Source organism: Triticum aestivum, chromosome 4B (assembly GCF_018294505.1).
Source record: "Triticum aestivum cultivar Chinese Spring chromosome 4B, IWGSC CS RefSeq v2.1, whole genome shotgun sequence".
Classification (NCBI taxonomy): domain Eukaryota; kingdom Viridiplantae; phylum Streptophyta; class Magnoliopsida; order Poales; family Poaceae; genus Triticum; species Triticum aestivum.
Window position 1 is genome coordinate 95,636,580 of NC_057804.1, and position 72,089 is coordinate 95,708,668.

Below are 72,089 nucleotides of genomic sequence, written 5' to 3' on the forward strand. Positions count from 1 at the left end.
TTGAAAATTCAATCAGACAAAACTTAACAAAACCTTCGTGAGATCCGTTAGTATGAGAAAGCAAATCACCACTTTAAGTACTGGTGAAGACAAGATTCGTATTTGTTTCCAGACAATGCCTACTATAGCATATCATTTCTACAATTATTTTGATCAATATAATCCATAGAAACTAGAAAACAAGCAAACTGTGCATTGAAAACAAAATCTGTCAAAAATAGAACAATCTATAATGATCTGAACATTCACCATATTTTTGTTACTCCAAAATTCTGAAAAATTAGGACAACGTAGACAATTTTTATATCAATCATCTATAAACATTTCAGCATTTTATTGGGTTGCAGTAAAATATAGGAATTTCTTCACTGAACGCAAAAGTTTATGTTTTTGCATAGAATCAAGTCAACTATCATCCACACTATCCCAAAGTCTTTACTTGGAAATTTATTGAAACAAAAGCTATAAAACATGATTAATATAGTAGACTAATCATGTGAACACACAAAAACAGTATGGGTACATGTTGGGTTGTCTCCCAACAAGCGCTTTTCTTTAATGCCTTTTAAGCTAGGCATGATGGTCTCAATGATGCTCACATAGAAATAAAGACTTGAAACATAACGAGAGCATCATGAATCATAATTTCCTCTCTCGTAATAATTTTCAGTAGCAACATGAATGGATTCATCAATATAACCATCACACGAAGCATTCCTTTCATGATCCATAAGCATAGAATTTTATTACTCTCCACATAAGCAAATTTCTTCTCATTCATAACAGTGGGAGCAAACTCAACAAAATAACTATCATGTGATACTTGATTAGCATAATCATATTGAGAATTTAAATTATGATGACAAGTTTCATGGATATTATTACTCTTTATATAATAAGTGTCATCACAATAATCATCATAGATAGCAACATTGTTCTCATAATAGTCAATTGAAACCTCTTCCAAATTAGTGGATTCATCACTGTAATCTTCATAAATAGGAGGCATGCTACCATTATAAAAAAATTGCACATCAAAACTTGGGGGGCATAAAATTATCATCTTCATCAAACATAGCATCCCCAAACTTATGACTTTGCATATCATTAGCATCATGGATATTCAAAGAATTCATACTAGCCACATTGCAATAATGCTCGTCATTCATGGATTCTATGCCAAACATTTTATAGCATTCTTCTTCTAACAATTGAGAACAATTTTCCTTTCCATCATTTTCATGAAAGACATTATAAAGATGAATAATATGATGCAACCTCAATTGCATTTTTTGTAGTTTTCTTTTATAAACCAAACTAGTGATAAAACAAGAAACTAAAGGATTCGGTTGCAAGATCTAAAGATATACCTTCAAGCACTCACCTCCCCAGCAACGGCGCCAGAAAAGAGCTTGATGTCTACTACACAACTTGTTCTTGTAGACTCGTGTTGGGCCTCCAAGCGTAGAGTTTTGTAGGACAGTAGCAAATTTCCCTCAAGTGGATGACCTAAGGTTTATCAATCTGTGGGAGGCATAGGATGAAGATGGTCTCTTTCAAACAACCCTGCAACCAAATAATAAAGAGTCTCTTGTGTCCCCAACACACCCAATATAATGGCAAGTTCTATAGGTGCCCTAGTTCGGCGAAGAGATGGTAATAAAAGTGTAGTATGGATGGTAGAAATATAATTTTATAATCTGAATAAATAAAAATAGCAAGGTACCAAGTGATAAAATGGAGCACAAACAGTATTGCAATGCTTAAAAATGGGGCCTAGGGTTCGTACTTTAACTAGTGCAATCTCTCAACAATGCTAACATAATTGGATCACACAACCATCCCTCAACGTGCGATGAAGAGTCACTCCAAAGTTCCTATCTGGTGGAGAACATAAGAAGAAATTGTTTGTAACTATTCTTTCTAATTGATCTACCCAAGAGTTCATACTAAAATAACACCAAGTTATTCTTTCCGATCAATCTATCAAGAGTTCATACTAAAATAACACCAAGTTATTCTTTCCGATCAATCTATCAAGAGTTCATACTAAAATAATGAAGGAAATATGTCCTAGAGGCAATAATAAAGTTGTTATTTTATATTTCCTTATTTCATGATAAATGTTTATTATTCATGCTAGAATTGTATTAAGCGGAAACTTGATACATGTGTGGATACATAGACAAAATACCGTGTCCATAGTAAGCCTCTACTAGACAAGCTCGTTAATCAAAGATGGTTAAGTTTCCTAACCATAGACATGTGTTGTCATTTGATAAACGGGATCACATCATTAGGATAATGATGTGATGGACAAGACCCATTTGTTAGCTTAGCATTATGATCGTTCAGTTTTATTGTTATTGCTTTCTTCATGTCAAATACATATTCCTTCGACTATGAGATTATGCAACTCCCGGATACCGGAGGAATGCCTTGTATGCTATCAAACATCACAACCTAACTGGGTGATTATAAAGAGGCTCTACAGTTATCTCCGAAGGTATTTGTTGGGTTGGCATATATCAAGATTAGGATTTGTCACTCCGAGTATCGGAGAGGTATCTCTGGGCCCTCTCAGTAATACACATCATAAGAAGCCTTGCAAGCAAAGTGACTAATGAGTTAGTTGCAGTATGATGTATTACGGAACGAGTAAAGAGACTTGTGGTAACAAGATTGAACTAGGTATGAAGATACCAATGATCGAATCTCGGGCAAGTAGCATACCGATGACAAAGGGAATAACATATGTTGTCATAATGGTTCGACTGATAAAGATTGTCATAGAATATGTGGGAGCCAATATGAGCATCCAGGTTCCACTATTGGTTATTGACCGGAGAGGTGTCTCGGTCATGTCTACATAGTTCTCGAACCCGTAAGTTCTGCACGCTTAATGTTCGATCACGATATTGTATTATATGAGTTATGTGATTTGGTGACCGAATGTTGTTTGGAGTCCCGGATGAGATCACGGACATGACGAGGAGTCTCGAAATGGTCGATAGGTAAATATTGATATATAGGACGATGGTATTCGAACACCGGAAGTGTTCCGGAGGGTACCGGGTACATATCGGGTCACCGGAAAGAAGTTTCGGGCAACCCCGGCAAAGATATGGGCTTAATGGGCCAAGGGAGGGATAGACCAGCCCACAAGGGGCTAGTGCGCCCCTTTCCCTGGCCGCGGGCTCTAGACAAAGGAAAGGAGGGGGTGCCACCTCTTCCTGGCTTTCCCCCTTGGTGGGAGAAACGAAAGGGGGGGCACCTCCTCCTTCCTTTCCCTCGTCGCCAAAAGAAGGAAAAGGGGGGCGTCGGCCTAGGGCAAAAGCCCAAGTAGGATCCCTTCTACTTGGGGCGCCCCTAGGGCTGCTCCCTCTCCCTCCCACCTATATGTATGAGGGAGGAGGTGCCTAGAACACACAACAACATCTGCTAGCCGTGTGTGGCGCCTCCCTCCACATATTACACCCTCGATCATATTCGTAGTGCTTAGGCGAAGGCCTGCGCGGATCACTTCACCATCACCGTCACCACACCCTCATGCTGACGCAACTCATCTACTTCCTCGACACTTTGCTGGACCAAGAGTTCGAGGGACGTCATCGAGCTGAACGTGTGCAGAACTCGGAGGTACCATACGTTCGGTGCTCGATTGGTCGGAATGAGAAGAAGTTCGATTACATCAACCGGTTGTCAAATGCTTCGCTTTTGGTCTACGAGGGTATGTAGACACACTCTTCCCCTCTCATTGCTATGCATGTCCTAGATAGATCTTGCGTGAGCGTAGGAATTTTTTTGAAATTGCATGCTTCAATTCCCAACCGTGGTATCCAAGCCAGGTCTATGCGTAGATTATATGCACGAGTAGAACACAAACAGTTGTGGGCGGTGATCGTCATACTGCTTACCACCAATGTCTTATTTTGATTCTGTGGTATTGTTGGATGAAGCGGCCCGGACCAACCTTACATGACCACGTTCATGACACCAGTTCCATCGATAGACATGCAACTAGTTTTGCATAAAGGTGGCTGGCGGGTGTCTGTTTCTCCTACTTTAGTTGAATCAAATTTGACTGCGGCCGGTCCTTGTTGAAGGTTAAAACAGAAAACTTGATGAATCACCGTTGTGGTTTTTGTGCCGTAGGTAAGAATGCTTCTTGCTAGAAGCCCATAGCATCCACATAAAACTTGCAACAACAAAGTAGAGGACGTCTAACTTGTTTTTGCAGGCCATGTTGTGATGTGATATGGTCAAGACATGATGTGATATACGTTGTTGTATGAGATGATCATGTTTTGTAAAATTTATCGGCAGCTGGTAGGAGCCTTATGGTTGTCGCTTTATTGTATGAAATGCAAACGCCATGTAATTGCTTTACTTTATCACTAAGCAGTAGCGATAGTTGTAGAAGCAATAGTTGGCGAGACGACCACGACGCTATGATGGAGATCAAGGTGTCAAGCCGGTGACGATGGAAATCATGACGATGCTTTGGAGATGGAGATCAAAAGCACAAGATGATGATGGCCATATCATATCACATATTTTGATTGCATGTGATGTTTATTTTTTATGCATCTTATTTTGCTTATTAGGGCAGTAGCATTATAAGATGATCCCTTAACTAAAATTTCAAGGTATAAGTGTTCTCCCTGAGTATGCACCGTTGTGACAGTTCTTCATGCTGAGACACCACATGATGATCTGGTGTGATAGGCTCTACGTTCACATATAACGGGTGCAAGAAAGTTTTGCACATGCGGAATACTCGGGTTAAACTTGAAGAGCCTAGCATATAGAGATATGGCCTCGTAACACTGGAGACCGAAAGGTCGAACGTGAATCATATAGTAGATATGATCAACTTAGATATGTTCACCATTGATGACTACTCCATCTCACGTGATGATCGGACATGGTGTAGTTGATTTGGATCATGTATCATTTAGATGACTTGAGGGATGTCTATCTGAGTGGGAGTTCTTAAGTAATTTTATTAATTGAACTTAATTTATCATGAACTTAGTCCTGATAGTATTTGCAAATTATGTTGTAGATCAATAGCTCGCGTTGTAGCTCCCTTATGTTTTCTGATATGTTCCTGGAGAAAACTAAGTTGAAAGATGATAGTAGCAATGATGCAGATTGGGTCCATGATCTGAGGATTATCCTCATTGCTACACAGAAGAATTATGTCCTTGATGCACCGCTAGGTGACAGACCTATTGCATGAGTAGATGCAGAAGTTATAAACGTTTGGCAAGCTTGATATGATGACTACTTGATAGTTTAGTGCGACATGCTTTACGGCTTAGAATCGGGGCTTCAAAGACATTTTGAACGCCACGGAGCATATGAGATGTTCCAACAGCTGAAATTGGTATTTTGGATTCATGCCCGTGTCGAGAGGTATGAGACCTCTGGCAAGTACTTTGCCTACAATACGGAGGAGAATAGCTCAGCTAGTAGGCATGTACTCAGAATGTCGGGGCACTACAATCGCTTGAATCAAGTGGGAGTTAATCTTCCAGATAAGATAGTGATTGACAGAGTTCTCTAGTCACTATCACCAAGCGACTAGAACTTCATGATGAACTATAATATGCAAGGGATGACGAAAATTATTCCCGAGCTTTTCGCGATGCTGAAATCGGTGAAGGTAGAAATCAGGAAAGAGCATCAAGTGTTGATGTTTAACAAGACCACTAGTTTCAAGAAAAAAGACAAGGGAAAGAAAGGGAACTTAAAGAAGAATGGAAAGCAAGTTGTCACTCACGTGAAGAATCCCAAAGCTCGACCTAAGTCTAAAACTGAGTGCTTCTATTGCCAAAGAAATGGTCACTAGAAGTGGAACTGCCCCAAATATTTGGCGGATAAGAAGGATGGCAAAGTGAACAAAGGTATATTTGATATACATGTTAATTAATGTGTACCTTACTAGTGCTCGTAGTAGCCCGTGGGTATTTGATGCATGTTTGGTTGCTAAGATTAGTAACTCAAAACAAGAGTTGCGGAATAAATGGAGACTAGTTGAGGGTGAAGTGATGATGTGTGTTGGAAGTGGTTCCAAGATTGATATGATCATCATCGCACACTCCATATACTTTCGGGATTAGTGTTGAACCTAAATAAATGTTATTTGGTGTTTGCATTGAGCATGAACAAGATAGGATCGTGTTTATTGCAATACAGTTATTCATTTAAGACAGAGAATAATTGTTATTCTGTTTACATGAATAAAACCTTCTATGGTCATACACCCAATGTTAATGGTTTATTGAATCTCGATCGTGGTGATGCACATATTCATAATATTGATGCCAAAAGATGCAAAGTTGATAATGATAGTGCAACATACTTGTAGCACTGCCGTTTAGGTCATATTGGTGTAAAGCACATGAAGAAACTCCATGTTGATGGGCTTTTGGAATCACTTGATTATGAATCATTTGATACTTGTGAACCATGTCTCATAGGCAAGATGACTAAAACTTCATTCTCCGGAACAATGGAGCGATCCAATGACTTATTGGAAATAATACATATCGATGTATGCGGTCCGATGAGTGTTGAGGCACGCGGCGGGTATCATTATTTTCTGACCTTCACAAATGATTTGAGTAGGTATGGGTATATCTACTTAATGAAACACAAGTTTGAAACATTTGAAAAGTTCAAAGATTTTCAGAGTGAAGTTGAGAATCATCGTAACAAGAAAATAAAGTTTCTACGATCTGATCGCAGAAGAAGATATTTGAGCTACAATTTTGGCCTTCATTTAAAAAATGTGGAATTGTTTCATAACTCACGCCACCTTGAACACCACGGTGTAATGGTGTGTCCGAACTTTGTAACCATACTTTATTAGATATGGTGCAATATATGATGTCTCTTACCGATTTACCACTATCGTTTTAGGGTTATGCATTAGAGACAGCCGCATTCACGCTAAATAGGGCACCGTCTAAATCCGTTGAGACGACATCGTATGAACTATGGTTTGGCAAGAAACCTAAGTTGTTGTTTCTTAAAGTTTGGGGTTGTGACACTTATGTCAAAAGGCTTCAGCCTGTTAAGCTCAAACCCAAATTGGAGAAGTGCGTCTTCATAGTATACCCTAAGGAAACAACTAGGTACACCTTGTACCACAGATCCGACGGCAAGATCTTTGTTGCCAAAAATGGAACCTTTCTAGAGAAGGAGTTTCTCTCGAAAGAAGTGAGTGGGAGGAAAGTAGAACTTGATGAGGTAATTGTACCTTCTCTCAATTTGGAAAGTAGCTCATCAGAGAAATTTGTTCCCGTGAAGCCTACACCAACTAAAGAGGAAGCTAATGAAGGTGATCATAAAACTTCAGATCAAGTTACTACCAAACCTCGTAGGTTAACCAGAGTGGTACGGTAATCCTGTTCTGGAAGTCATGTTACTAGACCATGACGAACCTACGAACTATGAAGAAGTTATGATGAGCTAAGATTTCGATAAATGGCTTGAGGCTATGAAATCTGAGATAGGATCCATGTATCAGAACAAAGTGTGGACTTTGGTGGATTTGCCCGATGATCGGCGACCCATGGAGAATAAATGGATCTTCAAGAAGAAGACTGACGTTGATGGTAATGTTACTTTCTATAAAGCTCGACTTGTCGCAAAAGGTTTTTGACAAGTTCAAGGAGTTAACTACGATGAGACTTTCCCACCCATAGTGATGCTAAAAGTCCGTCCAAATCATGTTTGCAATTGCCACATTTTGTGAAATCTGGTAAAAGGATGTCAAAATTGCATTCCTTAAATGGATATCTCTAAGAAGAGTTGTATATGATGCAACCAGAAGGTTTTGTCGATCCTAATGGTGCTAACAAGATGTGCAAGCTCCAGTGATCCATCTATGGACTAGTGCAAGCATCTCGGAGTTGTAATATACATGTTGATGAGTTAATCAAAGCATATGGTTTTATACAGACTTACGGTGAAGCCTGTATTTGCAAGAAAGTGAGTGTGAGCTCTGTAGCATTTCTGTTATTATATGTGGATGACATATTATTGATTGGAAATGATATAGAATTTCTGGATAGCATAAAAGGATACTTGAATAAGAATTTTTCAATGAAAGACCTCGGTGAAGCTGCTTACATATTGGGCATCAAGATCTATAGAGATAGATCAAGACGCTTGATAAGACTTTCATTGAGTACATACCTTGACAGATTTTGAAGGAGTTCAAAAAGGATCAGTCAAAGAAGGAGTTTTTGCGTGTATTTTAAGGTGTGAAGTTGAGTAAAAGACTCAAAACCTGACCACGGCAGAAGATAAAGAGAGAATGAAAGTCATTCCCTATGCCTTAGCCATAGGTTTTATAAAGTATGCCATGCTGTGTACCAAACCTGTTGTGTACCTTGCCATGAGTTTGGCAAGTGGGTACAATAGTGATCTAGGAGTAGATCACTGGACAGCGGTCAAAATTATCCTGAGTTACCTTAAAAAGGACTAAGGAAATGTTTCTCAGTTATGGAGGTGATAAAGAGCTCGCCATAAAGAGTTACGTCGATGCAAGCTTTGACACTGATCTAAATGACTCTAAGTCTCAATCTATTGAACATGGGAGCAATTAGCTAGAGTAGCTCCATGCAGAGCATTGTAGACATAGGAATTTGCAAAATACATACGGATGTGAATGTGGCAGACCCGTTGACTAAACTTCTCTCACAAGCACAACATGATCACACCTAGTAAACCCTTTGGGTGTTGGTCACATGGCGATGTGAACTATGGGTATTAATCACATAAAGATGTGAACTATTGGTGTTAAATCACATGGCGATGTGAACTAGATTATTGACTCTAGTGCAAGTGGGAGACTGAAGGAAATATGCCCTAGAGGCAATAATAAAGTTGTTATTTTATATTTCCTTATTTCATGATAAATGTTTATTATTCATGCTAGAATTGTATTAACCGGAAACTTGATACATGTGTGGATACATAGACAAAATACCGTGTTCCTAGTAAGCCTCTACTAGACTAGCTCGCTGATCAAGGTTGGTTAAGTTTCCTAACCATAGACATATGTTGTCATTTGATAAATGGGATCAAATCATTAGGAGAATGATGTGATGGCCAAGACCCATTTGTTAGCTTAGCATTATGATCGTTCAGTTTTATTGCTATTGCTTTCTTCATGTCAAATACATATTCCTTCGACTATGAGATTATGCAACTCCCGGATACCGGAGGAATGCCTTGTGTGCTATCAAACATCACAACGTAACTAGGTGATTATAAAGATGCTCTACAAGTATCTCTGAAGGTGTTTGTTGGGTTGCCATACATCGAGATTAGGATTTGTCACTCCGAGTATCGAAGAGGTATCTCTGGGCTCTCTCGGTAATACACATCATAAGAAGCCTTGCAAGCAAACTGACTAATGAGTTAGTTGCAGGATGATGTATTACGGAACGAGTAAAGAGACTTGCTGGTAACGAGATTGAACTAGGTATGAAGATACCGATGATCGAATCTCGGGCAAGTAACATACCGATGACAAAGGGAATAATGTATGTTGTCATAACGGTTGACCAATAAAGATCTTCTTAGAATATGTCAGATCCAATATGAGCATCCATGTTCTGCTATTGGTTATTAACCAGAGAGGTGTCTCGGTCATGTGTACATAGTTCCCGAACCCGTAGGGTCGACACGCTTAACGTTCGATGACGATATTGTATTATATGAGTTATGTGATTTGGTGACCGAATGTTGTTTGGAGTCCCGGATGAGATCACGGACATGACGAGGAGTCTCGAAATGGTCAAGAGGTAAAGATTGATATATAGGGCGATGGTATTCGGACACTGGAAGTGTTTCGGAGGGTACCGGGTACATATCAGGTCACCGGAAAGGAGTTTCGGGCAACCCCGGCAAAGATATGGGCTTAATGGGCCGAGGGAGGGACAAACCAGCCCACAAGGGGTTGGTGCGCCCCTTTCCATGGCCACAGGCCCTAGAGAAAGGAAAGGAGGGGTGACACCTCTTCCTGTCTTTCCCCCTTGGTGGGAGAAAGGAAAAGGGGGGGGTGCCACCTCCTCCTTCCTTCCCCTCATCACCAAAAGAATGAAAAGGGGGCCGCCGGCCTAGGGCAGGAGCCCAAGTAGGATCCCTCCTACTTGGGGCACCCCTAGGGCTGCTCCCTCTCCTTCCACCTATATATATGAGGGGGAAGGTGCCTAGAACACACAACAACATCTGTTAGCCGTGTGCGGTGCCTCCCTCCACAGATTAGACCCTCGGTCATATTCTCGTAGTGCTTAGGAGAAGCCCTACGTGGATCACTTCACCATCACCTTCACCACAACGTCAAGCTAAAGGAACTCATCTACTTCCTCGACACTTTGCTGGATCAAGAGTTCGAGGGACGTCATCAAGCTGAACGTGTGCAGAACTCGGAGGTATCGTACGTTCGGTGCTTGATCGGTCGGAACAAGAAGAAGTTCGACTACATCAACCGCATTCTAAAACGCTTCCGCTTTAGGTCTATGAGGGTATGTAGACACATGCTTCCCCTCTCGTTGCTATGCATCTCCTAGATAGATCTTGTGTGAGCATAGGAATTTTTTTGAAATTGCATGCTACGTTTCCAAACAAATAACACCAAAACAAATTCAGATTCATAATACTCAATCCAACACAAAGAACCTCAAAGAGTGCCCCAAGTTTTCTACCGAAGAAACAAAGACGAGAACATGCATCAACCCCTATGCATAGATTACCCCAATGTCACCTCGGTAGTCTGCGAGTTGAGTGCCAAAACACATATCAAGTGAATCATATGATACCCCATTGTCACCACTGGTATTCATAGCAAAACAACATCAAGTGTTTCAAATCCATAAAAGTATTCAATCCGATAAGAACAAAATCTCAAAGGGAAAACTAAATTCATCACAACAAGATAGAGAGGGGAAAATACCATATGATCCAACTATATTAACAAAGCCCGCAATACATCAATATCGTGCCATCTCAAGAACACGAGAGAGAGAGAGAAATTAAACACATATCTACTGGTACAAACCCTCAGCCCCGAGGGTGGACTACTCCCTACTCATCATGGTGGCTACCGGGATGATGAAGATGGCCACCGGTGATGATTTCCCCCTCTGGCATGGTGCCGGAACAAGGTCCAGATTGGTTTTTCATGGATACAGAGGCTTGTGGCAGTGGAACTTCTGATCTATCGAGTCTCCTAGGTTTTTTGGAATATTTGGGAATTCATAGGGCGAAGAGGTGGTGCGAGCGGCCATCAAGGTGGGCACAACCCACCTGGGCGTGCCTGGGCCTCCAGGCATGCCCTGGTGGGTTGTGCTCCCCTCGAAGCCCCCCTCTGATACTTCTTTGGCCCACTGGGTGTCTTCTGGTCCGGAAAAAATCTCCAAAAAGTTCCGCTGCGTTTGGACTCCATTTGGTACTGATTTTCTGTGAAGTAAAAAACAAGCAAAAAACAACAACTGGTACTGGGCACTATGTCAATAGGTTAGTCCCAAAAAATGATATAAAGTTGCTATAAAATGATTATAAAACATCCAAGAATGATAATGTAACAGCATGGAACAATCAAAAATTATAGATACATTGGAGACGTATCATTGCCACTCTCACCTGCCTGGACCGAAGAAATTCAAGATGGTTCTGAAGAGCGTCACAAACCTTTCCAAACCATTGTTGAAGAAATTCTAGCTGCAATAGCTGAAGAAAATGTGCAGCCTAAGGAAATTGAAGAAGTTGCACCTCACTCTCCTCAACCGAAAGGTTCTGCTCGTTCTACTGACACATAAACCGTACCATTGGACAGTGTTGAGGAAATAGCCAAGGCTGACACGGTCATGGATAAGAATGATTCCACCGGCTTTCCTCGTCTAGTTTTTTATGTGAGGCGGAACAAGGTAAACCTTTAGCCAAAGCATTCAATGCCTAAACTTGGCAAAGGCATCAGGCGGTCCAAGTTCAACAGGGCAGATTTCTTCAGTGAGAAGAATTTCTTCATCGGCGCCGTATGACTCTGCCAAGATCAGACGATGGTGATTCTGGACAGCTTCTCAAATGAACCTTTATCCATCGTTGTTGTTTGACAAGAACATAGTCTTCCCACATCACCATATTCCTCATGTGGATATGGAGTCAATTCCATGCTTCACTCTTGTGTTGGCTATTCTTCATGATGCCGGACTACTCAGTTTTTGTTCTAATGCATGTGATTGGAATGAAGAACTCATTCTTCAATTCTACGCCACATTTCATCTCTCTGGGGATGTCGATGATCTTCACTCCTGGGCGTGGACTGGATGTCAGAATACTCACTATAAGGCCCCATCCAGTGAATTTTTTCGTGCTCTACCTATCGACATTCCTCAAGAAAATGCACATCGTATCTATGAAGAACCTAAACTTCCACCGCTCACTGAAGGAGAGGCTCCTCGGACAACATTTCTTTCAAAAAGATTTGCTCTTTGTGCCTCAGACAGTGTATCGCATTCTGGTCAAAACCCTCAGTCCAATCAAATGCCACAATTCAGATAGTGAAGAAGTTGTGCGAGTTATGTAGAATCTATTGTTCAACATCATTTATGGCAGCCCATTGATGTGCATGATTTCCTCATGAGGACTTTGGCCACAGTAGCTTAGTCAGCTTTTGATCTAAAACCTTATGCTCCCTGGCTTATGAGATTCATCAGATTTCAGACAACAATCATCTATCGTGCTGACTGTCAGAGTCACCTCAGCTATTTGCCTACATAGGAAATTCTTCAAAGCACAATTTCCTTAGTCCCCAGCAAAGGCAAAGCTATTATTGATGAAGGCGTATGTCCCCTTGATGGATAATTTCGTCAGCCTACTTCACAATCCACTGGTGACGACACCTCTTCCCTAGACACAACTACAAATACCTCCCAAGAAAATTTGCAAGGTGAAGCACCTCGCATTATGAATGACCAAGAACTTATCATAAGTCTCCACCAGAAATTGGATCAGAATCACAACTGGGTTAGGCGTCAATTTTCCTCAATCCTACTTCTACATAACATGATAGTGACACAAAACTCGGTGTGAAAGAACCATTATTATGCCCATGAGATTTTTGACCGCACGTGGGCCATCCTCTCGCATCTCAAGACGAATGAAGAACTTGCAGAGACGGAATTCCAACAAGACTTCGATTGGTCGATTCCGCCCAAGAAGTTTAAGAAAGTTCAAGTTCCTCCTCTATTGCCAGAGCCACTTTCCTCATCGTGCACGACTGATGAAAATGAGAATCTTGAGGATGCTGCAGCATGCCCGTCTACTTCACGTGGCCCCAACACCGACGTTGGCGCTCCTCCATATTCATCAAGTTGGTTTTCTTCAGGGGCGCTATTTCTCAGTTTTGTCTCCTTTTGGTCATTTGATGACAAAGGGGGAGAAATTTGAGTTTATCTTCAAGAGGGTCTACATTTGGATTGTTTTGTTTAAGTTACAACTATTGTTCTTCTGTGGTGTTTATTTGTATTGACTTGTAAACTTGAGCCCGTTGGTGGTCTGACACTTTTGAACTGCTTTTACCTGCAACCTTCAAGGATATATCTATGCACGCATGTTGAGTTTCATCACACATCATATTGTTTTCTTCATGGATTGCAATTTATTCATATCATATGTTCAATGCATGATTGGATACCAAGATATTGAAGGACATCTCCACAATTATATCCTGCCATGTGCATTTGCAATCCAAAGCAAATTTGTCAATATGCATATCTTCCGGGGGAGTTCCTCTATATCATGTAATCAAATCGTCATACACTATACCTACACTTTCTTTTATTTATCCCCGTTGAAAACTTAACCAATTTTTCATCAATCACCAAAAAGGGGGAGACTGTAAGTGCATCTAGTCCCCCCATAGTGGTTTTGGAGTATTGAATACAGATGGGTTAAGGGACTAATGTGTTTACTAGTGTACACAAGAGTTATAGTCCCTGATGATTTAGTTTATCCGACGGAAGACGGCCCCTAAAATGCATTTCTTCAAGTGAAGAATTTGGTGCGTCCTTTGAAGAAATTGAATTGAAGAATTGGAAGCTTGAAGACTTTGTTTTTGTAGTTTATTTCTTCTTTATTTGAGTCATAGGAGACACCATAATGTCAAAGGGGGGTCTAGGTGATACATAGGTGTATTTCCGAAGTGATGCTCATACCCAAACCATACCTATTTCTTCGAGTGAAGACTTTGGAAGTCTCTTGCAGTGCAGTCGAGTTCCTCAGCGACAGAGACGAAGTTCTTCTGGTCATTGATGAAATTGGTCTGACTGAAGAGTTAGGGTTAGTCAGTGTGTTTCGTCTACCCAATGAGGAAAATGAGAGTTCTGATCAATTTGTCATTCCGATTGTTGCTCCGCTAGTGCCAGCTATAGAGTGGATCTTATCCTGACAATGTTCGTGTCTGAATGGCATTTATGTCTTATCATGTCAGGTTGTCCCTGGCTATAAATAGCCCCCCCCCCCCCACACACACACAACCAGTAGTTGGTTGGCTGCTCCAAGAGAGAGAATGACAGTTGTCATTTGAGAGAAACCGATCCTCTAATGAACCTGAGAAAACCCAAGTGAGGAAAAACTCAACCAGAGCCAAAGTGATTGCATCATTGAGGAGATTGACCTATGTGATCCGACACTTGTTACCTTGGAAGACTGTCATTCTTCCAGACGGTTAGGCATCAAATTCTGATCACCCAAGAAGAATTTGTGGAGTGTCATAGAACAAGTCTATGAGGGTCTTATAAGTATACCCTGAATACTTACCAAGAGTGATTGGGCTGGGTCTAAGAGACCTTAGCTCAAGGAGAATATAGTGAAGACTAAGTGTCTTTTGGGTTGAATCTCAAGCCACTCCAACCAGAGGTATGGTTGATACATCAACTGGAACCGGTCTAACAAATCACTGTGTCATCCCGGAGCCAACCTACTTTCAAACTCATCAACTCTTTACTTTCAATACTTCTTCTCTTGAGGAATTTGTGTTCTGCATTATGAAGACTTTGAACTAAAGACTTTCATCATGATGCCTTTCAATTCTTCAATTCATCATGTTTATGCTTGAATGTATGTATGACTGCATGTCCTTCATCTGCATCTATCTTGTATGCCTGCTTTACTCTGTGATGATTTAGTTTCACCATTGTTTCTATTTTGTCACTCTGATTTTCGTCAAATTATCCCGACTTTGACAAATTTCTAAAAATCTCCCATTCAACCCCCATCCCCCGGAGATAACATGCTCTTTCATATCTTCTATATCTAAATATCTAGGCTAACCGATGATACGTCTCCAACATATCTATAATTTTTTATTGTTCCATACTATTATATTATCAATCTTGATGCTTTATATGCATTTATATGCTATTTTGTATCATTTTTGGGACTAACCTATTAACCCAGTGCCTAGTGCCAGTTCTTGTATTTTTTGCTTGTTTTGGATTTTCAGAAATACTGTATTTTTTGCTTGTTTTGTATTTTTTGCTCGGGTGCCAACTAGATTGATTTATGTTCAGTGGAAGAGGTTCTTTGTAATGGGTTCAATCTTGTGGTGCTCTATATCCCAGTGATAGAAAGGGACAAGACACGTATTTGTATTGTTGCCATTAAGGGTAAAATGACGGGGTTTATTCATATTGATTGGTTTACTTTGTCTACATCATGTCGTCTTGCTTAAGGTGTTACTCTGTTTTTTATTAACTTAATACCATAGATGCATGATGTATAGCGGTCGATTGGTGGAGAAATAGTAGTAGATGCATGCAGGAGTCGGTCTACTTCTCTCGCGCGTGATGCCTATATACATGGTCATTGCCTTGAATATCATCATAACTATGTGCTTTTCTGTCAATTGCCCAACAGTAATTTGTTCACCCACCGTATGCTATGTGTTCAAGGGAGAAGCCTCTAGTGAAAACTATGGCCCCCAGGTCTACTTTTATCATATTATAAAAACCAAAACACCTTTGCTGCAATTTTATTTCGTTTATTTTGTTTTGTAGTTTATCTATCTACCTCTACAAGATTTGATCCTTGCAAGTAACGGGATTTACAACCCTCTTGCCTGTGTTGGGTGCAAGTTTTTACTTTTGTGTGTGCAGGTGATGTTCACGAGGCTTTGTGTCATTCTCCTACTGGTTCGATAGACCTTGGTTCTCACTGGGGGAAATACTTATCTCTATTGTACTTTATCTCCCCTCCTCTTCAGGGAAAATCCCAAAACAACTCACAAGTAGTAACCGACTAATTTTCCCCACCGTGTAAGCATGCATATCTGAAAGCTAGCCCCACTAACCTATTCCTCTCGATGCTAAAGAAAAACTAATCCTCTCAACATGCAAGTATGTCACCTCAACATTCAATACAACCTTGCATAATAAAAAGTCACCTTAAGGGCATCTCCAACCACGGCCCGCAAATTTTCTCCTGCATTCGTCCGCGGACAGGGGGGGCCAATGCGCGGGGACGGGTGCGTGAGGCCACCATCCAAGGCTGTTCGCATACATTGCAAACACTATCCGGACAACCGGACGAAATTCATGCAAACACGACCGGATTTTCATACAAATCGGATGAACTTCATGCAAACGCGGCGGATTTTCATTAGGTTTCATATAAACATGACAAAATTCATTACATTTCAGACATAGTTCAATTAAAAGCGGTGCTCGTCCTACTCAGAGGTATAATACCTAAACTAAAAGATCGTCGGTGCCCGTTCCCCATTTCCGGCTATGAGCCCCGAAAAATGAAGCTTTGCCTTCTCCAGCTCCGCCTCCATAACCTCCGCCTCTGGAGCCCCGGGAACTAATGTTGTCCGCCTCCACGTCGCCACCAAACAACTAATCGGCTGACGATGCTTAGCGCACCAAGCTTGGCTTCGATGAGAGGGTAGGGGCGGTGGTTTTCTTGGGACCCGAGCAGCAGCGATCTACCATGCACTAGTCTTCCTCGCTGCTGGTGGCCCCCATGAACATGTCGGCTTCATGGTCATGGTGGCGGGGCGCGACCTTGGCGGAGCCAGCGATGTCATCTTTGCCATCCTCGGTCTCGCTGAACACCTCATTCATCGCCTCGTCGCACTCCTTATAGGCAGCCACTAATACGTCTCCAGTGTCGTGATTGATATGAAAGAAGGGAATATTAAATTTCAGTTTCCACTAAGAAAGGGTATGGAACACTTCCCATAGAACAAGAAATAAGCCACCATATGAATCAATCATGAGTGCGTCCTATGGATCAAAAACCAAAGATGACAACACTTGAATCTATGCATTATGCCTAGCTAGGGGCATAAAACGATAGCGCTTGTTGGGAGGCAACCCAATGAATAAAATTTATTTTTGCCTTTTTCTTTCTGTTATTGAGTGTTTGCACAATTATGCTAATGTTATGATTGTGTTTTTTATGTTTTAGTTAGTGTTTATGACAAGTAAAGTCTTTGGGATTATGTTTGGTGATGGTTGATTTGATCTTGTTGAAAAACATAAACTTCTGCACCCAGTAGCAGAATTTTTAAAGTTCACAGAAGCGCGATAAAATCCTGAATTTTGTACACAAGATTGATATACAAATTGCATGTGTTGTCCTAATTTTTCATAATTTTTGTAGGTACATAGAAGTATACAAAGTTTTCAGATTACTATAGACTGTTCTGTTTTTGACATATTCTATTTTTGTTGCATTGTGTGCTTATTTTGATGAATCTATGGTTGTATCGGGGGGTATAAGCCATGGTGAAGTGTGAATAAATTAGATATAATGCAAGAATAAAATATGAATGAGTTTGCAACAGTACTTAGAGTAGTGCTTTGTTTTATTATACTAATGGATCTCACGAAAGTTTTGTTAAGTTTTGTGTGATTGAAGTTTTCAAGTTTTGGGTGAGATCATGATGGATGAAGGAATAAGGAGTGAAAAGAGCCTAAGCTTGGGGATGCCCATGGCACCCCAAGTTATTATTCAAGGAGAACCAAGCAACTAAGCTTGGGGATGCCCCAGAAGGCATCCCCTCTTTCTTCTAACAACCATCGGTAGTTTTACTTGGAGCTAAATTTTTATTCGTCACATATCATGAGTTTTGCTTGGAGCGTCTTGTATTATATGAGTCTTTGCTTGTTTTGCTATTTAGGTTGCCACTAGTATCTTTGCTGAACACACCTATTTGAGAGAGCCAAAATTATGCTATGATTTGTTAGAATTGCTCTATGCGCTTCACTTAAAAAAATTGAGCTATGGAATTGCTCTATGCTTCACTTATATCTTTTTTAGCACTGTGTGCTTTAATATTTTTGAAGAAATACTCTATTGCTTCTCTTAGATTTATTTGAGAGTTAGTAAATTTTTGAAGAAATTCTCTCATGCTTCACTTATATTATTTTGAGAGATGAAAATCTTTATGCTCATGTTCTTCACTTAAATTTGTTGAGCTTGTCAAAAGCACTTGTCAAAAGCATTGCAATATATGAAACTAGTCCCAAAGTGATAGACATTCAAGAGGGATATAATAAAAACTTTCATGAAGATAATTGGACAAAATAAACTTGATTCTTTATAATAGTTTTGAGATATGATGATAGTAATATAAGAGTCATGTTGATGAGTAATTATGCTTTAGTAAGAATATTGGTGTTAAGGTTTGTGATTCCATATGCAAGCACGAAAGTCAATAATTATGCAATGAAATTACATCCTATTCATGATGCATTATTCGGTGTTAGTTATGCTTAATGCTCGTTTATGTGAATTTTCGTTTCTTGGTTGGTTGTTTCTCAATCTTCTTGCTAGCCTCCACTTGTACTAAGTAGAAATACTACTTGTGCATTCAAAATTCTTAAACCCGGTTTTTCCATATGAGCCCACCTCACCTACCTATATGCGGTATTTCCGTGTCGTTCTAAGTAAATTTGTATGTGTCGTCTCTAATTTTCAAAATAAATTTCCTTTTTGTGTGCTCGTACCGCTCATGAAGCGGCAGGGGGTGGCCAATATTTTCCATGCTAGATGTGTTATTCTCAAGACGAGTGTTTATTCACTTGTCATTGCACGAGAGTACGATGGTAATAGGGATGCCCAGTCCCGAAATGAAAAAAAAATTTACTTTATGTTGTCAAATAATAAATTCCTTTGAAAGTGTTGGTATGGACGGCACCCGTGGATACAGCTAGCCGTGGAATGTGAAAGTATGGTAGAAAAAAGAATAAACTTTATTTTATGTTTGGGAACCGCCTATGATATATATAGCATGTAAAGTGTTGGGATTTACTCGGGTATTTTCGTTGACGAGAAAAGCATGCCTCTCAAAAAAAATATCTCACAATTTAAACTTTGAGCTCTGGCACCTCTACAAATCTCTACTTCCCTCTGCGAAGGGCCTATCTATTTACTTTATACATTTTTTTATTTTTTATTTGAGTCTCCGTCTTCTCTTATAAAGCACAAGCTAGGGAGCACTATGATCATACTTGAGCATTGGATGTAGCTAATATTCGAGTGTGTTTCATGAATGGATCAATGATTGAGCATGATGGGCTAGGGATAACTTTATTTAGTGTTGATATTTTGAAAGACATGGTTGCTTGTTGATATGCTTGAGTATTGAAATCTTCATGTCAAAACTAGACTATTGCTTTGAACCATATAAAATTCCAAATGTCCATGCTACAAAAGAAAAGAATATGTGATGAACATGTTAGGCAGCATTCCACATCAAAAATTCTGTTTTTATCATTTACCTACTCGAGGACGAGCATGAATTAATCTTGGGGATGTTGATACGTCTCCAACATATCTATAATTTTTTATTGTTTCATATGCTGTTATATTATCATTCTTGTATGTTTTACAATCATTTTATAGCAACTTAATATATTTTTTGGGGACTAACCTATTGACATAGTGTCCAGTGCCAGTTGCTATTTTTTGCTTGTTTTTTACTTCGTGGAATATCAGTACCAAATGGAGTCGAAACGCAGCGAAACTTTTTGGGGATTTTTTTGGACCAAAAGACACCTTGGGGGCCAAGAAAGCACCAGAGGGGATCCCCGTGGGGACCACAAGACACATGGGCGCGCCCAGGTGGGTTGTGGGCCCCACAAAGGTCTCTTGCACCGCCTCTTCGCCCTATAAATTCCCAAATATTCCAGAAACCCTAGGGGAGTCGACGAAACACAATTCCAGCCGCTGCAAGTTCTAGAACCATGAGATCCAATCTAACACCATCACGGAGGGGTTCATCATCCTCACTGGTGTCTCTCCGATGATGCGTGAGTAGTCCACCATAGACCTAAGGGTCCGTAGGTAATAGCTAGATGACTTATTATCTCTTTTTGATTCTCAATACATTGGTCTCTTGGAGATCTATTTGATGTAAACCTTTTTGCGATGTGTTTGTTGGGATCCGATGAATTTTGAGTTTATAATCAGATCTATATCCATGAGTATTATTTGAGTCTTCTTTGATCTCTTATATACATGATTATTTATATCCTCATATTTCTTCTTTGAATCTTCGGTTTAGTTAGGCCAACTAGATCAATTTTTTTTGCCATGGGAAGAGGTGCTTTGTGATGGGTTTGATCTTGCGGTGTCCTCTCCTAGTGACAGAAGGGGTAGCAAGACACGCATGTATCGTTGCTATTAAGGATAACAAGATGGGGTCTATTCCTAAATGAATAGATCTTGTCTACATCATGTCATCGTTCTTATTGCATTACTCCGTTTCTCCATGAACTTAATACACTAGATGCATGCTGGATAGCTGTCGGATGTGTGGAGTAATAGTAGTAGATGCAGGCAGGAGTCGGTCTACTAATCTTGGACGTGATACCTATATGTTGATCATTGCCTTGGATATCGTCATAATTATTTGATCTTCTATAAACAGTAATTTGTTTACTCACCGTATGATATTTTCTCGAGAGAAGACACTACTGAAATCTACGACCCTCGGGTCTATCTTTTATCATATTGCTTTCAGATCTATTTTTATTCGCATTTGTTTTCAGATCTATTATTCCAAAACCCAAAATACCTTGCTGCATTTTTTTTCTTTATTTATTTTGTTTTGTGTTTTATCAAGATCTATTTATCCAAACTTATACAAACCGATCTATCTTTTTACCGAGGAGGGATTGACAACCCCTCTTACGTGTTGGGTTGCGAGGATTTGTTCTTTGTGTGCGGGTACCGTTTACATAGTGTTGCTTAGTTCTCCTACTGGATTGATACCTTGGTTTCATAACACCTACCGTACATGTACTGCATCATCCCTTCCTCTTTGGGAAATACCAATGCAGTTTCAAGCCGCATCATCCACCAGTTCCACTAGCGGGCGAGACGGATCTCGCGGGCGGAGCGGTAGGAGTCGAGCAGTGGCGCCTGCTCCTTCAGGTCCGCGTCCGGTGTGATTGCCCTGCCAGCGGCGAGCTGCTCCTCTGGCTGCAGGTGCTCCCGGAGGACTTGGTGGTTGTGGGCGGAGTCGGCATGTGCCTCCCATACTGCTCCTCCTGCTCCTCCCGCACCATGTCCATGTAATGGGCGCGGACCTCGCCAGTGGAGAAATTTTTTTACGGGAGCACCTGCAGCGTAATGTCCAACGTTTAGTGAGAGATCAATACATGTCCAACGTTTAGTGAGAGATCAATACATGACCACGTTTACGGGAGAAAGTACGTCTGGATCGCTCTGCGAACCAATACATGACCACGTTGGATAGCTTCCGCGGTCCGGACAGCACTGTCCGGACGTATGAGGACGGTTTGAAGGTCGTCGTTGGATATTGCCTTAACATGCAAACATGCATGAGAATTTGATTATATATGATAATTATATTATACAACAATCAAAGACGATAAACCACATGTAGTACTCATATTGTTGCTTCAAATATTTATGTTTCATACAACCAATTTTTATTAAAATATATTGCAAAACGTTCACGCAACAGCATGCAAGGTATCATCTAGCTACGAAAGAGTACTTTTTTTGCGGGAATACAAAAGAGTATATTAACATGTCGAGGAAAAAGAAACAAAATATTCAACGATCATTTTCACCGTTACCCAGGAAGTAAAAGCACCTGCAGCATTGGAAGCACACACCACGTGCTATATTCCTACGGATCCTGCAGCGAATTTCAACCCAAGCTAGACTGAAGAACTGACACAAATTGGGTGATCACCCGACGAATCTACCGAATCTAACGAGCCAAAAATGTCTTGGCAATGTTTGACTGAATCTGATTACCCACCAACAGGCAGCAGGAGTTGTAGCGGCAGCAGCCGACCACCGGGGAACAAAACTACAAGCTACTCCACCAGCCGGGGAGTAGAACGGAGAGTATCCAACCGCACCATCGCGTGCCGACGCTCAGCGAGTGGAACGTTTCAGGGGAGCAGATCGATGAAATCCACCAGCGATTTGCGCTACTGTTGTGCTGGGCACATGCCTGCACGGAGCATGGCCGGCGCGTAAACTCGTGGCGTACGACCGGCTGCCTCGTGCTTGGTACCGATCGATCGCTGCGAGAAAAGTTAGGAAGGGAGGCAAGTTTTGCTTGCAGGATGGACCTTGAACGCCCCTGATCTCTCACTAAACGTTCTACTGCCCGCAGAACAAACATCGCCGAAAAAACGGGAATATATCCACGAAAATACCAACACATGTATTAAGTCTACAGCTTAAACCTGGATAGACTGGTTTGTGGGAAGAAACCTAACAATCTGAGTTATGCTCGTCCCCGCTAAAAAAAAAAACGAGTTATGCTCAGTTCGTAGAATGGGAGGAGTAGGAATTAATCTGGTGGCCATCACAGCCGCATTTTTGCCATGTGGTAGGCACTCGGGATTTTAGGTTTTCAATAAGCATTACACGACGAATGTTAAGATCTCTAATTGATGCTGCACCGTACACAGGGTAACGATCTGTGATTTGAATAAAATTAAGCCAGGCTGTGCTGTACGTACGAGCGGTTGGTGTTGCATCGCCTTTTGGAAGCAACACAAAGCCTCGCCCTCGACTAAGCGTCGCTGTTGGTCACTATCGAACACAAAGTTCGTTGCCAAAGTTCAGGACGAATTAAATAATTAATCCCATTCCGTAAACTTTTGCAGGCTACTTGTGGCCGAAATAGGACGTTGTGCGATTGGTAGTCAACTTGTCAAATGGGCCAATTATCGACGTATGTTTTCTTCGTGAAAGAAGGAGAGAGATTTAGAAATTGTTCTGAAACAGACGTTCGTCTCGTATTGTAGATAAAGCAATCACTGTGTCCATATGTTATCTTCAGCCAACTACAAAGATAGCCACTTGCAGCTAGGAGAGATAACCATCAACCGAACCCAGCTGCACACTCAGCAGCATGCTAGATAATAGAGGACGTTGATAATTGGTAATAAAGCTGTGAATGAAGTGATAACGATCCTTGTGGCTTTTCTCCTGGGACTGAAAGTAGCTCAATCTTATACTAGTATCAACTTGCACGCGATGCATTGAACTGGATCTTAAATACAGTTAGGCGCGCTAAGCACACCAACAATGAGGAGGCGATGTGATAAGCTTCCATTAGTGGGCGGCTAATGCGCGCTTTGGCCTTTTGCAGGGAACACAAGGCATTTTGCTCTGCTGAATTTAGTTTCTGGGAAAAGAAGAAGAAAGATGGCCAGGTTGTATTTGATGCCGAAAAACATGCAAACCAGTCACGCTGTGTCCCAAGATTATCTCCAGGCAACTTGGCCATGTGTCATGTGTGACGATGTTGGAGAGAACCGTAAACTAAAACGAAGGCGCGAGCATTATTACGTTATTGAAAAGGAACTTTTGAGTAGAGCAATGTGTTGCTCCAAATGATGGAGAAAATGTCACACAATGTTTACTCACCAGTCATCACGGCGTGTTTACTCCAGGAATCTGTCCCTGTGCAGTGCACAGTATCAGGGGGGGTGGGAGGGGGCGGCGGGAGCAGGGGGGAATTGGAGCAGGGCGGAAGGGCGCTGCCTGCCTGCCGCTCACATGACGGCGAGCGGCACAGCCCGCACAAGGGCATGTTGGCGTAATGGACGACAGGTTTGCTCCGGTGCTTGACCCTCTGCCTCCCATGTGACCTGAGCGAGATGAACGGAGGTAACCGCGGCGCGTACGATGCAAATCACGATGGTTTGTGTTCCTTCTCTCCGACTCGTTCCTGTCGCCGGAACTCGCGGAGAACTTGAGTTGGCCTACGGGCGAGTGGGCCGGATAGCCACGGCGACTGGTAAAAGGACGAGCAAGGTCGTTTTGCTAAACAGGAACACATGCCGTTTTGCTAAACAGGAACAAAAGAATGCGATTTTCTAACAGCTTTGCAAAGTAAAAAAATCAAGATCAAAATCCACCGCAGTGAGAAATTGGAACGACCATGCCCACGCCATAACAGACACCCCCAAACATGCCGTCTCAATCCATTATTCGGTTTATATTCCATATATAGCTCGACCGTCATCTTAAGTAGTTCCGAACGTTCCTTGATTTCATTTTGTTCAGGCTATTCCCAGTCTTGCACACACCGTCATCACAATTCACAACATCTTCTACACAAAAAGTTCAGGCATATATGCACCAGGAAATGACCGGTTGCCACACAAAAACTCCATGAACAAGGGCTTCCACGCAATGTAACTTTGCAAGACTTTAACCTTGTTGGTCGCTGTAGGGTAATATTTCAGTCAGCAACTCTACATACCCAATCTTTTCAGAGGAAGGCCACTAAAACAGAACCACAAAGAGATACCCAAGTTACCCAACAAAGCATCGCACAAATGAGTACAGCTAGTCTTTACATCTGAATATAAATTAAGAAATCTCTTAAATTACTTGTACTCGGGAGCCTGAACTAAGAAGCAGGCGCCCATTGTTCAGCTATCTTTCAACAGTCTAAAGGTAATTGCTAATTTGTCTCACCTAAAGAACATGTGGTTTAAGTCCACGTCAAAATGATTCGGCGGAACTATCAAAGCCTGGGTAATAGTTCTGATATCTTTTGACCTTTCTTTAGGTGAGGGCAACAGCTTAATGACAATAAATACATCAACAAGAGCTATGATCTATGAAGTACAACCCTGAATTGGCAGATCGACACGAAAATATAAGACTATGAATGTACAGTATGAAAAAAATTGTTTATAGAGCTGAACTCCGGTGACTCATACAACCTTCTTCACTCTAGAGATTTGAGAAGCCTGAACAAACCAGCTGCTTCTCTTATTCGAGAAAACGCAATGCAGAAGGCTTGTACCTCAATGAATAGATCTTCAACTGCACAAAACAAATACTTCACAGTATAACCATTTTGATCTTAATCAGCAAAGAAATAAGTACAACAAGGATGAGCATACCCATTCTATGATTCAAATCACCAATCTCCCAATTAACATAACACTTTATGCAACTGGTGTGAAATTAGAAAATATGCAGGATTCAAGAAACCAGTGGGTTTTTTCTTTAAAAAGATGGCCAGAGTTGTCTAAACATTGCGTGAAGCCCAATTTCAGAGCATCTACAACCGGACACCCACTTCCAACCTAATGTCCGGGCAGACAGCCCAGACCGAAAATAGCTACCCAACCGGACACCCCAAACCCAGCCCATATGTCCAGCGCCCCTCATATCCAGCCCGCATGGCGGGCGCATATGGGTCGGCCCGAACACACCCTGGCATGTCCGCCACGTCGGACTGGCCCATCTTGACCCCACAAAATCCCGTCCCTATCCCCACCACGGACCAAACCTTAGCCATTTGTCTCAGCCCACCCTACTTCCAGTCCGCTCAGCCCTCCCCTCCCCTCCCCACCCTATCCGGTCATCTCCAGCATCACTAACAGCGGATCTAAGTCTCGAAGGTCCGGATTCCTCAATTTGGAGCTCGCCACCTGCTTGGACGAGGAGAGAGCCCTCCTAGTCGCGGTCCGCCGTTCCCTGGGGCATACCGGAGCTCCAGCGTGGAGGACGCCCCGCTGCAGATCCAGCAGCCGGGCGTCTTCATCGCCACTCCGATTGGGATCCAACGGAAGCTCGTGCCGCGTGCCTGCTCCGTCACCTCAGCCGGTGAGTGCGGCTGAGCGGGTCCCTGGCAGAAGGTTCTGGCACCCTGGCTCAGCGTATCCCCCGCACTTCCCTGTCCCGCGACGTCGGCCTCAGAGTCTGAGGTTAGTGGCGGCAATGCCCAAGGCCATGGATGAGCCGGATGCTGCCACTGCGGTGACATGCCCGATGTGAAAGGGTGAAGGCTTGCCACGCAGCGGCGGCCTGCGACGAGTATGCCCATGCCCGGATCCTGGCGAAGCGGCAAACCCAGGCCACCCATGATCTCGCGGTGGATCAAGCCCGGGCCGTTCGTACCCTCGCCGGCCTTCCCCACAAAGAGGAGGATTTGAACATGTTCGGTGTCGTGTCCGACACATCCATCTCCGACGCCAAGCAGATCTGCCTCGACCCCTATTGCGTCTTCGAGCGCTACTTCCGCAACCATGGGGAGTCGTGGACAAGGACATGGACAAGGGCTAGGTCAAGGGCAGCAGCGGCCATTGTGGAACTTCCTCTCTAGTCCTATAAATTAGTAGAACATGCTAAATTTTGGTAGTCCGATGGCATGTATGATGAACTTCCTTATGTTATGTCCTAGTTTGATATGTCCTGTATGAACCAAGTCCTATGTCCCTGTATGAACTATGAAAGTACGTGTGTTGATCCACGTTGCATGCTTGTGTATGGATTTGAGGGTTTGGATATGAGGTGGACGGCTGCGGGCGCAGACAAATGAGGGGCGGCCGGCTCTGGGGACATATAGGGGGGCAGATTTGCTCGTTCCAGTTGTACATGCTCTCAAGGACTAGATGATACCAGTTCGATAAACTTTCTTAGACATGATGAAAACATCAACCTTGAAAAGGCCCAAATTGGAAGGGAAAATGGAGGGAAGACACTGGCAGCAGCCTTTTGGGAAATAAGGTCCTGAACCCTGCTTCTATAATTGTACCGACATAGTTCCCAACAGCTAAGCAGGTTTTTTGGGCATGCAATCACCACAGATTTAAGTTCCAGCATATAATGTGCAAACCCTGTTAAATTATTAAACTTCCCAGGGAAACACCACTGTTTTACATTTCTGGCAAGTGGCAAGTGGTAAGTACAACAAAACATTCCCGATATAAGTTATATTCACAAAACAGATATCATGTTGAACTAAGGCAATTAGTCGAGTTCATTGCAACGTGCAATAGTTTAATAATCAAAATAGAGCTAATTTTCACATGTATTTATTTAAACCTACAATGGCATGCACACTATTTTACAAATCTGGGATTGAAGTTTATAGTGCTATATGCTTTATCAGCTTAGCATTTATCACAGCATATCATAAACAAATTGCATAGCTGAAGATAGATCAAACAAAAGTAGCTTGCAAAGAACAAGCAAGATGCAAAGGCTTCTATACCAGAGAAGTTCATGGATCATGACATGTAGACCCATACAAACAGAACAGATCAACTCATAAGTGTAAAAAAAGGTTCAGAAGAGAAATCCGTCAATTGCACATTGACACACTCACCATTTATTATCTTGTTCCGAATGAGACTCTGTAGAAAAACACAAACTAGTCTCACAAGTCTGTTTTGCATGTACTTATCCTGCAAGCAATGTTATCAAATAATTTCCTGTCAGTCTTCAACATAATAAAGACAGTAACGTGCATTGCAGAAAATGAAATAATAGAACATTGCGAGAATGAAAATCTTGTGAAATGGAGTTAAGAATAAGCTTACAGCCATAACATGTTATAAATGCATAGAAACGTTACACAGATATAATATAAAACACAAACGACTCTACGCAGGTAGACATAATGAAGAAATTACTAATGTCTGTCAACCGTAAGAGAATTACCACCTAGGGATCAACCAACAAGCATTTACAAGCTGAGGAATAAAATGGCCAAACCACCATTGTCACTTTCGGGAACGATGATTGAAACTATATACATTTTTATCGTAAACTTGCATCAACCAACTATTGTTATGAATCATACTTATTATAACAATCCGAGATGATCACCTCTGACCTTCCTGGAAGAAAAATGACATACAAAAGTAAGAACAAACCTTGATATTTTGGCATGACCGGATACAATTTGAGATGTAGTCATGAATGAATCCTGGTGGTAGATCTACTGCTGTAGTAAGCCTGTTTACAACTTCCATTGAATGCAGGCTCATTTCCATGTGCACAAGAACATTGAAATAACTGTCAAATATAAAGCATGTGTGTAACCTGTTATGATCAGATAAACACATAAATTGAAAATATACGAAATTGACAAAATGAAACATTTTTGTACATACGAATCCATGTCAGGACAATTGATCAGCTTTGAAAGAACATCAACAGCAATGAGTGGATTATGTTCAACAAGGTCCTGAAACAAGGACATTAGTAACCCTTAACATGAAGCATGGAAAGTTTTCAACATGATGTCAAGAGTACATACTGGAAGCTTCTCTGGTGTCATTCCGCAATGATAAACTAGCTTCCAGTCCCTGGCTAAATCTAAAACAACTTGCTGCAACAAGATATGAACCATTAGGCATGTAAAATGATCGAAGTAGCCAGTATAAGAGTAGGGGTTGTGGTCACTATAAAACAACCAGTGACACATGTAGTCATGCAAGCCTAGGTAAAACACTTCTTCATTCTATAAAAAAGGTAAACACTTATTTGGCTGATGCAACCTATGCATGCAAATGTAGATGCTAGTCAGCTATAACCATTTCTGCATTTCATGTTTCCAAAGATACGACACATTTATTTCATGGTTATAACACTGACTTTCCTGTTTAGCAGTTTTCATTTATTCCTTTTCGCAATGTCCGTTTTCCTTATTTTAGGAGAACAAAACTGGAGGACCAAACTGAAATAAGCCATTTCATTATTGACTGCAAAATTGTGATGTCATCACAGTAGCTATTGTGTTTGGATCTTCCGATGCAAGATTGAGTAAACAACGTCCTACGTGGTTGTAAACCTAAAGTTAACCAATTCATATTTAACATTATTTTCCCAATATAACGAAGCATTTGATGATCGAAGTGAACCTGGTACTTCAAATATATACTCCCTCCGTCCGGAAATACTTGTCATTGAAATGGATGTATCTAGACGTATTTTAGTTCTAGATACATCCATTTTGATGACAAGTAATTCCGGACGGAGGGAGTATAACCTATCCAACTTAAGAAAGCAGTCAAATATTTCCAACTTAAAATATGCATAATCCTTCCAACTTAAGAAAGCATTTGATATAACGGACATACAGAAGTAATAAATCTTTGTGACTTGAATGCTGACCATAGACCAATAGCTGGCTGGCCCCTCGGCATGAAAAAAAATGAGGCCTAGCCCTTTGAGGTATATTTTTATAGAAGATCTCTAAGCACCAGCACACTCAGGGCTCGAACGCTGGTGGGCTAGCATGCTCCCTGCATGCTTAGCCAACAGGGTGACACCCTGTTCTCGGCCCCTTGGCATGACAAAGCATTCAGAGTATACACAAGGGTACGGACAGCCATCTTGTGCACTTCTTCTGGATACATCTGAAATTGATGGTAGTTGATTCGAGGATCCACTATACTAGAGACATGGCGCCATTGAGGTCACCAAGCCACACATTAACTTCCATGGTTAGCTCTTATGTGCAGTCCTTAATCCCATCCCTTTTAGAGTTCAGGGTAGTGCAAGGCCGAACTACCGAGGTATAAACCGGGATAAAGTTTGGTGCATTGAGATCAAGGGTAAACTCTACAAGTTGCCCATGCAGCATTAGTGGAGACACATTCAAACTTATGGACACATTTAGGGGGGGGGGGGGGGGGGGGGGGCTTCCGAACATAAGGGGCAGTTGCACTACAGTAGCAACGCTATATAGGCACTGAAACTGGCAAGCATGAGTTTGCGTTCTATAGGTTTTAAGAATTAGAGACAGATTAGGAAATAAGATATATATATATATATATATACGTGTGTGTGTGTGTGTGTTAGAAGAAAAAAATGAGTAACATGCATTTGGTCTTTAGTTGAAACCCTTCTATATAAAGGGATGGCATCATCAAGGAATGTTAAGCAAGAAATACCAAAGAAGCCCCTCCCTCGCATTTGCCTTGGAGCCCTGTCGGGGCTGGAAACAGTTCCCAGTGTGTACAGGAGGGCAAGCAATGTTTCTAGCAATCGCATGGAAAACCTATTATCTTGTTCATCCTCGAATTGCTTCACACATCAGCCATAAGCCCATCAATTTGGGTGTCAGAGCTAATTGTTGCCCCTCCTGTCAGGCCAAGCAACGAGGGTTCCGAGTTTTCGGGAACAACCGCCAAGCTTGATCATGTCACCGTGCACTCACCAACATGAATGGACACATTGACAGTCATGATGCTAGCCTGGCATACACAGAATCATGGCACCCACGTGGCTCGTCAAACAGTTGACTTGTGAAGTTGGTGGAGTATCGCCTCAAATTGTTCGACATAAACCACTGTTGTACGGTCAGGGTCTCTTAGCTGGAGCTTGATGGTGAGGGAGCTCAACATGAACCCAATACTAAAGACATCACAGTCTCGTTGCATGCATTCACCGGCATCGGCATGAGTTGAGCTTGCTGATCATGTTCTTCACCTCCAATCCACTCACCATAAGCCATAACAGACCTCAACCAAAGACGGTCCTTTTTCAGCTAATTGGTCATGTCAGTCAACTAATGGAGAGAAAGATATCAATTTTGGTAAACTTTTAATTCCGTGCGCGTTGGTAAACTTTTAATTGTTGACAACATACAAGTCTCCTTAGTAGGGGAGTCCTACCATTATGCTAATATAATCGAGTATTAAAACTTGGTATCAAATTACTAAATATTTCTGGTGACAACAATTCTGATTTTTCAAATTCGTTGCTAGCCACAACCCTATGGTTCTCCCGCCTTTTTACCACCTCTCCACTTGCGCCTGCTGTAGGTCTTGCCGAAGAGCTTATCCGTAACAGGTGGGACTATACATTTCTGGTATGACATATATTCTAAATATTAGCATTAGACAAGAAAAATAAAGCTTTAAGGAGTAGGATATTCCGTATATTGAACATGAAAGATAAGCAACGAGGATGTAATAGTAGGACCCTACAAAATGATGATAACATTTGCAACACAACCACGTTGAGGTGGCCAACAGACCAACACTAACACAGATGCATAATCATTATAAGCGCTATCAATTTAGAGTGTGATTGCCTTCAACTTTTCTAATAAAGCCGAGCATGTTCTAACAAATATCAGTACTAGTGATGTCCACTATAAGAAAACATTGCTGATTGTTTCTACTATTGTACAACTTGCTGCTTGAAATATCTGGTGTGAACTAGCATTTTAGTGTAACTTCTGCACATAATTGCATCGCCCTCATGAAAGGTTGAATGGTCAGAATGGGGTCCTTCTTTATAATTATTATATCCCATTCTTTTCTAAATCTCTTCAAACTTCTTTTATAGCTGTTCTGTTTTAGACCCCTTTTTTCATTTGTGTCAGTTATGACTTGGTTAACCTCTAGTAATTCCAAATTATTTCAAATAAAACAGGCCCTGAACTATCAATAAATTTACATATGTAGAAAATACAACTGAAATGCACAGAAATCATTAGAAAATATATACTTTGTCCATTGAGGTTTAGAGTTGTGACAGCATAATCCCTTGAGCGTCAGTGGTTTATGTTGCTGTGGCTCTAAATCTCATGGGCTCAAGAACAATTTTCCAAATCATAAAACTGAATAATACAAAACTAATATTCTGTATCTGTTTTGCCTATTGTATATCAGCCACCCTTTACTCAAAACAATTTCAAAGGGTTCATCTAGTAAAATTGCAAACTCAGACATACAAACTAAGGTTCGGCAATCATCTATGCATACCTTGTAGTACTTTTTTTACGGCAAAGATATCACTATTGTTGCCAGTTATCTTGTCTCACCGACTACTTTCTCAGCTCACTACATGAATCAGCTCAATAGCAGTCTCAGAACCACAATTGCAGGGTGTATTCCTGCTTCACACTAGATCAAAATGGCGCTTCCCTAGCATGCTCTAGGCAAATTTGTCCATTCTTGTTAGGGACAGCATAACAGTAGGCAGTGGCTTCACTTAAGAAAGAAGAGGCAGGAGGGAGAAGGGAGTATGTATAGAGCATAGGTCGCTTGATATTTGTGGGCCTTATCCACTTTTCGGCATTGGCTCTGCTCACAAGGTGCCTCTCCAACCATATGGCTGCACATGCTAAAATGCGGGAATCTACGGATCATTTGCATCAAAAATACAAAATTACAATGTCCAACCCAAGCGGGTTCTGTTAGCACTAATCTTGATATTTTGTGCCTACATATTTAGTTTGTCTTCGTTATGCATGTAGCATAAGTTAGGGAGTAGCTAGTCTGGCGAATCTTCAGCGGAGGCATGCAGAAGGTGAGATGCCAAGCCGACGTGCGATACAGCGAGCACGGCGAGATGCCGATGGCGGCGTGAGGCGGTACAGCTGTGTGATGCGGCAAGCGCGTGAGAGGTTGGAGCCTGACCGGCTAGACGAGGTAGTTAGAGCTGAGAGAACCAGTGAGTTGGTTTGTTAGCCTGCTTAGCCGGGTTGTGTGGCTGTTGAGAAGAAGAGACACGAGTGGTGTCCGTGGGCGTACCTGTAGTGCATGTAGTTAGTGGTTAGATAGTGTTCTCGTGCATGGGTTAGTGGCTGGTGTGGCCGCTGGGCTGTGTGCGTGCGTGTACTAGTTAAGAACTTGTACTCATGGTTGTTTTGAGCCAAAGAAATAGAGAAGAAAAGGGGTTGGCTGTGTGAGGCAGCCGGCCACCAAAACCACTTGTGTCTCTTTTCTTTGCGTGTGTTGTGAGAGGCAACCGTGATGAGGGGCAGCCGGTGGTTCTGGCGGAAGGTTCCGGCGCCAACAGATTTGTGTTCAATTGGTGTAGACATCGTGTGCAAGACTTGATTGCCACATGACAATGTCATTAACAAAAGTAACGAAATATAGGCTCTACTGAACCAAAACAGAATAGCTCAGGGATCATTTCGACTACAATATTTAGCAAAATGGAAGGATGTTAAGTGTTTCAAACACAGCCCAGCATTAGGAGTGCAAGAACCCAAGGAGCAGGGAAGGGTAATCCACAGTAGCACCCCAAGTCCATTGCGACTTTTTCCTGATTTCCCCATATTGCTGGGACCAGAGTTACAGAGTGATGTTGTTGTGAAATGTGATACCAGTGTCATGAATTAATATGGTTCCTGATTTAGACTATGCTTGGATCCTGCTAGTGGATAACGGCAGCTGCAAATACAAGTAAAAGCATGGAAGGAGGAGATTCTGTCGCAACCTCCTCTCTGCAAATTCATGATCCCACTGAACCTCTTTGGGATCATTATTGGAAAGACCCGGTAGTGTTACTAGAAGAAATGCAAATATCACAGCAAGGAAATGAGAGGGAACTAGATGAAATGCAAATATCACAGCAAGGAAATGACAGGGAACTAGATGAAATGCAAATATCACAGCAAGGAAATGACAGGGAACTACTCAAGAACAAGTCATCTCTAATATATATTTAGTCCTTCAATATAAAAACAAGCTCACATATTTTGGAACTGTCGTCCAGCAGTGCAAGCATACCCATAAGTATACCACATGCATGCGTAACCTAGGCCATCCCTAAAAAACATATACATTTGAAAATAGGGGTAGAAGAAAACCTCTTGTTGGGCAGGTGCAAGTGGTCCTTTACAGGCTCTTCCGACCAAATCACGGATTGAAGCTCCTCGGCTAGTGTCAGCACACATGCTACTATCCCATAGTAGCTCATGGTTGTTGTCCAGGTTCAACCACTGCAACTGTAATTTCATCGAGAATTGCATCTATGTTTAGAAATAGAGGTAATATGAATAAACAATTTACATCTCTTAACCGACAATCTTACCTCCCCTTCAAGTATTTCAAGTCTGGGGGGAGAGGGCCTAATCCATGGAGGAGACAATCCTCTCAGTGGTGTTTGTTGAAGTAAATTCGTCACCACATTATCTCTATTTAGTTTGGTCGGTGATATTCTAGACATAATGAGGGGAAAACTTAATTCATAATCAGACAAATAGAAGGGGAAAATGAACTATACGCTATGAATGCCCTTCAAACAATCATTGCACACAGAGAGTAGTTGAGTCTACGTACCCTGATGAATCACCACAGCTTTGGGAAACATCTGGGTCAGGAATAGCACTTCTAACCTTAGCAGCTGCGCAACTAGTGTATGTCTGTAGCTGAACATCATTGCAGGAGTATTGGCTTTCAAGTCGGTCTCTTGGCAGCAACACCTATAAAAGAGAATTATCTTCTGAACAAAAAAATTCTACATGTATACTGGGTGTATTTTTTCTATCAACTGTGTTCACTCAGTTTCAGAATAATTATATGACAGTACAATCATCTACCTGAGATGCATAAGAAGGCTCCTTCAAGTAATCTTCTGCAGAATGTTTCAAGATCTGAACATAGGATAACAAAATTCATCATAAGTTTGGTAATGGTGGACCCACAATTTGGATCCCAGCAAGGTAAAAAAAACTACAATCCGAACAAAATGACTATCAGTCCATGAGAACACAAAATGATTCTGTCTACACTGCATTGCCAGTTTACCACTTCTGAGTTCTGATGGTCACCAAATTACCACTCAGCAAGTATCTGGCATCTCCAGTTTAGAAACTTGCACTTGTGACACTGTGGCAGCACATTTTCCAAAGGCCAGACAAAAGCACAGCAGTCTATTAAATATAGTTTCTCGCGTTCAAACACATTTAAATCCATTTAGCAAACAACTAGGCTATTGACTTTTTTTTAGCTGAACTAGGCTATTAACTTGGCACCTCCCAATTGGGATATCAATAACTTTTATCTCGTATTAGCTACCTCCAAATACTTTTATACACATTTTGTGAATTTGTACATGTGTACACTGATGTCAACATACTATTATACATTGGGAAAAGTACATGCATATTGTCAAGTTCCTCTGCACTATTCCAGTAGTTCTTTCCCATATCTCAGCAATCATGCACTCCCTCCATTCCTAAATATATGACATTTTGGTAGTTTAATTTGAACTACCAAAACGTCATATATTTAGGAACGGAGGGAGTAATTAAACTAGAAAACATACATCACGAGAATACCTCCTTATTGTTGTCCTCATTAGCTGAAGTTAGCAAAAGCTGGAGAAAAACACGTTCTGGTCTCTCAGAAATTTCATCACAGGCAACCTGTAAAAGCAAAATTAGATGGTCAGAATCGGAACTCTAGGAAGGATCAATGCTATTCTGACATAACTGGATTGTAGAGTTGACTAAAAGAGTATAGGACTATACGAGAGTTCAAATTAGAGAAATAGTGAGTACTGGGTAGCTCTAACTGTTATGCTATAATATCATGATTCATGATGACTTCTTTTCTGAACTAAGATTTCCAGGAGAGGCAGGGAAGGGAACCTCACCCCAGGGTCAAGATTGAAGAAGTATTCTTCTATTTTCTTGTTTGATTAACTCCCCCCCAGAAGGTCCTCTTTATATAGAGGCCTAAGATTCCAATCTAAGTAACAATTCATACATCTTATCACTTATTGGCTTAAGGCCCAAGCTAGATGGTACTTTGTTAATTTAAATGATAAACTACCTAAACAAGGGAATGGGAATCTTCTATCCCATAACTGGGAGCTGATATCTTTGCCATATGGCATGTACTTCCGTACATAAAACCTCCTTCAGACTTCAAATAGGAGAAATGGTGGGCATCTCTAAAAGTAATAATCTACCATGATTGGTGATGAATTTGTGGTGCAGATGGTAACTAATCGACATAATAAACAGCAATTTTCATGTTCCAACTCTACTGATACTAAGAGAATGACAAGCACATAAGCAAGGCGAAACAATAGTTCAAAATAAAAAGCACAGATCATAGCCTAGTTGAGCCCCAATTCATTTAAATCTTAAGATGCTTCTTTTAGGGTTCCAAATAAGTCCAGCATGGTGCTTGCTCTTGGTAAATTTTTGCAGCATGTTCTGACGTTTAATCTTTAATTCATTTGTATAATGATTAAATGACTATTCAATGTTGCAGTGCCATGACTAATGATGAATGCAACATCAGTGTATCAGCAGTGCAACTACTAGCACAAACCCATTAAAAAGTTCAAAAGAAATCTGCACTAAGTCGATTGTGAAGTGGAACGAAGTGGAGCTATTTGTGATAATTTCACAATAATCAAAAGAGCGCACATTGAAATCACTTCCCGTCAACTTTGTCTCAATCAAAAAAGAAAAGGATAAACAACACCAATGTGAACTTCATGCACATGTTAATGCAGATGTATGGCTTTATTCCTCAATGAAAAGCACAATGTATAGACAGAAAGTTTACAACTTACATTTATTAAGAATGGAACAAACGGATTTGTCAGCTGTGAGGAATACCCTTGATGAAGAATTGCAAATGCAATTAAACGCTCAGCTGGTTGAAACATCACCTTGTCCTGGAAAGGGAACAAAGTGGCATAAATAAAATCCTGATTTTCAGTTTCCCTTTACTAATAGAACAAATTCCAGAAAGAGGAGAACAGCAAATGAAATATTGTTAGTATGATTAACAGAAGGTCTTTGAGTGCAAAATTTTATGAAATGCTTGCAGGAATAGACACCTAGATATGAAATGCACTTGTTTCGGAAACCTCTCACATCTGCATACATAACATTTTCCAAACACAATTGCAACAGTGCAAAAATTGGGACAAAATTCAATATTTTCATGTAAACAAGTTGCTGTCATTTAGGTGCCACAAAGGTCCTAGAACCTTTCAAGAACACGATTTGCTAAGTTTATATAAGTGAATTCAAGCAGCCAAGCACTACATTTCACTATCAACTTATACAAAGGGACTGCTAGATCATAGTCAAGTATATAACACATCAAATCAAAGGTATAATTCCAAGCAAAAATGATGGAAAAAAGGGAAGCAAATCCACATACTTATCAGCAATTTGGTAATTCCAACTTAGGCAAGACGACCTAAACCCTACTAGTTCTACCAAAGACAATAATACAAAAAACAATGATTCAGATATGTATCTTAATTACTTAGTTAATAAGACAAATGCACTTCTGTTATCAGGACAGATAATTAGTAAATAGTACAAGTTTAATCCTTCATTCAGTACCATCCATAAGAAAGCTGACCTAAAATCCTAATAATCACAGTCAGCCTTGTCAGCAGGGGCTGCTATTATTAGAAATTCAGAAGAAAACCTAGTGAGAGATGGAAACTAACTATCAATCATTCTGACAAACAAATTCAGTCAAAATTCAAGCACCACCACTGAAAGTGCAAAAAAAGCATCAGTAACAGACCCACTGAAACTGGGAAGAAGAAAAAGATGATAATTTGAGTCCTTTCGACACTGAAAACAACATAATATTTTCTCCTGAACCAACCATCAAAGATGTGAACTGTGATCCTGAAATAATCCAACACCCAGAACCTAGAAAACAATAAGCACATGAAAAGGAAAACTAATTGCTATGAGCTGAAGATGATAACAATGTGCCTCTTTTAACCATACTAATATATTATTCACTGATAATTGCCAGTGGAACCTTGCTAAGTTCATAAAAAACCCTATACCATAATGATTTCACAGGTTTTTTAAAGAACATGGAAAGAAGTGTTAGCACGTCTTTTCACTAACAGGAGAAGCAAATTGGCAAATGAGTTACGCAGTAAAGTGACAAAAGCCAAATAACACAGCACACACACTACACAGGAAACACGAACAACTTACGTTACTCCTCATGGTGGTTCGTGTGACAAACACTACAAACACTTCACCAGGCCACCAATATACTAACATCTCACTCAAAATCTAAAACCAGAAGTACCAAATAGGCATTCAGTCAGGCAGTTTGATGTATCAAATGGAAAAAGATGTAACCAACGTAAACTCTAATAATCGACCCTGGTTCCACTATCTGGTCTGCTATCTTCCCTATTTGCTCATGATGTTGTCAGATGATTTCAGTAAAAGGGGAAGAAGAATTCAGATCTACGAGTTCAGGAATGTCTACATCTCGATTCTTCTCTTGAACTCTTTCATTTTCCATCTTTTTTTTCCAGAGCTCCCCGAGAACCCCAATTAAGGGCTTTTTGGTTCAGTGCCAGCATATGGTATTCTATGACATCTTCCTAACCATTTCGACCTTCAATCCCAAGGGCCGGTGAGTCCAGACCACTATGAAACCTTCATATTCGCTGTTCGTCAAAAGGCTGTGTTGCAACACCACTTACCGAAGGTTCAAGTCAAAGGTGAAGGGTGCATGGTAGCTCGCACTTCGGAGCTATGCCTCCCATTGAGTAAGAACAGAATGCCTCAATCCTTCGTCACATCTTCAGTGACCACAGGATGCCTACATGGTTGAAGCAACAAAAGGAGCATGTATACAGTTCCTAAGCTTCGTGGTTCAGCCTCTTGTCCACAATTGCAGAGTTGTGTTTTGTTTTTCTCCTTTGTGTTGACAGTGTCGCAAGAACTGGTGTATCCACTGCACTCTGCCCTAATACAATCAGGGATTTAATTTTCAATAAGGGAACTGGAAGACAGAATCTTAATCTTCGCCCCGATCCTTCAATCCATTAAAACCCAGACAGAGCAGCCAGAACTACAGAATTTCGCAGAGTGACATGAATTTCCAAAAACAACTACCACATACGCCTTAGAATCTAACTGAACTTTGAAATAACCAATCAAAATAGACAAGCAGGTTTTCTCACACAAAAGCCGTACCCATCGCTGCATAGTTTACCAACCCCCCACCCCATCCCAGTTCCAAACCTCCATCGACAAGAATACCGATCGACCTACCCCCAAAAAAACCCTAGAAACCTATGCGCCTGACACTCCACAGCCAGGGGCCAACCGGCCAAGCAAAACGGCGATTAAACTACGTATACGGAGGGAGTATGCAGATGAAGGGGGTGGGCGGGTTCAGAGCGAGGGCTGCGACGGCTTGCCTCGAGGAGAAACTTGATGGCGGAACCGAAGCGGAGGCGGCGCTCGGGCGGGACGCGGGCGAGGAAATCCGCCACGACGTCCTCGAGCGGGCGCGAGACGCCGGAGATCAGCTTGAGGAGGTCTGCGCACTCATCCCGCCGCATCTGACACATGGGCATGAATGGGGAAGGCGTTAGGGCAGGCGCGGTGGCGGGCGCCGCCGCCGGCGAGGGGCCGGCGTCCTTCCTGGGGGACATGGTCGAGGGGTCGGGTGGGAGCGGGCAGGGCTTAGGAAAGGGGTGAATGGGTTTAATGGTGGCGAACTGGCGATGGACGCTGGCTTTGACGAGTACTGTAATTTGGATGCTTTGATATATGAACTTCTCATGGTTTAAATCAATTTTGGCACATGTTTGCTCCACCTGTGGAGCTTAGGGTTTTTTTTTAAGGATTCCTGTGGAGCCTAGTAGAGTTTGGTCGATTTATGTAAGACTAGGATGGGAATGGGCCAGCCCGCTCTGCCCCGACTGATGCCCAATGGCCTAGTAGTCTAATGACAGGCCCATGCCTCACTGGATATGGGCACCCATTTTAATGCTAAATTTATTTATAAAAACACTAGTAACACAACAACATATTTTGCAGGGGTTCTCGCCCTCGTTCCCCTCATCTTCTCTCGAATCGTCTACAGAGCGCGAGGAGCGAATCAGGGGAGTCCTCGTTCCCCAGTCCTTTCGCTGGCGACCTCATCGCTCCTCCTTGCCTCCGATGAACACCACGGCCTCAGGAGGTGGGGGGAGCTCCGCGGAAGCACGTGTGTGTAGGTAGGTCCCTGGTGGTGTCGTTGAGACGCCAACAACGACACCGCGTGAGAATAAATCACCACGGCTCCGGTTGCGTTTCGTCGGAGATGTTGTCTCTGGCGGGGAGCTTGTGGGTGTCTGGTCCCTCCCGCTCCACCCTTGCTCCAGGGGTGTGCTTCTGCGGGGCATTGGGGGTGTGTGAGGAGTTGGTGTCTTTTGTAGTGGGGTTCATCCAAAAATGCAGGAGATCATGGTGTTGAAGGCGACATGCTTGGGATGGATGGAGTTGTAGGCAAAGTTGTCAGAATCGCGACTCAAGTCTTAGAATCTTACGACCTTACAATCCAAACTAGCCCCTTTGATTCTACGATTTTGCTCATAGAATCTAAGTTTCTACGATCCTGGTAGTTATGATTCTACGATTCATGATCCTACCAACGAAGCTCCGGTCCGATTCAGAATCTCGATTCTGACAGCTTTTTAAAAAGTTCTATAAAGACAAGGCTAATAACCCTCACGAATGCATATGCTAATGGTGTCCGACTCCCCTTGCCAAGTTTTTAACCCTTGACGGTGTGTAATCCGGTCAGTACCATGGGTAGGGTTGCTAACGTGGCTAAAAGTACCAGATCGGAGGTCACACAGGGGTTTTACCCAAGTTCGGGCCTCTGGTAGGAGTAATACCCGGTGTCATGCTTTTTATTGTTATTCATGGTGAATGTACCCCTTGCGAGGGATTACAATGAAGTAGATAAGTAGGTCTACGGGAGTAGATGGGAATGAGAGCCCCGTAGCCTTCCTCTTATATGCACAGTGAGGGCTATTGTTTTACAAGAGAGAGATCCAATCTTGGTCACTGTCATGCTGTCTTGGGGGTCAAGATGATCCTTATATGTCTATCCATTCCTCCAGGCTCCCTTTGGTCACTCGCTCCTTGGCGGGCCTTCTGGATCCCATGCAGGCCTGCTATCGGGCTTCTCGTGGAGAAGCCACCCACGGTATGATACACCGTCAGTAGCCCTCCTGGGTGCCAGTCAAGTTCTCTCCCACCGGCTTCATGTTCCTGACGCGGGGATGGAAGTCGTTTGCCCGCTCCCGCGACCTAAAGTGCGGGCAGGTCCTGTAGTTCAGGTACGATGGAGCCACCACCCCCTTCGTGAAGTTCTTCAGGGCCTTCGGTGGTCGCAAGGAGTGCTGCGCAGAGAGCGGCAGTGGCACTGACTCCTCCAGCGGGAGCGAGAGTGACGAGAGCTCCTGGAGCATCAAGAGCGAGGGCGACGACTCTCACTAGGCGCGGGGGCGCCCGAGTCAGGCTTCGAAGACGCGTAGTGCTCCACCTAAGTTCCTCCTTTCTTTCTGCAAAAATCAATGTAACACCATGGTGTGAAGAAGATGTTTCGGCAAATCTAGTGTTGAGTTTTTAATGCTTTGTTGCCTGTCGTGCCCCTCATGGGCCCTATTTTTCTCTCCTTGCTTGCTTTTGTGCTCTACGCCGTCATGACCCAGCCCCCGAGCAACCTACGACCGTTGTTGGTATGTTAGGATGCGTGCCTCGACAAGGCCAAAGGGCGTAGGGCTCTGCAAGGTGGTAGGAGCTCTCGAGGCACAATACATGGAAAGCCCCCCTTTGCATGCAAGCGGCTCACACGGAAGGAGTGATACGTCTCCAACATATCTATAATTTTTTATTGTTCCATGCTATTATATTACCCCTTTTGGATATTTATGGGCTTTATTTTACACATTTATATCATTTTTGGGACTAACCTACTAACCGAAGGCCCAGCCCGTATTACTGTTTTTTTGCCTATTTCAGTATTTGGAAGAAAAGGAATGTCAAACGGAGTCCAAACGGAATGAAACCTTCGGGAGCGTGATTTTTGGAACGAACGTGATCCAGAGGACTTGGAGTGCAAGCCAAGAAGCAGCCGAGGCGGCCACGAGATAGGAGGGTGCGCCCACCCCCTCTGGGCGCGCCCCCCTGTCTTGTGGGCCCCTCGAGCGGCCACCGACGTACTTCTTCCTCCTATATAAGCCTACGTACCCCGAAAACATCCAAGGAGCCAACGAAACACAATTTCCACCACCGTAACCTTCTGTATCCACGAGATCCCATCTTGGAGCCTTCGTCGGCGCTCCGCCGGAGGGGGAATCGGCCACAGAGGGCTTCTACATCAACACCATAGCCCTTCCGATGAGTTGTGAGTAGTTTACCATAGACCTCCGGGTCCATAGTTATTAGCTAGATGGCTTCTTCTCTCTTTTTGGATCTCAATACAATGTTCTCCCCCTCTCTTGTGGAGATCTATTCGATGTAAACTCTTTTTTGCGGTGTGTTTGTCGAGATCCGATGAATTGTGGGTTTATGATCAAGTTTATCTATGAGAAATATTTGAATCTCCTCAGAATTCTTTTATGTATGATTGAGTTATCTTTGCAAGTCTCTTCGAATTATCAGTTTGGTTTGGCCTACTAGATTGATCTTTCTTGCCATGGGAGAAGTGCTTAGCTTTGGATTCAATCTTGCGGTGTCCTTACCCAGTGATAGAAAGGGTTGCAAGGCACGTATTGTATTGTTGCCATCGAGGATAAAAAGATGGGGTTTATATCATATTGCATCAGTTTATCCCTCTACATCATGTCATCTTGCTTAATGCGTTACTCTGTTCTTTATGAACTTAATACTCTAGATGCAGGCAAGAGTCAATCGATGTGTGGAGTAATAGTAGTAGATGCAGGCAGGAGTTGGTCTACTTGATGCCTATATACATGATCATGCCTAGATAATCTCATAACTATTCGCTTTTCTATCAATTGCTCGACAGTAATTTGTTCACCCACCGTAATACTTATGCTATCTTGAGAGAAGCCTCTAGTGAAACCTATGGCCCCCGGGTCTATCTTTTATCATATTTGCTTTCAATCTTCTTTTATTTGCATCTATAATATAAAATACCAAAAATATATTTATCTTATCATACTATCTCTATCATATCTCACTTTCGCAAGTGGTCGTGATGGGATTGACAACCCCTTTATTGTGTTGGTTGCGAGTTCTTTGTTTGTTTGTGTAGGTGCGTGGGACTTTTGAGGAGCCTCCTACTGGATTGATACCTTGGTTCTCAAAAACTAAGGGAAATACTTACGCTACTATTGATGCATCACCCTTTCCTCTTCAAGGAAAACCAACGCAAGCTCAAGACGTAGCAAGAAGGATTTCTGGCGCCGTTGCTGGGGAGGTCTTCGCTCAAGTCAAGACATACCAAGTACCCATCACAAACCCATCTCCCTCGCATTTACATTATTTGCCATTTGCCTCTCGTTTTCCTCCCCCCCACTTCACCCTTGCCATTTTATTTGCCCTCTCTTTCCCAATCTCTCTCTCTCTCTTTTCGCTTGCCTTTTTCTGTTTGCTTGTGTGTTGGATTATTTGTTGCCATGGCGCAAGATAATACCAAATTGTGTGATTTCTCCAATACCAATAATAATGATTTCCTTAGTACTCCGATTGCTCCTCTTAATGATGTTGAGTCTTGTGAAATCAATATTGCTTTGCTGAATCTTGTTATGAAAGATCAATTCGCCGGCCTTCCTAGTGAAGATGCCGCTATTCATCTAAACAACTTTGTTGATTTGTGTGATATGCAAAAGAAGAAAGATACGGATAATGATATTGTTAATTTGAAGTTATTTCCGTTTCACTTAGAGATTGTGCTAAAGTTTGGTTTTCGTCTTTGCCTAAAAATAGTATTGATTCTTGGAACAAGTGCAAAGATGATTTTATCTCTAAGTATTTTCCTCCCACTAAGATCATCACTCTTAGGAACGATATTATGAATTTTAAACAACTTGATCATGAGCATGTTGCCCAATCTTGGGAAAGAATGAAATTGATGATTCGCAATTGCCCTACTCATGGTTTGAATTTATGGATGATCATACAAAAAAATTATGCTGGTTTGAATTTTGCTTCTAGAAATCTTTTAGATTTGGCCGCGGGAGGCACGTTTATGGAAATCACGTTAGGAGATGCTACAAAACTTCTTGATAATATTATGGCTAATTATTCTCAATGGCACACCGAAAGATCTTCTAGTAAAAAAGTGCACGCTATAGAAGAAATCAATGTTTTGAGTGGAAAGATGGATGAACTTATGAAGTTGTTTGCTACTGGAAATACTCCTCTTGATCCCAATGATATGCCTTTGTCTACTTTGATTGAGAATAATAATGAATCTATGGATGTGAATTTTGTTGGTAGGAATAGTTTCGGTAACAATGCTTATAGAGGAAACTTTAATTCTAGACCATTCCCTAGTAATTCCTCTAATAATTATGGAAATTCCTACAATAATTCTTATGGTAATTTTAATAAGATGCCCCCTGATTTTGAGAATAGTGTGGAAGAATTTATGATTTCTCAAAAGAATTTTAATGCCTTGCTTGAAGAAAAATTGCTCAAAGTTGATGATTTGGCTAGGAACGTTGATAGACTTTCGCTTGATGTTGATTCTCTTAAACTTAGATCTTCTCCTCCTAAGCATGATATCAATGAGTCTCTCAAAGCAATGAGAATTTCCATTGATGAGTGCAAGGAAAGAACCGCTAGATTGCATGCTGAGAAAGATTGCTTTGTAAAGGCGTGTTCTTCTAGTTTCCATGAAAATAATGATGAAGATCTTAAAGTTATTGATGTGTCTCCTATTAGATCTTTGTTTTTCAATATGAATCTTGATAATAATGTGACTGGAGATGAGTCAACTTTAGTTAGAAGGCGTCCCAATAATCCGGAGTTTTTAGATCTTGATGCTAAATTTGGTAAAAGTGGGATTGGAGAGGTCATGACTTTAAATAGCATTGAACCCACTATCTCAGATTTCAAGGAATTTGATTATGATAATTGTTCTTTAGAATGTTGTATTTCCTTGTTGCAATCCGTTGTTAATTCTCCACATGCTTATAGTCAAAATAAAGCTTTTACCAAATATATCGTTGATGCCTTGATGCAATCTTATGATAAAAAACTTAATTTGGAAGTTTCTATACCTAGAAAACTTAATGATGAGTGGGAACCTACTATAAAGATTATAATTAAAGATCATGAGTGTTTGGCTTTGTGTGATTTGGGTGCTAGTGTTTCCACGATTCCGAAAACTTTATGTGATATTCTAGGTTTCCATGATCATGATGATTGCTTTTTAAATTTGCACCTTGCGGATTCCACCATTAAAAAGCCAATGGGAAGGATTAATGATGTTCTCATTGTTGCAAATAGAAATTTGGTGCCCATAGATTTTATCGTTCTTGATATAGATTGCAACTCTTGCCCTATTATTCTTGGTAGACCTTTCCTTAGAACGATTGGTGCGATTATTGATATGAAGGAAGGGAATATTAGATTCCAATTTCCATTAAAGAAAGGCATGGAGCACTTTCCAAGAAAGAAAGTCAAATTACCTTATGAATCTATCATGCGAGCTACATATGAATTAAGTGCCAAAAATGCCACTACTTAGATCTATCTTCGCTTTTATGCCTAGCTAGGGGCGTTAAACGATAGCGCTAGTTGGGAGGCAACCCAATTTTTTTTGTGTTTTTTGTTTTTGTTCCTATTTAGTAATAAATTTTGCATCTACTTTCTGTTTATATGTGTTTTTATCTTTTAATTAGTGTTTGTGCCAAGTAGAACCTATAGGATAACCTATGATGATAGTTGATTTGATTCTGCTAAAAAAACAGAAACTTTGCGCTCACGAGAAAAAAATCAATAAATCACAGAAACGTGATTTTGCATTGATTCTTTTTGATGCTGATCAATAAAAAAATTGTACAGTACGTCTTTGGTAGGAGTTTTAGAGTTCCAGAAGTTTGCGTTAGTTACAGATTGCTACAGATTGTTCTGTTTTTGACAGATTCTGTTTTTCGTGTGTTGTTTGCTTATTTTGATGCATCTATGGCTAGTATATAAGGGTATGAACCATACAGAAGTTGGAATAAAGTAGATTAACACCAAAATAAATAAATAATGAGTTCATTACAGTACCTTATGTGGTGGTTTTGTTTTTTTTTCACTAACGGAGCTTATAAGATTTCCTGTTGAGTTTTGTGTTGTGAAGTTTTCAAGTTTTGGGTAAATCTTTGATGGACTATGGAATAAGGAGTGGCAAGAGCCTAAGCTTGGGGATGCCCATGGCACCCCAAGATATTCAAGGATAGCCAAAATCCTAAGCTTGGGGATGCCCTGGGAAGGCATCCCCTCTTTCGTCTTCGTTCATTGGTAACTTTACTTGGAGCTATATTTTTATTCGCCACATGATATATGTTTTGCTTGGAGCATCGTGTATTATATTAGTCTTTGTTTTTTATTTTACCACAATCATCCTTGATGTACACACCTTTTGGGAGAAGCCCACTTGATTAGAATTTGCTAGAATACTCTATGTGCTTCACTTATATCTTTTGAGCTTGATAGTTTTTGCTCTAGTGCTTCACTTATATCTTTTAGAACATGGCGGTGGATTAATTTTGAAAAAATTGCTAGTCTCTCATTCTTCACTTATATTATTTTGAGAGTCTTTTAGAACAGCATGGTATTTTCTATGGTTATAAATTGGTCCTAGAATGGTAGGCATCCAAGTTGGGTATAATAAAAACTATCATAGGAAGTGAATTGGATGCTATGATCAATTTGATACTTGATAATTGTTTTGAGATATGGAGGTAGTGATATTAAAGTCATGCTAGTTGGGTGATTATGAATTTAAAGAATGCTTGTGTTGAAGTTAGCAAGTCCAGTAGCATGCACGTATGGTTAAAGTTGTGTAACAAATTTGAAACATGGAGTGTACCTGGCTTGTGCATCCTTATGAGTGGCGGTCAGGGACGAGCAATGGTATTTTCCTACCAATCTATCCCTCTAGGAGCATGCGCGTAGTGCTTGATTTTTTATGAATTCTAAATTTTTGCAATAAGTATATGAGTTCTTTTGACTAATGTTGAGTCCATGGATTATACGCACTTTTACCTTTCCACCATTGCTAGCCTCTTCGGTACCGTGCATTGCCCTTTCTCACCTTGAGAGTTGGTGCAAACTTCGCCAGTGCATCCAAACCCCGTGATATGATATGCTCTATCACACATAAACATCCTTATATCTTCCTCAAAATAGCCACCATACCTACCTATTATGGCATTTCCATAGCCATTCCGAGATATATTGCCATGCAACTTTCCGTTGTTCCGTTCATCATTATCATGACATACTTTACTTTTGTCATATTGCCATTGCATGATCATGTAGTTGACATCGTATTTGTGGCAAAGCCACCATGCATAATTTTTCATACATGTCACTCTTGATTCATTGCACCATCCCGGTACACCACCGGAGGCATTCATATAGAGTCATATCTTGTTCTAGTATCGAGTTGTAATTCATGTGTTGTAATCAATGAAAGTGTGATGATCATCATTATTAGAGCATTGCCCAAAAAGAAAAAAAAGAAAAAAAAGAAAGGCCAGAAGAAAAAAAAAGAAAGGCCAAAAGAAAAAAAAAGGCCAGAGAAAAAGAAAAAAAGGAAGAAAAGAAAAAAAAAGAAAAAAAAGAAAATAAATAAAAAGGGCAATGTTACTATCTCTTTTTTCCACACATGTGCTTCAAAGTAGCACCATGTTGTTGATGTAGTGAGTCTCATATCTTGTGCTTCAAAGTAGCACCATTTTTTTCATATAGTGAGTCTCATATGTTGTCACTTTCATATACTAGTGGGAATTTTTCATTATAGAATTTGGCTTGTATATTCCTACGATGGGCTTCCTACGATGAGCAAGCAAGTTGGATGCACACCCACTAGTTTTCTTTTGTTGAGCATTCATTTATAGCTCTAGTGCATCCGTTGCATGGCAATCCCTACTCCTCATGTTGACATCAATTGATGGGCATCTCCATAGCCCGTTGATTATCCTCGTCAATGTGAGACTTTCTCTTTTTTCGTCTTCTCCACACAATCCCCATCATCATATTCTATTCCACCCATAGTGCTATATCCATGGCTCACGCTCATGTATTGCGTGAAGGTTGAAAAAGTTTGAGATTATTTAAGTACGAAACAATTGCTTGGCTTGTCATTTGGGGTGCAGAATTTCGGAACATATTTGTGTGACGAAAATGAAGCATAGCCTAACTATATGATTTTGTAGGGACGAACTTTCTTTAGCCATGTTATTTTGAGAAGACATGATTGCTTTGATTAGTATGCTTGAAGTGTTACTATTTCTTTTATCAATATGAACTTTTATTTTGAATCATTTGGATCTGAACATTCATGCCACAATAAAGAAAATTACATTGAGAATTATACTAGGTAGCATTCCACATCAAAAATTCTGTTTTTATCATTTACCTACTCGAGGACGAGCAGGAACTAAGCTTGGGGATGCTTGATACGTCTCCAACGTACCTATAATTTTTTATTGTTCCATGCTATTACATTACCCCTTTTGGATGTTTATGGGCTTTATTTTGCACATTTATATCATTTTTGGAACTAACCTACTAACCGGAGGCCCAACCCGTATTGCTGTTTTTTTTGCCTATTTCGGTATTTTGAAGAAAAGGAATATCAAACGGAGTCCAAACGGAATGAAACCTTCGGGAGCGTGATTTTTGGAACAAACGTGATCCAGAGGACTTGGAGTGCAAGCCAAGAAACAGCCGAGGCGGCCACGAGATAGGAGGGCGCGCCCACCCCCTCTAGGCGTGCCCCCTGTCTTGTGGGCCCCTCGGGCGGCCACCGACGTACTTCTTCCTCCTATATAAGCCTATGTACCCGGAAAACATCCAAGGAGCCAACGAAACACAATTTCCACCATCGTAACCTTCTGTATCCGCGAGATCCCATCTTGGAGCCTTCGCCGGCGCTCTGTCGGAGGGGGAATCGACCATGGAGGGCTTCTACATCAACACCATAGCCCTTCCGATGAGTTGTGAGTAGTTTACCACAGACCTTCGGGTCCATAGTTATTAGCTAGATTGCTTCTTATCTCTTTTTGGATCTCAATACAATGTTCTCCCCCTCTCTTGTGGAGATCTATTCGATGTAAACTCTTTTTTGCGGTGTGTTTGTCGAGATCTGATGAATTGTGGGTTTATGATCAAGTTTATCTATGAGAAATATTTGAATCTCCTCAGAATTCTTTTATGTATGATTGAGTTATCTTTGCAAGTCTCTTCGAATTATCAGTTTGGTTTGGCCTACTAGATTGATCTTTCTTGCCATGGGAGAAGTGCTTAGCTTTGGATTCAATCTTGCGGTGTCCTTACCCAGTGACAGAAAGGGTTGCAAGGCACGTATTGTATTGTTGCCATCAAGGATAAAAATATGGGGTTTATATCATATTGCATCAGTTTATCCCTCTACATCATGTCATCTTGCTTAATGCGTTACTCTGTTCTTTATGAACTTAATACTCTAGATGTAGGCAGGAGTCGGTCGATGTGTGGAGTAATAGTAGTAGATGTAGGCAGGAGTCGGTCTACTTATTGCGGACGTGATGCCTATATACATGATCATGCCTAGATAATCTCATAACTATTCGCTTTTCTATCAATTGCTCGACAATAATTTGTTCACCCACCGTAATACTTATGCTATCTTGAGAGAAGCCTCTAGTGAAACCTATGGCCCCTGGGTCTATCTTTTATCATATTTGCTTTGAATCTTCTTTTATTTGCATCTTTACTTTTTGCATCTATAATATAAAATACCAAAAATATATTTATCTTATCATACTATCTCTATCAGATCTCACTTTTGCAAGTGGCCGTGAAGGGATTGACAACCCCTTTATTGTGTTGGTTGCGAGTTCTTTGTTTGTTTGTGTAGGTGCGTGGGACTTTTGAGGAGCCTCCTACTGGATTGATACCTTGGTTCTCAAAAACTGAGGGAAATACTTACGCTACTATTGCCGCATCACCCTTTCCTCTTCAAGGAAAACCAAACGTAAGCTCAAGACGTAGCAAGGAGACGTCGGCGTCCAACGGTATCGCGAGGGAAAGAACTTAAAAGCATTAGTGAATGGTCCCTGGGGGACGCTAGACTTAGCTTTTTAGCAACATGTAGCTTGGCGTAACACCGTCCACGGGGCACGGCCTGCCGAGGACGGCTGCCCTTAAAGCTCCCTGCCTATGGGGCATCGCCTGGGAGGCCTCTTGAAGGGGGGCTCTTGAGGCCTCTAGAGCCCTTGCGAAGCAGCGTCCGCGAGGTGCCCCGTGGTGGGGTGCTCGTGAAGCCTCTTGTGCTCTACATTGAGGAGCTTGCCAAGTTTTTGCAGAAAAATAGTGGAGGAGAGGTAGCAGGCACTCGGGAGGTTGCTTATGGGTATTACGCACGGAGACGAGGCGACATTTGGAGGCAACTGCCAAGGACCAAGGACCTTGGTGAGGTGACGTGCGCGGGAGCAGGTCCGCAGTCTAGAGCTCATCCACTTGGGTTTAGCGGCGCTGCTGGGTCTGACCCAGGTGCAGGCACCGTGTCCAGCCCCCGCTCGAGTGACACACAGAAGGAAGGTCGCGGGCGCGCATGCCTCTTGAGGGGTCCTCCAAGACAAGAATTTGCATACTTAGAAAGTTAAGCTTTACTGGTGCAAAAGGAAGATAATATTCCTCCACGAGGTCCGCAATCTCCATGGTCCGGCACTCAGTGTGCCGTCGACGTACTTTCCTGCGCCCCTCTCGCATGAGGCCTTGAGCCAACGCTCACCAGCCCGGCAAAGGCGGCTCCCGTGTTCTTTAGGCTGAAGGGCATGCGCTTGGAGCCAACCGGGTCCGCGACCGAGTCGCCTTGCGGATAGTGGAGGGGGTCCTCCGAACTGGCCTTGTTGAAGTTGGTAAAATCGACACATGTGCGCTTGCTACCATTTGTCTTGGGGACGACGACGGGGTTGGCGATCCACTCGGGGTGGAGCACCTTGCGGATGATCTGTGCCTCCTGAAGCTTCCCGACTTCCTGGATGATGAACTCTTGCTTCTCGATTACCTTGCATTGCACTTTTTGCTTCACAGGCTGCTCGCCGGGGCACATGGCTAAGTGGTGCTTGATCACCTCCCTCGGTACACCAGGCATGTCTGATGCTGTCCATATGAACATATCATCATTTGCCTGGACGAAGATGACGAGCGTGTCCTCCTATTTGGGGGAGAGGCCATCCCCGATGGTGAGAGAGAGGCCGTCCCCGATGGCGTGTTGGGCCTCCAAGCGCAGAGTTTGGTAGGATAGTAGCAATTTCCCCTCAAGTGGATGACCTAAGGTTTACCAATCCGTGGGAGGCGTGGGATGAAGATGGTCTCTCTCAAACAACCCTGCAACCAAATAATAAAAAGTCTCTTGTGTCCCCAACACACCAAATACAATAGTAAATTGTATAGGTGCACTAGTTCGGCGAAGAGATGGTGATACAAGTGTAGTAATGATAGTAGATATTGATTTTTGTAATAGTAAAAATAAAAAGCAGCAAGATAACGAGTAGCAAAAGTGAGCACAAACGTTATTGCAATGCTTGAAAATGAGGCCTAGGGTCCTTACTTTCGCTAGTGCAATCTCTCAACAATGCTAATATAATTGGATCATATAACCGTCCCTCAACGTGTGATGAAGAATCACTCCAAAGTTCCTATCTAGCGGAGAACACAAGAAGAAATTGTTTGTAGGGTACGAAACCATCTCAAAGTTGTTATTTCCGATCAATCTTTCCAAGAGTTCATACTAAAACAACACCAAGTTATCCCTTCTGATCAATCCATCCAAGAGTCCGTACTAAAATAACACCATATGATACACATCAACCAACTCTAATGTCACCTAGATACTCCAATGTCACCACGAGTATTTGTGAGTTGATTATACGATACGCATCAAACAATTTCAGATTCATAATACTCAATCCAACACAAAAAACCTCAAAGAATGCCCCAAGATTTCTACGAGAGAAACATAGACCAGAACATGCATCAACCCCCATGCATAGATTACCATAATGTCACCTCGGGAATTCGCGAGTTGAGTGCCAAAACACATATCAAGTGAATCAACAAGATACCTCATTGTCACTACGGGTATCCATAGCAAGACATACATCAAGTGTTCTCAAATCCATAAAAGTATTCAATCCGATAAGAACGAAATCTCAAAGGGAAAACTCAATTCATCACAACAAGATAGAGAGGGAGAAACACCATATAATCCAACTATATTAACAAAGCCCGCGATACATCAAGATCATGCCAAATCAAGAACATGAGAGAGAGAGAGATTAAACACATAGCTACTGGTACAAACCCTCAGCCTCGAGGGTGGACTACTCCCTCCTCATCATGGTGGCAGCCAGGATGATGAAGATGGCCTTCAGTGATGATTTCCCCCTCCGGCAGGGTGCTGGAACGGGGTCTAGATTTTTTTTGTGACTACAGAGGCTTGCGGCGGCTGAACTTCTGATCTAGGGTGATTTTTCAGTGTTGGAATCACGCGAAGATGGGCCTCAAGGTGACCACAACCCACCGGGGCGAGCCAGGCCCCTTTGGCGTGCCCTGGTGGGTTGTGCCCACCTCGTGGATCTTCTGGCCCTCCCACAAAGCTTCTAGTGCCTCTTTTATTCCAAAAAAATGTCAAAAAGTTTCGTTACATTTGAAGAACTTCTATTTCTGCACAAAAGACACCACCATGGCAGTTCTGCTGAAAACAGTGTTAGTCCGGGTTAGTTCCATCCAAATCATACCAAAACCATATAAAATTGTTGTAAACATGGCATGAATACTTCATAAATTATAGATATGTTGGAGACATATCAGCATACCCAAGCTTAATTCCTACTCGTCCTCGAGTAGGTAAATGATAAAAGAAATAATTTATGAAGTGTGAATGCTAGCAAAGTGCATAAGTTTGATCAATGATAATTTCAATCACTTTTCCTAGAATCATAATAACAATTCTTTCTCCTAAAACTTCTCATGTTAAAGTAGCAACCAATTCACATGTTAAGGTTCAAACAATGAATTCTCTTTAAACTCAACAACCTATATTCTTAGTCACCAAACAATTGCAATTCAACTTATTTAACAGAGTCTAAGTAAGAGCTCCACATACTCAATCATCATATAGTCTTCTATGATTGCTAGTACTCAAAGCATATTTTTAGAACAAATGGCATCCATCGAACACAGAAAGATACTTAAGGTGCTCCCCAGTGGGAGAAATGAGAAGCACGCCAGCTCCTGCACCTTGTAGGGAGAAGGCACCATCAAAGTACATAATCCATTCTTGGGGCGCTTCCTTGCCGGGGATGACTGTCTCCAGTACTTCTTCGTCAAGGGTTGGCATCCACTCTGCAATGAACTCTGCTAGTGCTCTGCTCTGAATAGTTGACGTGCTCTCAAACTTCATACCAAAGCTGGATAACTCCAAGGCCCATTCCATTATTCTGCCTGTGGCCTCGGGGTTTCTGAGTATGGGTTCCAAAGGGAAGCGGGTGACAACTGTGATCTCGTGGGCTTGGAAGTAGTGGTGCAGTTTCCTTGAGGCCATGATGAGGCCAAAAATCAACTTTTGCATGCCAGAGTACCTCGACCTAGCCCCCTGCAGTAGGGAGCTGATGAAGTACATTGGGCGCCGCACCACCTTCTTCCTTGTTGTGATCTTGGAACTGTCTCCGCTGCCCTGCTCTTCCTTGTCTTGAACTGCACCTAATCTTGCTAGGATGGGTTCTCTTTCCTCTCCAGAGGGGACGGTGGTTGCGACTGTCGCTTCATCCACTTCCCGATGTGCCACCAACGCCGCACTAACCACTTGATTGGTTGCCGCTAAGTATAGCAGCACTGAATCTTGTGGCTTGGGAGCGACCAAAGTGGGCACATAGGAAAGATAGGTCTTCAAATCTTGCAGCGCAACGTCTGCCTCCGGGTTCCACTCCATGGGCCCTGCCTTCTTCAAGATTTTGAAGAACGTCAGAGCACGCTCGACAGACTTGGAAATGAACCTGCTCAGCGCGGAAACACATCCAGTTAAACATCTCACGTCTTTAACTATCTTGGGTGCTTGAATCTGCTCGATAGCCTTGATCTTATCGGGGTTGGCCTCTATCCCCTGACGAGACACGAAGAATCCAAGTAGCTTGCTGAAAGGAACGCCAAACACACACTTCTCCGGGTTTAGCTTCAAGTTGATCCTGTGCATATTTGCGAAGGTCTCTTCCAAATCCTGAATGAGAGTCATTTTGTCCTTGGTTTTGACCACTATATCATCCATGCAGGCTTCAGTATTTCTGTGCAGCTGGGACTCAAAGTCAATCTGTACTGCTCTTGCAAAAGTGGATCCGGCTCTTTTCAACCCGAAGGGCATCCGTACAAAGCAGTACATGCCACATGGGGTTATGAACGCAGTCTTCTCTTTGTCTTCCTTGGACATGAAGATCTGGTGGTACCCGGAGTAGGCATCCAGAAAGGAAAGCAGGTCATACCCGGAGGTGGAATCCACAATTTGGTCGATGTGCGGCAAGGGGAACGGGTCCTTCGGGCATGCCTTATTTAGATATGTGAAATCTATGCGAAGCCTCCATTTACCATTCGCCTTGCGCATCACCACTGGATTCGCTAACCACGTTGGATGCAATAATCCTCTGACCAAACCACCTGCCTCAAGTTTCTTGATCTCTTCGGCAATAAACTATTGCTGTTCCAAACCTTGCTTCCGGACCTTTTGCTTGACGGGTCGGGCATGTGGGCAAACATCAAGGTGGTGCTCGATTACCTTCCTGGGAACACCGGGGATGTGATGACCCACAAGTATATGGGGTCAATTGTAGCCTTTTCGATAAGTAAGAGTATCGAACCCAACGAGGAGCAGAAGGAAATGACAAGTGGTTTTCAGCAAGGTAATATCTGCAAGTGCTAAAATTGTAAGTAGCGGAGTAGTTTGATAGCAAGATAATTTGTAATGAGCAAGTAACAATAGTAGTAACAAAAGTGCAGCAAGGTAGCCCAATACTTTTGAGGCAAAAGACAGGCCAAAATGGTCTCTTATGATAAGCAAAGCGTTCTTGAGGGTACACAGGAATTTCATCTAGTCACTTTCATCATGTTGGCTTAATTCGTGTTCGCTACTTTGATAATTTGGTATGTGGGTGGACCGGTGCTTAGGTGTTGTTCTTACTTGAACAAGCCTCCTACTTATGGTTAAACCCCTCGAAAGCATCCGCAACTATGAGAAAAGTATTAAGAATAAATTCTAACCATAGCATTAAACTTTTAGATCCAATCAGCCGCTTACGGAATAGCGCATAAACTAGGGTTTAAGCTTCTGTCACTCTCGCAACCCATCATCTAATAACTACTGCACAATGCATTCCCCTTAGGCCCAAATATGGTGAAGTGTCATGTAGTCGACATTCACATGACACCACTAAGGGAATCACAACATACATATCATCAAAATATCGAACACATATCAAGTTCACATGATTACTTGCAACATGATTTCTCCCGTGACCTCAAGAACAAAAGTAACTACTCACAAATGATAATCATGCTCAAGATCAGAGAGGTATTAAATAGCATAATGGATCTGAACATATAATCTTCCACCAAATAAACCATATAGTGATCAACTACAAGATGTAATCAACACTACTAGTCACCCACAAGCACCGATCTATAGCTCCGGTACAAAGATTGAACACAAGAGATGAACTAGGGTTTTAGAGGAGTTGGTGTTGTTGAAGATGTTGATGAAGATAGCCCTCCCCAAGATGCGAGAGTTGTTGGTGACGATGATGACAATGATTTCCCCCTCCGGGAGGGAAGTTCCCACGGCGGAATTGCTCCACCAGAGGGCAAAAGTGCTCCTGCCCAGGTTCTGCCTTGATACGGTGGCGCTTCGTCCTGAATGTCCTCTCCTTATTTTTTTTCTAGGTCAAAATGACTTATATACCAAAAGTGGGCCTGGGTGAGCACAAGCTACCAGGGCGCGCCTGGGCTCCCTGCCGCGCCCAGGTGGGTTGTGCCCACCTGGTGGGCCCCTCTAATACTTATTTGCTCCAATTTCCTCAAATATTCCATATAAATTCCTGGTAAAGTTTCAGCTCATTTGGAGTTGTGCAGAATAGGTATCCTGACGTGGCTTTTTCAGGTCCAGATTTCCAGCTGCCAGAATTCCCCCCTTTGTGTATACCTTGCATATTATGAGAGAAAAGGCATTAGAATTACTACAAAAAACATTATTATACAATAAAACAACATAAATAACAATAGGTAAACATGATGCAAAATGGAGTATCAAGATGTCAGATGGTTGCCATGCAAACACATCGACATTCACCCACAGGAAGGCAACAAGCGCACTTTCCAGTTTGTCATCAAGGCTGGCGCTGATAGTAAATGTATTGTCAACACCAACCAGCCCTGCTGGGACCTTCTTTACAGCGGGTGCAGCAGCCTTGGATCTCTTGCTATTGGAACTCTCCGGCAAGTCATTAATAGGCGCAACACACTTCAAAGAGTTGCGCTTCTTGGATTCCTCGCTGGCGTCCTTGTTAGCTTTCATATTTTTCTTGCTTTCCTTGGCGGGAGCAGCGGCTTCCGCAGCCTCTATAGCGACGACTTCTCGGTACATCTTGTCCACGCATATGATTGCGTCTTTCTTGTCCAATTGAATGGAAATGACGCCCCTTGGCCCCGGCATCTTCAGAGTGTTGTAGGCATATTGGGATGCTGCCATGAATTTGGCCGGGGCTGGGCGACTGAGGATTCCATTATACGTCAGGGGGAGGTCAACCACATCAAATACGATCTTCTTGGTCCGGTAGTTTAACCCCCCTACCCCCAGAATGTTATGGGCAATGTGATATTCCCCTTAGGACAACTCATGCCGGGGTTGATCCTTTGGAACATACCAGTAACCTTGAGTTCTTCATCTGCTATCTGGGGTTTGTTGATGACCTTTGGAGAAATCAGATTCAACCCGACCCTGCTGTCAACCAACATCTTTGTGACTTTGAGGTTGCAGAATGTTGGTGAGGCCAACAACGGCAAGCACCCTACCGCGGTGGTGCGGTCAGGGTGATCCTCTTCATCAAAGATGATGGGCGTGCGGGACCACTTGAGTGGCTTCTGAGAATCTGCCGCTGGCTCTACGACATTGACTTCACGCACCCACTATTTAAGTTGGCGATGAGAGGAGTGCAAAGACGCACCGCCGTCAATGCATAGGGCATCAGTGGCTTTCTAGAACTCCTGCTCGCTAGTTTCCTCTTCATCTCCTTCATCACTCTCTTCATCGCAATCCTTCTTCTCACGACCTCTGGCGGGTTTCCCTTGATACTGAGTAGCCTTGCCGGGGCGACTTGCCCTGCCGCCTCGGCCCTTCCCGCTAGCACCATCTTAGTCTTTCTCCCTATCACGCTTCTCGTACTCAGCCCTCTGCTTCTTAACAAGTTGCTCAACCTGATGGACTCCTGAAGATCGTGGCCTTTGGTCTGATGGATCTTGCAGCACGACTCATCACCCTTCCCAGCCTTCTCGGTAGTCGCGGCTTCCCGGCAATTAGTGCACATGGTAGCTTCCTTGCCTGGGGCCTCGGTCTTGGCCTTCTTGCCGGTACTAGGTGCGCTCGATCCTTTAACGGTTATCACGGTTTTATCCTTGAGCTTCTTGTTCTTCTTCTTCTGGTTGGTGGCGTCGTCGTCGTCCTTTGAGTCAACGTCGATGCCATCCTCTTCACCGAGGAGCCGCCTCCCCTCCTCTATGCGGGCACACTTATCCACCAGAGTGTACAACTCACTCACAGTCTTGGGCAGCCGTACGTTCATTTTGGAATGTATCCTGCAGTTGTGCATGTTGGACTGGAATGCGGCTATCACGGCTGCTGGGTGGATGTCAGGAATGTTCCTGTGCACTCGACTGAACCTTCGCATGTACTTTTACAGACTTTCTCCTTCCTTCTGCGGGAGGAGTTGCAAGTCACTGGGTCGCCCAGGTTCTTGATGGCCGCCCATGAAGGCGCCAACAAACTCATGGCACAGGTCAGCCTAGGCCGAGATGGAGTCCTCTGGCAGGTGCATCAGCCAAGACCTCACATTTGGCTTGAGTGCCAAAGGGAAGTAGTTGGCGAATACCTTATCGTCTCTTCCCCCGTCAGCTTGAACAACGATGGTGTAGATGCTCAAAAACTCTGCCGGGTTCAATCTTTCATCGTACTTCTGGTATTTCTGGCTTGAATGTGTGAGTAGATGGCCAACGGACTTGCCGTAGCTCGCGAGTGAAGGCGGGGCACCCAACCCCGAAAGGCAGGTACTGAAGGAAATATACCCTAGAGGCAATAATAAAGTTATTATTTATTTCCTTATAATCATGATAAATGTTTATTATTCATGCTAGAATTGTATTAACCGGAAACATAATACATGTGTGAATACATAGACAAACAAAGTATCACTAGTATGCCTCTACTTGACTAGCTCGTTAATCAAAGATGGTTATGTTTCCTAACCATGAACAATGAGTTGTTATTTGATTAACGAGGTCACATCATTAGTTGAATGATCTGATTGGCATGACCCATTCCATTAGCTTAGCACCCGATCGTTTAGTATGTTGCTACTGCTTTCTTCATGACTTATACATGTTCCTATGACTATGAGATTATGCAACTCCCGTTTGCCAGAGGAACACTTTGGGTGCTACCAAACGTCACAACGTAACTGGGTGATTATAAAGGAGCATTATAGGTGTCACCAAAGGTAGATGTTGGGTTGGCGTATTTCGAGATTAGGATTTGTCACTCCGATTGTCGGAGAGGTATCTCTGGGCCCTCTCGGTAATACACATCACATAAGCCTTGCAAGCATTACAACTAACATGTTAGTTGTGAGATGATGTATTACGGAACGAGTAAAGAGACTTGCCGGTAACGAGATTGAACTAGGTATTGGATACCGACGATCAAATCTCGGGCAAGTAACACACCGATGACAAAGGGAACAACGTATGTTGTTATGCGGTCTGACCGATAAAGATCTTCGTAGAATATGTAGGAGCCAATATGGGCATCCAGGTCCCGCTATTGGTTATTGACCGGAGACATGTCTCGGTCATGTCTACATTGTTCTCGAACCCGTAGGGTCCGCACGCTTAAGGTTACGATGACAGTTATATTATGAGTTTATGCATTTTGATGTACCGAAGGTTGTTCGGAGTCCCGGATGTGATCACGGACATGACGAGGAGTCTCGAAATGGTCAAGACGTAAAGATTGATATATTGGAAGCCTTGGATATCGGAAGTGTTCCGGGTGAAATCGGGATTTTACCGGAATACCGGGAGGGTTACCGGAACCCCCCGGGAGCTATATGGGCCATAGTGGGCCTTAGTGGAAAAGAGAAGAGGCTGCCCTAGATGGGCTGCGCGCCCCCCCTTCCCCTAGTCCTATTAGGACTAGGAGAGGTGGCCGGCCCCCTCCTCCTCTTTTCCCCTCCAAGGAATCCTAGTTGGACTAGGATTGGGGGGAGGAATCCTACTCCCAGAGGGAGTAGGACTCTCCTGCGCCTCCCCTCCTTGGCCGGCCAGCCCTCCCCCTCTACTTCTTTATATACGGAGGCAGGGGGCACCTCTAGACACACAAGTTGATCCACGTGATCTATTCCTTAGCCGTGTGCGGTGCCCCCTGCCACCATATACCTCGATAATACTGTAGCGGAGTTTAGGCGAAGCCCTACTGCTGTAGTACATCAAGATCGTCACCACGCCGTCGTGCTGACGGAACTCTTCCCCGACACTTTGCTGGATCGGAGTCCGGGGATCGTCATCGAGCTGAACGTGTGCTCGAACTCGGAGGTGCCGTAGTTTCGGTGCTTGATCGGTTGGATCGTGAAGACGTACGACTACTTCCTCTATGTCGTGTCATCGCTTCCGCAGTCGGTCTGCGTTGGGTACGTAGACAACACTCTCCCCCTCGTTGCTATGCATCACATGATCTTGCGTGTGCGTAGGAATTTTTTTGAAATTACTACGTTCCCCAACAGGTACCCACTCTCACCGGGCGTGGGCTCGTCAATGTCGGGGCCATTGCGCTTATCAAACTGGTGATGGGTTTCACGACGTCGTTCGTTGGTGACACGCGTGTCTTCCCTCTGCCCGTCTTTGAGGACTCGTCATTGGTCTCGACACGCTCGAAGATCAGATGAAGCCATCGATACATCATTGGGTTCTTGGTCGTGTGGCTCTGGCTGCGACCCCTATGCTGGCTGCCGCGGAGGGGATTGCACCATGGGGGTGGCTCCTCCGGTACGGCCAGCGGCTCGGGCCGTTGTCGCCACCTGTTGAGGTCGTGATGGGTCCGCTCGCTGCAATCCTCCCACCTTGGCGAAACCAATCAAGCTCTAAATGGTGGCTCTCCACTCATCCATCTGATCGGCCGCCGGCGGGAATCTTAGCAGGAGCTGGCCCAACGTCATGGCCTCCGAAGGAGTGCTTGGCATGGATGATGATGTAGACCGTAACATCACCTGGCTCTTGACAGTGCCGGTAGTGGCAGCGTCGTGCTCTCATCACCGTGAGCCAGTCACCAGGTTGGCGTGGTGACGAGGTAGATGTGGTTGGGGATCGGCGGCTTCGTTCGGTGCATCAGCTCGGTTAGCTCGTCCCAAGGGTGGCGCGTGCCCCGCAGCCGCACCTGCGGCGGGGGCAGCCAGAGGGTTGCGGTTCCCCGTAGAGCAAGCGTCGTTGATACTACTGCATCTTTTGATGGGGGAGAGGTAGAGACAGAATAATCTCTCCACCCACACCCTGTGGAGCGTGGCCGTCGGGGCGCTATTCGCGCAGTCCTTCTACGGTGCCTCCTGCTCTTGTTTCGGCCGCAAGGGAGGTGGTGACGGAGCCGCCTGCGCTGGCCATGCCCCCGCGACGTCCATGTCCCCGTGCGTCCCCACGGCCTCAGCGGCCGCGTGCGGAGGGGCCTTTGAGGTGGACAAGTGAGCTGCAACACCAGGCTTCTTCTTGGGCGCCATGGATGATGAAGCCGTCTGATACATCTGCAACGTATCCATAATTTTTAATTGTTCCATGCTATTATATTATCCATCTTGGATGTTTTATATGCATTTATATGCTATTTTGTATGATTTTTGGGACTAACCTATTAACCTAGAGCCCAGTGCAAGTTTCTGTTTTTTCCTTATTTTTGAGTTTTGCATAAAAGGAATACCAAACGGAGTTCAGTTGACCTGAAAATTTATGGAGATTATTTTTGGGCCAGAAGAAGCCTACGGAGCATCGGAGATGGACCAGAAGAGTCCTGAGACCACCACGAGGGTGGAGGGCGCGCCCCCTACCCCGTGGCTGCCTTGTGGATCCCCCTGACTTGTTCCTGATGCCAACACCTCTTATATATCCCCAAACTTCCAAAACAGAACCTAGATCAGGAGTTCGCCACCGCAAGCCTCTGTAGCCACCAAAAACTAATTGAGACCCTGTTCTGGCACCCTGCCGGAGGGGGGAATCATCACCGATGGCCATCTTCATCATCCCGATGCGCTCGATGACGAGGAGGGAGTAGTTCACCCTCGGGGCTGAAGGTATGTACCAGTAGCTATGTGTTTGATCTCTCTCTCTCTCTCTCGTGTTCTTGATTTTGCACGATCTTGATGTACCGTGAGCTTTGCTACTATAGTTGGATCTTATGATGTTTCTCCCCCTCTACCTTCTTGTAATGGATTGAGTTTTCCCTTTGAAGTTATCTTATCAGATCGAGTCTTTAAGGTTATGAGAACACTTGATGTATGTCTTGCATGTGCTTATTTTGTGGTGACAATGGGATATTCACGTGATCCACTTGATGTACGTTTTGGTGATCAACTTGCGGGTTCAGTGACCTTGTGAACTTATGCATAGGGGTTGGCACACGTTTTCGTCTTGACTCTCCGGTAGAAACTTTGGGGCACTCTTTGAAGTTCTCTGTGTTGGTTTGAATAGATGAATCTGAGAATGTGTGATGCATATTGTATAATCAAACCCGCGATACTTGAGGTGACATTGGAGTATCTAGGCGACATTAGGGTTTTGGTTGATGTGTGTCTTAAGGTGTTATTTTACTATGAACTCTAGGGCTGTTTGTGACACTTATAGGAATAGCCTAATGGATTGATCACAAAAAATAACTTTGAGGTGGTTTCGTACCCTACAATAATATCTTCGTTTGTTCTCCGCTATTAGTGACTTATGAGTGACTCTTTGTTTCATGTTGAGGGATTGTTATATGATCTAATTATGTTATCATTGTTGAGAGAGCTTGCACTAGTGAAAGTATGAACCCTAGGCCTTGTTTTGAAGTATTGCAATACCGTTTTCGCTCACTTTTGTTACTTGCTACCTCGCTGTTTTTATATTTTTCAAATTATAAAAACCTATATCTACCATCCATATCGCACTTCTATCACCATCTCTTCGCCGAACTAGTGCACCCATACAATTTACCATTGTGTTGGGTGTGTTGGGGACACAAGATACTCTTTGTTATTTGGTTGCAGGGTTATTTGAGAGAGACCATCTTCATCCTACACCTCCCAGGATTGATAAACCTAGGTCATCCACTTTAGGGAAATTTGCTACCGTCCTACAAACCTCTGCAGTTGGAGGCCCAACAACGTCTACAAGAAGAAGGTTAAGTAGTAGACATCACCGTCGATGAAGAAAACTATGATGAAGATGACGCGCTGATGTCTGCTAGAACTACGTCGGTATTTCCCCAAAGAGGAAGGGATGATGCAGTATAGAGACGATATGTATTTCCCTCAGTGATGAGAACAAGGTTATCGAACCAGTAGGAGAACCTCCTCACACCATGTAAACATCACCTGCACACAAATAACAAATACTTGCAACCCGACGTGTTAAAGGGGTTGTCAAACCCTTCCGGGTACGGCGCCTCAAGATAGGCAAATAACGTGAGGTAAAAGTGGTAGATAGGATAAATAGATCGCTGAATAAATAAATTGCAACAAGTTATTTTTGTATTTTTGGTTTAATATATCTAAAAATAAATGCAAAGGAAAATAGATCGCAAAGGCAAATATGATGAAAAGAGACTTGGGGGCCGTAGGTTTCAGTACTGGCTTCTCTCGAGAAAAATAGCAAACAGTGGGAAAACAATTACTGTTGGGCAATTGATAGAACTTCAAATAATCATGATGATATCCAGGCAAGGATCATTATATATGCATCACGTCCAAGATTAGTAGACTGACTCCTGCCTGCATCTACTACTATTACTTCACACATTAACCGCTATCCAACATGTATCTAGTGTATTAGGTTCATGAGAAAACAGAGTAATGCAATAAGAACGATGACATGATGTAGACGAGATCCGTTTATATATTGCAAAGATATAGATCTCATCTTGTTATCCTTAGTAGCAACAATACATACATGGCAGTTCCCCTTCTGTCACTGGGATCAAGCACCGTAAGATCGAACCCACTACAAAGCACCTCTTCCCATTGCAAGATAAATAGATCAAGTTGGCCAAAGAAAACCCAAATATCGGAGAAGAAATACGAGGCTATAAGCAATCATGCATATAAGAGATCAAAGAAGACTCAATAACTTTCATGGATAAAAACATAGATCTGATCATAAACTCAAAGTTCATCGGTCCCAACAAACACACCGCAAAAAGACTTACATCATATGGATCTCCAAGAGACCATTGTATTGATAATCAAGAGAGAGAGAGGAAGCCATCTAGCTACTAACTATGGACCCGTAGGTCTACAAAGAACTACTCATGCATCATAGGAGAGGCACCAATGGAAGTGGTGAACCCCTCCATGATGGTGTGTAGATTGGATCTGGTGGTTCTGGACTCAGCGGCGGCTGGAATTGATTTTCGTCGACTCCCCTAGGGTTTCTAGAATATTGTGGTATTTATAGAGCGAAGAGGTGGTTCAGGGGGCACCCGCCCTGGTGTGTGTTGCTCCCCTCGAGCAGCCCCCCAAGTGCTTCCTTGGCCCACCAGCTTTCTTCTGGCTCAAAAAATCCTCGAGGAGTTTCGTTGCGTTTGGACTCCGTTTGATATTGATTTCCTGCGATATAAAAAACATGCAGTAAACAACAACTGGCACTGGGCACTATATGTTAATAGGTTAGTACCAAAAAATGATATAAAATGACTATAAAATGATTGTAAAACATCCAAGAATGATAATATAACAACATGGAACAATAAAAAAATATAGATACGTTGGAGACGTATCAGCATCCCCAAGCTTAATTCATGCTCATCCTCGAGTAGGTAAATGACAAAAACAGAATTTTTGATGTGGAATGCTGCCTAACATGTTCATCACATTTCTTTTCTTTATAGCATGGACATATGGATTTTCATATGATTTAAAGCAATAGTCTAGTTTTGACATGAAGACTTTAATACTCAAGCATACCAACAAGCAACTATGTCTTTTGAAATATCAACACTAAAGCAAGTTATCCCTAGCCCATCATGCTTAATCATTGATCCATTCATGAAACACACTCGAATATTAGCTACACCCAATGCTCAAATACGATCATAGTGCCCCTTAGTTGGTGCTATATAAGAGAAGATGGAGACTCAAATTCAAAATAAAAAAATGGCATAAGTAAAAGAAAGGCCCTTCGTGGAGGGAAGTAGTGATTTGTAGAGGTGCGAGAGCTCAAAGCTTAAATTGAGAGATAAAAAATATTTTTTTGAGAGGCATACTTTTCCCACCAACGAAAACGACTTGGAGCATCCCAACACTTTCCATGCTAGATACATCATAGGCAGTTCCCAAACAGAAAATAAAGTTTATTCCTTTTTCCACCATAACTTTCACTTTCCATGGCTAACCGTATCCATAGGTGCCCTCCATAGCAACACTTTCCAAGGAATTTATTATTTGACAACATAAAGTAAATTCATTATTCATTTCGGGACTGGGCATCCCTAATACCTTTGTCATACTCTCGTGCAATGACAAGTGAATAAACACTCATCGTGAGAATAACACATCTAGTATGGAAAATATTGGCTACCCTTTACCGCTTCGCGAGTAGTTGAGCACACAAAAGAGAAATTTATTCTGAACATTAGAGATGGCACATGCAAATTTTCTTAGAACGGCATGGAAATACCGCATATAGGTAGGTATAGTGGACTCATATGGCAAAACTGGTTAAAAGGGTTTTGGATGCACAAGTAGTGACCATACTTAGTGCAAAATGAAGGCTAGCAAAAAGATTGAGAAGCGACCAACCAAAAAGCGAAAAATCCCATACCCAAGCATTAAGCATAAGTAACACCGAATAATGCACCATAAGTAGGATATAAATTTCATTGCAACTTTCGTGCTTGCATAGGGAATCACAAACCTTAACATCAATATTCTTACTAAAGCACAATTACTCATCAACATGACTCACGTATCATATCGCCATATCTCAAAACCATTACTAAGAGTCAAGTTTATTTTGTCCAATGATCTTAATGGAAGTTTTTATTATATCCTCCTTGGATATCTATCACTTTGGGACTATTTTCATATGTTGCTTTTGATAAGCTCAAACAAATATAAGTGAAGATCATGAGCATAATTTTTTCTTTCTCTCAAAATAATCTAAGTGAAGCAAGAGAGAATTTCTTAAAATTTACTAACTCCCAAATAAATGTAAGTGAAGCATGAGAGCATTTCTTCAAAAATAACAAAGCACACCGTGCTCAAAAAGATATAAGTGAAGTACTAGAGCAAATCCATGGCTCTAAAAATTTAAGTGAAGCATAGGAGCAAGCATAGCATAATTTTTTTGCTCTCAGGTGTGTCTAGCAAGGATTCAACACTTAAAACACAAAGCAAAAAAAGCAAAGTCTCATATCACACAAGACGCTCCAAGCAAAACTCATATTATGTGACGAATAAAACATATTATGTGACGAATAAAAATATAGTTTCAAGTAAAATACCGATGGTTATTAGAAGAAAGCGGGGATGCCACTCGGGGGCATACCCAAGCTTAGTTGCTTGCTACTTATTTGAATATTATCTTGGGGTGCCTCGGGCATCCCCAAGCTTAGCCTTTTGCTTATCCTTAGTCCTGCATCCATCGTAAGATAACCCAAAACTTGAAAACTTCAATCACATAAAACTCAAACAAAACCTTCGTGAGATCCGTTAGTATAAGAAACCAAACCACTACTATAAGTACTGTAGAAAACCTATTCTTATTTTGTTTTTGAATTATATCTACTGTATTACAACTTTTCTATGGCAAAAAACCCATCAAAGAAAACCATAGATTCATCAAAACAAGCACACAACGCAAAGAAAACAGAATCTGTCAAAATAGAACAGTCTGTAGCAATCTGAATATTTAGAATACTTATGTAACTCCAAAAATTATGAAATAAATTGGTGGACGTGAGGAATTTGTCTATTAATCTTCTGCAAAAATAATCAACTCAAAATCGCTCTTCTGTTAAAAATGAAAAATAATCTCGTGAGTGCAAAAGTTTCTGTTTTTCAACAACCTCAAATAAACTTTCACCCAAATCTTCCCAAAGGCCTCGCTTGGCACAAACACTAATTAAAACACAAAAAACACAATCATAACAGTAGCATAATTGTGCTAACACACATGAACAAAAAGTAAAAAGCAAAAATAAATTTTATTCATTGGGTTGCCTCCCAACAAGCGCTATCATTTTACGCCCCTAGCTAGGCATAACACGTAGGATCTAAGTGTTGTCACCCTTATCCTTGTTTCCCTTAGAGGTATTTGTGTTGGGAGGTTTTGTAAATAAGACATAAAACACATTATCCATTGAAACCTTAGCACTATCAAGCTGCTTTTTATCATAACCCTTTGATTTTCGGTAGTGATCCAAGAATAGTGTTGATTAACATCATTGAAAACTTGTTGGATCATATCTAAAATGGGGACTTACTTTTTAAGATTCTCATCAAAGATTTGGTTATCTCCAAGGAAATGTCTTAAAGCATAATCACTATTATAAAGATTTTCATCAATCACGGTGTCGGTGTCAAAACCGGCGGATCTCGGGTAGGGGGTCCCGAACTGTGTGTCTAGGCGGATGGTAACAGGAGACGAGGGACACGATGTTTTTACCCAGGTTCGGGCCCTCTTGATGGAGGTAAAACCCTACATCCTGCTTGATTAATATTGATGATGTGGGTTACAAGAGTAGATCTACCACGAGATCAAGGAGGCTAAACCCTAGAAGCTAGCCTATGGTATGATTGTTGTTCGTCCTATGGACTACAACCATCCGGTTTATATAGACACCGGAGAGGGCTAGGGTTACACAGAGTCGGTTACAAAGGTAGGAGATCTACATATCCGTATCGCCAAGCTTGCCTTCCACGCCAAGGAAAGTCCCATCCGGACACGGGACGAAGTCTTCAATCTTGTATCTTCATAGTCTTGGTGTCCAGCCGATGATGATAGTTCGGCTATCCGGACACCCCCTAATCCGGAACTCCCTCAGTAGCCCCTGAACCAGGCTTCAATGACGACGAGTCCGGCGCGCATATTGTCTTCGGCATTGCAAGGCGGGTTCCTCCTCCGAATAATTTATAGAAGATTGTGAACACCAGGATAGTGTCCGGCTCTGCAAAAATAAATTCCACATACCACTGTAGAGAGAATAATATTACACAAGATCAATCTGCTCACGTATTCTGTGGCGTGATGTCACACCACTTCCAAGCCTTTACTAGAATTTATTGTTCCACCTCAGCGCGTTTAGCGAGGCAGTTTCCTTGGCACGTCTTGTCGAAGCAGAGATCGTGTTCCCCTTATTCCGGGATTCCCATCAATACGGACATGGGTAACCCAACCGCACCTGTTGCCATGCCCCCTCCATCGAAGGCGGGTTCCAAACGGTCACGGGGACGGCTCTTGGTATTCTTCCTCTTTATAATGAGACCAAGGCCCGCTCTTTTTATTCAATCCTCTATCGAATCTGCCCCTCTCCCCGAGTTCCAACACCCAGGGCTCCAAATTCAGGTACCTTCGATCTTCGACAATGTCCGGTCCTAACCTACGAGGCCAGTGGATGCCCTCATCCGTCACGGAGGAGGACGTGCTAAAGGTGAGAGATGCCAGGTACTTAACCTACGAAATCTCGCATAGGCTGCCTGCCCGAGGGCAAGTTATCCCAACTCCCGAGCCTGGCGAGAGCGTCATGTTCGTGTCTCACTTCCGTCGGGGATTAAGCTTCCCGACGGATCCCTTCATGAGGGGGCTCATGTTTTACTATGGGCTGGAATTCCACGACCTAGCTCCGGAGTCCATCCTCCACATCTCATCATTCATTGTCGTCTACGAAGCCTTCCTCCGCACTACCCCTCACTTTGGCTTGTGGCTCAAAACCTTCAACGTGGAGCCGAAGATGGTTGAGGGGCGTCGGGAAGAGTGCGGTGGGGCGGTTATAAGCAAGAGGGCTGAAGCTCCATGGCCCAAGGGCTCTTTCCAGGAGGAGCTCGGCTTGTGGCAACAGGAGTGGTTTTATATCACCGCTCCCCGGGGCAGCAGGCAGAAGCCGCCGCCCGTCTTTCGCTCGGGCCCTCCACAGCAGCTGACGTCATGGGTCAACAAGGGGCGTGACTGGGGGCCGCCCAAAGACGTCCCCCTGTTGCAGGACCGGATTCGAGGCCTCCAAGAAAGGGAGATCAATCTGGTCGCAGTGGTGCAGGTCATGTTGATCCGGCGCCTACTGCCCTGCAAACGTCGCCCCCTCCGCCTGTGGGAATTTAATCCGGAGGGGCCACGAGCTCTTCAACACTTCATGGGTTTGACTCCCATGGAGATGTATAAACTGTTCTTCGGATCGCAAGAGACGCATCCGGAATTGACCAAGGACGCTGGCCAAAGCTGCAATCGCCCGGATACTCAAGTAAGTAACCCTGTGTCCGGACACACCGTCCATTCATTTATCGTGAGCTTGCCTTTTAACCAGCTATCCCTGGACAGGAGTGGATAGCGCAAGCAAAATTGATACGGTGTCCGGCCCCCTCCCTGAAACCACGCAGGATCCCGTGTTAATCAAAATGTTGGAGGTTGCACCTTCGAATGAGGGCGAAGGGGGCACGGGGAAACTGTCACCTCTGCCAAGGAGGCGTTTAGTAAGGGAGGAATCGAGAATCCCTCCTTCCAGGGGGAGAAGAGGAACGCTTCCGAAGACCCGAAGGCCAAGGCCTCAAAGCAGGGAAAGAAATCTGTACCGGAAGGTCCTGCGCCAGAAAGCGCCCCTGCCGTACTGTCTCCTCGGAGGAATCAGCCCTCTAACGAGCCGTAAGTGAAAAAAGGGGGATTTTATAATTATCAGACACCCCTGCTTAATGTCTAAAGGTAACAAAAGTTTTTACCTTGTAGTTCGGATCTCAGCCCATCTCAGCACAGCTCATCTTTGGGAGACCTTCGTCCGGAGATGATGGAAAGCGAAACGCCTCCATCTACCGCCCCATCGCGCGGGGCGTACGACCCTGAGGTGTCGTCGCGGAGGGTCTTCTTGAGTCCGGCGAGGCCGGAGAGTTCGTCGCCCATTGAAGTACGGCCGGTGGAGCTGCAGGATTTGCTTAAGAGGGCATCCATCTCAGAAGATCACCGCACATTAATGGGTGGTGTGATTGAGAGGATCTCGGCCGCCGAAACCGGCTTGTATGAGGCCGTCGGAAGTTTACTGACGGGATTTGAGGTACACAAAAAATGACATACCTGTTGACAGTTTTGCACATGAAGTGCGCCCTGTATAGATAGTAGCCCCTGAGACTTGGTATGCTGTCGAAAACGACAGCGTGCCTAGGATCATAATCTCAGTTATTAACTGTCGCCTTTCCCATGCAGGTGGTGGAACGTTCGGTGGCCAGCCGGACTGATGAATTTGCCGAGCTGAAGAAGCAACTCGACACTGCGGATGCGGACATCTCGCTGGTCAATAGACGACTTGATGAGTCACAAGGTATGTGGTTGCCCCGTGGTTGGTTAGTAAGGTTGCTGATGCCCATTCCTTACAAATTTTATGTTTAGATGCAGATGGTGCTGCTGCTGTGGAAGACCTTCGAGCAGAACTTGCTCGGGCCAAGGAGCAAGCCAGAAAAAGCGAGGTGGCTGCCTTGAAGGCAGCGGAAGGGCTAGAAGCCGAGAAGGCTGCTCACTGCCGAAGCAGGGAGGAGATGGCTGGAATGGCCATGAAATTAAAAGTTGCTACCGACCGCCTGGGGGTTCTTGAAGGAGAACGCCGAGCGGAGCAAGAGGACCTGAAGAAGGCCGATGCCGAGGCCAAGGATGCCCGCAGTGCGATGCGGGCTATGAAGGAGGAACTGCGTCAGGTCGGAGACATTGTGGCTGGAAAGCCCTTTATGCTGTGTAGGAAGTTCACAGATCCGAAGTATGCTCAGCTGGGCCGATTGTACGGTGCGGAGGATCCTTATCTGGACTTGGCGGCGAGTGCGGCTGACGTAGTTGTGCACTTTCGAAGCCAGGAGGATCATGAAATGGAAGAGCTTTTCTAGTCTCAATTCCATAGTCCGGAGCGTCCACTTCCATTGAGTGATCGGCTGGTTGAGTGGGCTGAGCTGAATAGATTGTCCGGACTGGCCATGACGGATGTGGTCACTCATCTGTGGTCGAAAAGGCCCAAGCCGAAGAGTTATTTTGGCTTGCTGCAGCAATTCCTTGGGGCAGTGCCGCATATTAAGGCAATGAAGCGGTCGGCATGCATAGAAGGTGCGCGGATGGCTCTTGCCCGTGGTAAAACATACTGGGCGGAGATGGATGCCACCGCTGTTGCATCCCGGGGTTCGGACAAAAGCCGATTCCCCACCGAGCATTACTTTGAGGAAGTCCTGCAGGGCGCTCGTATAATAGAGTCGCAGTGCTCGAAAGATGTTATGTTTGAATGACATGTATGATTTCTAAGATCATGTTTATAATGCAATGACTTTTTATACTTGTGTGTTCAAGTATTGAACTATCTCCTGTGCGGCCGTATATGTATGTATAATCTGAAAGATGGCAGTCTTTGGCTTCAGCCCCCATGCACATGGTGCGGGGGTGTTTGCAAAAAGAAAAATGCTTTTCCACACTTAATCCAACATCTTGGTCCTTTTAAGGAGGTGATATCATAGCAAACTAGGCAACCGGACTATAATGCTTTATCACTTTCACTTAGCCATAGGAGCTCGAATGTGGGGCTACTATATAGCCCCTGATGGCACCGCGCTTCTCCGAACTCGGGGCGCGTATGTGCCTGACCGGGAAGTGGTCCTTCGTCAAAGCGGAGGAATTCTAAACATTCCAATGGTCGATCGAGTGGTTGACCAGTCTCTCGCTATATCATGACAGTCAGTTTTCGGCTTTCTCTACTGAGGTGCTCTCCCGGCCGAACCGGGGCACAATCGCAGTAGTTCTCCTGGTGCTGCGTTAGCCGATGATACGGAACGTAAGGCAGCAAAACACAGGAGCCGGGCAAACCCAACATTTGACCAAAGACATGATTCGGAGCTGATGCATATAAGGCCTAACTCGAGATGCCGAACACTCCCTGAGGTTTTCGGTCTTTATGATATCGGGCAGAATAAAGCCCTAAGCCCCTAGTGTCCAGGTACAGGCGGAAACTTCTGACGCGGCCGATGCCAAAACACCAGCCTCCTCCTCGGCTCTGGTAGGAAACCGGGGGATGTATATCAACTAGAGAGTGGGAAAGGTTTACGCATGGTCTTAATCTGAAAAGAATCCTTGCAACGGGTCCCTACTGCACGTCTGCGCCTGTGTCTCCGTTGTGCTGTATCCTGGATGGGTGTAGCATGTGCTTCATCTGTAAAAGAGAAGGACTTAGTTTCTAAGAAATGTCGTGCAAAAAGTGTATCAAAATAAAGTATAATTTGGAAGATGAAGAAAGTTGAGCTTTATTGGCTTTCATCATTTATGCGCGCGGCGCCCTAAAAAGAAGGGTATGCGGCTGGGAAGCCCCTTG

The 72,089-nt window shown here is 43.0% G+C and overlaps 1 protein-coding gene across 1 annotated transcript; it reads right to left on the bottom strand.

The window, feature by feature from the left end:
- Positions 1-24,852: 24,852 nt before the first annotated feature.
- Positions 24,853-39,578, bottom strand: LOC123091236 (CCR4-NOT transcription complex subunit 11). The gene is made up of 12 exons (XM_044512683.1): positions 39,256-39,578; positions 36,622-36,726; positions 35,372-35,458; positions 34,631-34,684; positions 34,371-34,513; positions 34,123-34,249; positions 33,899-34,036; positions 28,601-28,672; positions 28,455-28,528; positions 28,215-28,356; positions 27,665-27,743; positions 24,853-25,371 (listed from the first exon to the last, which is right to left on the bottom strand). The coding sequence occupies exons 1-12, from the start codon at positions 39,490-39,492 to the stop codon at positions 25,274-25,276; spliced, it is 1,356 nt and encodes a 451-aa protein (XP_044368618.1). The 5' UTR covers positions 39,493-39,578; the 3' UTR covers positions 24,853-25,273.
- Between the last annotated feature and the right edge of the window lie 32,511 nt (positions 39,579-72,089).

Excerpts from the sequence above, each read along its gene's own strand:
- LOC123091236 (XM_044512683.1), bottom strand. The coding sequence starts at position 39,492 with ATGTCCCCCAGGAAGGACGCCGGCCCCTCGCCGGCGGCGGCGCCCGCC. Across the intron at positions 28,673-33,898 it reads TTGCACCTGCCCAACAAGAG|CAAGTTGTTTTAGATTTAGC; the intron begins GTTTTCTTCTAC and ends ATCTTGTTGCAG. Across the intron at positions 28,529-28,600 it reads TGACACCAGAGAAGCTTCCA|GACCTTGTTGAACATAATCC; the intron begins GTATGTACTCTT and ends TCCTTGTTTCAG.